Source organism: Theropithecus gelada, chromosome 16 (assembly GCF_003255815.1).
Source record: "Theropithecus gelada isolate Dixy chromosome 16, Tgel_1.0, whole genome shotgun sequence".
In the NCBI taxonomy this organism is placed as follows: domain Eukaryota; kingdom Metazoa; phylum Chordata; class Mammalia; order Primates; family Cercopithecidae; genus Theropithecus; species Theropithecus gelada.
In genome coordinates this window covers 43,342,574-43,414,662 of record NC_037684.1, presented here as the reverse complement: position 1 = coordinate 43,414,662, position 72,089 = coordinate 43,342,574, and the positions used below count along the sequence as shown (strand labels likewise).

The 72,089-nt window shown below is 37.4% G+C and overlaps 1 long non-coding RNA gene across 1 annotated transcript; it reads right to left on the bottom strand.

The window, feature by feature from the left end:
- Positions 1-24,794: 24,794 nt before the first annotated feature.
- Positions 24,795-46,833, bottom strand: LOC112608955. Its single transcript, XR_003116142.1, has 5 exons — positions 46,703-46,833; positions 44,017-44,187; positions 26,986-27,087; positions 25,897-26,030; positions 24,795-24,953 (listed from the first exon to the last, which is right to left on the bottom strand). It is a non-coding gene; the product is annotated as an uncharacterized LOC112608955 (long non-coding RNA).
- Positions 46,834-72,089: the final 25,256 nt, after the last annotated feature.

Here is a 72,089-nt window from a genome sequence, read left to right as displayed (position 1 = left end):
TGTGGTCAAAGATCCTCATACAACTCAGGAATTATTAGCCCAGAGCTTCAGATTTATTTTGCCTACTTTCAATTGAATACCTTCCTTCACCTCAATGACACATAGACAAATAGAATTCATTATAACCTAATCTAAAAACATCCTTCTTCATGTCTCCATCTTTTCTATTTTGGCTTAATGGCTTTATATGGCTTGGCTTGTCTAGAAACCCAAGAGGTCTCTAGACTTACTTTTCCCTTTTATCACAACATTCAAAGAGTCACCAAATAATGTTGATTTCATCTCCAAGGTTTTATTGAATATTTTCACCTTTCACATTTCTGCTGAAATATTGGTTTTCTACCATACCCTGAATATATACCCTATATAGTCTATTGGGGTCATGTTGCCCTATATATATAACCTGATAATATATTATCTGTGCTGCCACTAGATCTATCTTCTATCACAATCTGATGGTAACCTACTGGTTAGCCCTATCTCAGACACTTCCATACCTAACACTCCAACCTTGCAAAACTACACCCTTATCCACTAAATATGAATTTCATGCTCCAACATGGTGTTCTATTAAAAAAAAAAGTTTTCTTTCCTTCACTACCTACCAAATGCCAATTCACCCTTTTAGCTCTCTGTTCAATTTCTCCTTCATAAAATCTTCCTTGCTTCCTTAGACAGATTGAGCTACTTTCTTTTCTATTCCCATAGTATGTTTTTGTGAATATTTCTAACAATAGTACTTGTCACACTGTATATTTATTATTGCTTGTCTACCTCTCTTTTTTATGGAATTTGAGCTTATCACAGGCAAAACCTAAGTTTTACTTTAAATAATTACTAGCACAGTGCTTGCAGCATAATCAATACTCAAAATACGTTGAATAAATTGATATAAATGGATGAATTAAGAAACAGAAGAAGTTTTTTTATTGTTCTTCTAAAGACATCTCTACCTCCAAGTCAAAAATACTGCTTTCCATTAACTTTGAAGATCATACTCATTGAGATATTTTCATGGATGAAGGTCTTTAAACTTCAGTTATCATGGAAAAGAGAAGATAACTTAACATTTATTTTACCTTCTGTAGACATTCCAGTAAGATAGATGGTTTACCTACATGATCTCATTTAGTCCTCACAGCGGACTTTTAAGATATTGTTAGTTTTCGGAGTAGCTAACTGAATTAGTTAAATCAGGTTTGGTTATGAGTAACAGAAAATATAACAGTGACTCCAACAATCGTCATGGACGTAAGGTCCTTCAATCTTGCTACACTACTACTCTCTACACCTTGGTCCAAACTGATTATTGCACTCCTGAAGGGAGGAGAAAAGAAAGGGAAAAGAATATGTCTCTTCCTTCCAGGAGGTTACACCATTACTTTCATTTATATATCACTGGCCAAACTTTGTTACTAGTGCACACTAACTGCAAAGGAATCTTGGAAGAATTGTCTTATTTAAGATATTTCTAATCCTACCTAAAACTCTGGGGATTTATTGCTAAAGAATAAGGGCAAAAACTCAGATTTTTCATGGTTAAATTGTAATATCTACCTTGATAAAGTCAGACTTCAGAACAAATCCCTGAAAGCTGGTGGTCCTTGGTCCTGACCAGTCTTATCTATTCAGAGGCATCATGTTTTGCTAAGCCCTTTCCTTTTTTGTTCAATAGTGAACGTTTATTTTAATTTGTATGTTTTGGATGCTTGTGCACTTAGCACATGAAAATATTTATGGGGTCAGAAATAAAGAAAATCAAAACTGTTTGATGTCTGAAAAGCCTTGAGTTAATTTCACAACAATTTTTCATCTTCTTTTAAAGCATGAAATCACTCGTTGCTGGTTTTTTTTTTTTTTTCCGTTTTTTTAAGTCACAAAATTGAAAAACTCCAATACAGTTTGAGGGCTCCCAAGTGAACTCCCTTAGGATGAGAAAAAGAAATCCAAATCAAACTTAATAATTTGTGTTTTATTTAGAAACATTCATCCTTTTTGAATTCCTCACAACAAAGTAAAATAGTGAGATACTCATGGTTCTCATTTGTGTTGTTTTAAATCACTATTTTGAAAAATGAAGATCAAAAAGCTAAATCTGGTTAAAATTTCCTCAAACCAGGAAATCCCATCAGGTATCAAACACAGAAGTCTTACAAAAACCAGGTTTCATCTCAAGCAAGAGCTTTATGCAATTCTTGCAAGAAAGATGCAAGGAAGACCACTTTATTAGTGTTGAAACAAAGAAATTGGAACGTGGTCCTAATTGTGAACAGACTCCTTAACATGCCATCATTTCAGACAAAACGGAACTGGAGGTCAATGATCTTCTTTTGGTGGTGAGTTACATAGAATGAGCTGCCTGGGAAGGGTGAGAGAATAGATAACTAACTTTACTTTGTTATCTGTAGTCTGTCGTCCGCTGACTTGCTTACTTTTTTAAAGGGTGGCCTACATGGGAAATGTCTTAACATATTCCATGCAGCATAAAATAAAAGACCTTCATGAAGCCAGTCAACATCCAGACATTATTTTCAACTTTTTCTTGGATTAGGATTAAGACATCAATCAATGCTATAGGTTATCAGAGAGAATGACAATTCTTTTTTTTTCTTTTCTTTTTCTTTTTTTTTTTTTTTTGAGACAGAGTCTTACTCTGTCGCCTGGGCTAGAGTGCAGTGGCGTGATCTCGGCTCACTGCAAGCTCCACCTCCTGGGTTCACTCCATTCTCCCACCTCAGCCTCCTGAGTAGCTGGGACTACAGGTGCCAGCCACCACGCCTGACTAACTTTTTGTATTTTTAATAGAGGCAGGGTTTCACCATGTTAGCCAGGATGGTCTCAATCTCCTGACCTCGTGATCCACCCACCTCGGCCTCCCAAAGTGCTGGGATTACAGGCGTGAGCCACCGTGCCCTGCCAGAGAATGAAAATTCTTAATGAATTGGAGGCAGAATAACATATTCCCAATTGACCAGGTGCAGTGGCTCATGCTTGTAATCCCAGCACTTTGGGAGGCCGAGGTGGGTGGATCACCTGAAGTCAGGAGTTCAAGACCAGCCTGACCAACATGGTGAAACCCCATCTGTACTAAAAGTACAAAAAATTAGCCAGGCATGGTGGCGGGCGCATGTAATCCCAGCTAATCAGGAGGCTGAGTCAGGAGGATCGCTTGAACTTGGGAGGCGGAGGTTGCAGTGAGCCGAGATCATGCCATAGCGCTCCAGCCTGGACAACAAAGGCGAAACTCTGTCTCAAAATACTTATATATATACACACACACGTATGTATATGTATGTACATATATGTATATATGTACACGTGTATATGTATGCATGCATGTACATGTATGTATACGTATATATGTATATGTATGTATATATGTACATGTGTGTGTGTGTGTGTATATATTCCCAATAATGGTCATGTCCTAATCTCCAGAATGGGGGAATATGTTATATTACATGACAAAGGAAAATTAAGATAGCAGATGGAATCAAGGTGGTTGATGAGCTGATTATCCTGGACTATCCAGGTGTGTTCACCATAATCACAGTGTTCTTAACAAGAAAGGCAGAGGAGTCAGCATCAGAGTGCTGTAATGTGAGATGAAAGACGACTGGCTGGCCATTGCTGACTTTGAATATGGAAGAGGGTCATGAGCCAAGGAATGCAGAAGGTTGCTAACCACTGAAAAGGCAAGAAGACAGATTAACTCCCATAGCCTCCAGAAAAGAATGCAGCACCGCCAACACCTTGATTTTAGCTCAGTGAAGCCCACTTCAGACTTCTGATCTACAAAAATATAAGTTTATAGGTTTAGGTTTTTCAAATCCATTAAGTTTGTAGTAATCTGTTACTGCAGCAACAGGAACTGAATATGTCCTTAACACACCCTCCTAATGTTTTTTTTTTAAATGAATTCCTGCACAGACTCTCATCTAGGATGGAAAAATTGATTCTTGCCGTCCTAAGTCCTTTCTCAAAAGTGTAGAGAATACCTAACTCCAATGCACTCAGAGTAATTTTGCCTGGCTAAATAATTGTTAACATATCTGTTATATATTAATAGTCTGTTCCTAAAAGATAGACTGTACTTACCTAGTGTCCCCCCAGGATCTAACAAGCAAGCAGCACTTCTCATTTCTATATATTATCTTCAAATAAACAAATTAATGCTTGTTACCTAAAATTTTATAGCTAACTGAAATCTTCAAGCAGTTCCCAGAATTTCAACTTGTGGAGTACCAAGTGCTTCTGAGTTACACACTTGAGCAACAAAACTGAAAATGCCTGAGGCCACCCAGTTGATACTGGGATTTCTTAGCACTGCCTTTTCATGCTTTCAAAATCAACTTTAATTACCAGTTGAAATTCAGCCCAATTTGAAAGTGTGCAGTAATTGGTATGTAAACAAGTCCAAGGTGAAGATTTTTAACTACTGAATGCTATAAATACCAAATTAAAGCTGCTGGGGAGAGCGCAAATTCTAAGCATTTAAGCTGATGAATCTCCACTGCCTAGAAAAGTGTTAGGAATCTGATAAACATTAAATACGTGTTTGTGGAGTTAACAAGTGGTCTAACCCTGTTCTCCTGAGACTTGGTGATCCACTGATCATTATTAAGTTGAAGTATGAGGCAACTAGAGGTACTTACTGGATGTGCAGCAGAAAGTAGGTACATGGCCCAAAGACCAGTGGAAGTACACAGAAAAATACCCACCAAAACCACTCTATGTGAGGCAGCTATATTTAATGAAGAATCAAGGCCAGACGAGGTGGCTCATGCCTGTAATCCCAGCACTTTGGGAGGCTGAGAGCCAGGAGGATCACCTAAACCCGGGAGTTTCAGGCTACAGTGAGTTGTGACTGTGCTACTGCACTCAGCCTGGGTGACAGAGTGAGACATTGTCTCAAAAAAATAAAAGAAAGAGAGAGAGAGAGAGAGAGAGAAAGAAAAAGAAAGAAAGAGAGAGAAAGAAAGAGAAAGAAAGAGAGAAAGAAAGAAAAGAAAAAGAAAGAAAGAAAGAGAGAGAGAGAGAGAAAGAAAGGAAGGAAGGAAGGAAGGAAGAAAAGAGAGAGAGAGGGAGGGAGGGAAGGAGGGAAGGAAGGAAGGAAGGAAGGAAGGAAGGAAGGAAGGAAGGAAGGAAGGAAGGAAGGAAATAAATGAAGCCTAGCATTCCTCTGCTCTTCCTAGCATCAACTTCTCCTCAGTTTTCTTATAAATGATTGTAAACATTAGTTGTAGCTATTTTACTGGATTTCAATTCCAGTTACAAAATGAAATATTGTGGATGAAATCTTTGGTGTTTCTATTCATATATCTTTCTTTATTTAAAAATTTACAGGAGGCCGAGACGGGCGGATCACAAGGTCAGGAGATCGAGACCATCCTGGCTAACATGGTGAAACCCCGTCTCTACTAAAAAAAATACAAAAAACTAGCCGGGCGAGGTGGCGGGCGCCTGTAGTCCCAGCTACTCGGGAGGCTGAGGCAGGAGAATGGCGTAAACCCGGGAGGCGGAGCTTGCAGTGAGCTGAGATCCGGCCACTGCACTCCAGCCTGGGCAACAGAGCGAGACTCCGTCTCAAAAAAAAAAAAAAAAAAAAAAAATTTACATATAGTAAAATTCACTCTCTGTGGTTTACAGATCCACGGGATTTGATTCACAATGGTGTTAGCACTTCCAAAAATCCCACACATTCTCCTTTGTCAGTCAACTCGTCCTCCATTCCAAATCCCAGGCAACCATTGATCTGTTCTCTTTCCTCATCATTTTTTTGCCATTTCCAGAATGTCATATAAATTGAATCATTCGTATACAAGTAGCTTCTTGGGTCTATTTTGTTTCACTTAGAAGAAAGCATTTGGGATTCACCCCTGTTGCTTAGTCAATTAATTTAATTGCATGAATATCCCATGATTTGTTTATCCATTCAACAACTGAAAAACATTTGGTGAGAATGATGGTTTCCAGCTTCATCCATGTCTCTACAAAGGACATGAACTCATCCTTTTTTATGGCTGCATAGTATTCCATGGTGTATATGTGCCACATTTTCTTAATCCAGTCTATCATTGATGGACATTTGGGTTGGTTCCAAGTCTTTACTATTGTAAATAGTGCCACAATAAACATATGTGTGCATGTGTCTTTATGTCAGCATGATTTATAATCCTTTGGGTATATACCCAGTGATGGGATGGCTGGGTCAAATGGTATTTCTAGTTCTGGATCCTTGAGGAATCGCCACACTGTCTTCCACAATGGTTCAACTAGTTTACAGTCCCACCAACAGTGTAAAAGTGTTCCTATTTCTCCACATCCTCTCCAGCACCTGTTGTTCCCTGACTTTTTAATGATTGCCATTCTAACTGGTGTGAGATGGTATCTCATTGTGGTTTTGATTTGCATTTCTCTGATGGTGAGTGATGATAAGCATTTTTTCATGTGTCTGTTGGCTGCGTAAATGTCTTCTTTTGAGAAGTGGCTGTTCATATCCTTCACTCAATTTTTGATGGGGTTGTTTGTTTTCTTCTTGTAAATTTGAGTTCTTTGCAGATTCTGGATATTAGCCCTTTGTCAGATGAGTAGATTCCAAAACTTTTCTCCCATTCTGTAGGTTGCCTGTTCACTCTGATGGTAGTTTCTTTTGCTGTGCAGAAGCTATTTAGTTTAATTAGATCTCATTTGTCAATTCTGGCTTTTGTTGCCATTGCTTTTGGTGTTTTAGACGTGAAGTCCTTGCCCATGCCTATGTCCTGAATGATATTGCCTAGGTTTTCTTCTAGGGTTTTTATAGTTTTAGGTCTGGGTTCCTTTGGTTTAGTCCCTCTTCTGGCCCTCTTCCCTCTTCTGGCCCCTGTGAGCAATCTGCCTATCTCACCAACAATCCAGTCAGATCTCTCTTATTTTCCTGTGCTCTAGAGTAAACTGTCTCAAATTTTTAAAATTTGCATCCTTTTTGGTATCAAGTCTGCAAGTAGTTCGTTTAAAAGCCAGGCCATTATTTGGAAAAATAAACTCAAAGTTACCATGCTGTTCATAGCAGCATTTTCTTAATACGTGAAGAGCAGCAATAATCAAAATGAGAAGGATGAAGACTTTAAGAAAATGGAATAGTTTTAAAGCACCAAACACTATCACAGGGCACTTAGGGTATTAAAATTTCCATCCAACACAGTTCATTTAATACTACCCAGTCAGTGCCACATGAATTACCCTTCTGTTCTTTTTCTTATTAAAGTTATCTCAATTAAGTCGTTTTCTCCAAACTTTGAACTTTTAAGGCAAAAGAGAAAGATAAAATCTGTGGGTTCCTTTTGTAACAAGTTATGTTCTTTCCTAATGAATTTTCCATGACATCTGTTTAGGAAAATCTCAGAAGATACCAAAATGAGATAATGATGGGGTTTTATATTTATCAAAGGCAACCTTACCCCCATGCACAAATACACTAACTCCCCATTGCATGATAGGACGCTTTTGTGTGCCCAGAGGCACCGTCAGTGAAAGGGAACTGGTTCTAATGAAAAAGATCTTGCTAAATCCTCCTTGCTAAAAGCTGGAGCCATCTGAGCTTGACTTTTCTGATATTTCTATCAATTTGGCCTCACTTTTGTTTTTGATATATATATATACACACACACATGTATATATATACATGTATATATATATCAACATATATATATGAACACATACATATATACATACATGTGTATGAATATATGTGTACATATATAAATACATATTTTATACACACACACACACAAACACTTTTGCCTTACTTGTTCTGCTTTCAGGTTGAACTTGAGAACACATTTAAGGAAGTTCTCAGCATCAAGGTATTTTCAGAGAAGGACTCTTCATGATGCAGGAAAATGAGACTTCGTTTTTGATTTTTTTTTTTTTTTTTTTTTTTTTGAGACGGAGTTTCACTCTTGTTGCTCAGGCTGGAGTGCAATGGCGTGATATCGGCTCACTGCAACCTCTGTCTCCTGTGTTCAAGCAATTCTTCTGCCTCAGCCTCCCGAGTAGCTGGGATTACAGGCATGCACCACAACGCCCAGCTAATTTTTGTACTTTTAGTAGAGATGGGGCTTCGTCATGTTGGTCAGGCTGGTCTTGAACTCCTGACCTCAGATGATCCACCTGCCTCAGCCTCCCAAAGTGCTGGGATTGCAGGCGTGAGCCACTGCGCCCGGCCAAGACTTTATTTTTTGAATGTTTTATACTTGTTCTCAAGTAGTGCCTGACTCAGGCAGAGGCTTTTGCCACCAGTCATAAAGTGATGAGAACCCTTTAGGTTGAGAATACTATAACTGTCACTCTGGGAATCGAATAGCTTTAATGAGATATGTGCTTTACTTGCTAGGTTTTTTCAAATGCTACTTAATTTATTATTTAATAGAGAATGTGAAGATCTATAGGTCCGTAATCTAAAGAGTGATTATTAAGACACGTAATGTCCATTTCTTTCTTTATAACCACCATAGCAGGAAATTCTTTGATCTTAATTTTAACCACAAATTCTCTGGAAATACAAATCATGCTGGTCTCTGGTAATATTTTAAGATGTTTATGTATGTATTTCCCTATTTAAGATGAGGATATATCAGAGTCACTTCAGCCTATAAGTTCATCCAGCTCTTACTGAGAATAATGTTCATGCTTTTCCTCAATCTCTTCTCCACAATATCAGTTCCCCAGGTGCTCCCCTGTTACTTGTTTCTCTCATTCTCTGTGTTTTCATTTGCTCCTTGACCTTCAGTAATCTCCTTCCATTAGTTACACCAGCACATCCAAACCTATGCCTCAGGCTGTGGCATTTTACCTTCAATTCAGTCTTGATTTCCCAATTGACTAAAGACCTGAAGAACCGAGTGTTTTGCTGGTACCACAAACACTTGTAAAAATGAATTCTCCACTACCTGGCATTAAACCAGTGTCTCCTTCAGATTCATCTCTTCCTGCTAAATGATGCTCCATTGGTCCAGACACTCAGATACCCAAGCTCTTGTCTTTTGGACTCCTCTCTCAACATCTATACTCAGAAAATATCTATACACAGTTTGATTGTATTTTGTTTTCCCACAATGTATTTTACTTTAATATTTTCATTGCTGTGTACTCAGTATCATCAAGTGATATACATTAATTAATCCAGGCATTAAGTAAGAGGCTTAATTATATCAGCACTTGGCAATCCATCCACATCCCAACCATCTTAATGGCTACAAGACAAGTTTGCCAAAATTCTACTTTAACAGGTTATTTTCCTACCCCCAAACACCAAATAGTTCCATTCATATAAAGTCTAGAAAGTCAAAGTTCTGACAACTTTACTCAAGGCTCAAGGAAGGTTGACCTGTACTTTTTCAAGGCTTGTATCTTGCTACTTCCTTATATGCACCCCATACCCCAGCAAAACTTTTGCTTTCAAATCCCCAGCATGGCATATTTTCAGCTGCCATACCTTTGTCTATATTCTGTCCATCTACAATTGTTGTCCAACTTAGTCACCTAATGAAATCTAATCTTTCCCTTTAGAATGTGTGCTCCACCTTGATGTACATTAGAATAAACTAAAATGATTGTTAAAAATTCAGATTTTCTTACCCAATCTCAGAATTTTGATTGAAGAAGTTAGAGGAAGGACCCAAGAGTCTACATTTTTAACAAATCCACTTGAGTGATTCTCATACAGATGGTCATGGGACCAAAAACATTTGAAAAACATTGTAAGGACCAAAAATATAGACGGTTTAAAGTTTTCTTAGATGTTACTGGTTAAAAACTATTTCTTTTTTTCGGACTACATCAAGCATCTTTATTAAATCTAAAAGGAAGTGAATTCACTACCAGACAGCAGCCTGAATTAGCATATTAATTCCATCCCGAATTAATTAACTAAGGTCTGTGACACTCTTTTGTAGTCTGTAGAATGTAGTAAATAATAGTACCCGCTTAATAACATTGTTTTAAGCTATGAGAAGCACTTGGCCTGCGTCTGGCACAGAGAAAAAATTACATATTAACTATTATTGCATTTCTTACCATAGGTTCCTAGACACAAAATATTTTTATGGCTTTGGATTATAATCCTGGCCTCCCTTTTCAGTCCCTGTCAAACATCAGGTTTATTTTTGAACATGCCCTTTCTCCTTAACCAATCATAGAAGTTCCTACAAAGTGGTGATTATGTTTATAGAGTGTGCATTGAAGAAAAAAAAAAAACTCAGGTCAGGTGTGATGGCTTACACCTGTAATCCCAGCACTTTGGGAGGTCCTAAGTAACTAATTGAGTTCTGGTGGAGGTAAGTAGGCAAATGCATTTTCTTCATTGAAAATCAAAAAAAAAAAAACCAAGTGTACAAAGTACAGCTTAAAACTAAGGATCCCTATGAATAGTATCCGAGTTGGGTTCTTACCTTTATAAAACTCAGAGGAGTAGATTTTCAGGCATGACATCCTGTGTCCTACTTTTACGGTAGAACAGGAAGTAGACTAACAGAGAGGAACTCTATGGGGCCCATGAGCTGGCAAACAAACAAACAAAATGACTCTATGTCTAGGAATGGTATTCATACTCCAAAGTCTTTGGTCCATCCAGGATATCTTGTGTCTGTAATGTCAAAACTAATAAGAGAAAGGAATGAAGACAAAGTCCAGAAGTCTGACAGCTGCTTATTTCCTATTGGAAGCCATGATAACTCATGCCTGTGTGATTAAAACAAATGGTTGAGACATCTCAATGATGTCCTATGGATCATACAGCAGTGACCAAATATTGATACCAGAATACAATGAAATAGTCCTATAAACCAGCCATACCAAGATTTCAAAATTATTGATTTAATCCCGTATATTTTCCCAATTGTCAACACTCAACATTGGATACCCAGCCAAATGTCTTTTTGGTTATCTTTAAAAATCAAACACTTTATACTTCCCTGAGTGTTTTTTCCATAATCTCACATGTTTTTACTTAGATTTTCCTAATAGAGTGCCTATTTTTTAAAATCTTAGCTTTCTCCAATATTCATACTTATTTTATCTTTTTCCATCACATTGCAGTAACTCTCCATCAGTGTTGTAAAATTTGCTTCTGCATTGTTGCTTTTTCTACCACAGATGTATATTAAGACATTACTAAATTCAGAAATTAACTCTGAGATCCTGTTGCAAATGTACCCATCTTGCTGCTTTTGACCCCATACACATCTTTTGGCTAAGAGTAAGAGGGAAAGAAGAAAACCAATGCTCTTATTCATTCCAGAATAAACAATATTTATAATCCCAGACCTGTGGGAAGCATTTCCAAGAAATACGGATCATCACATTGGCTCTCGTTACCAGAACTGTGCAAGGCAAAGGAAGCCCCTCAAAACACACTGAATTATCAAATGGGAAAAAGGTCACATTTACTGGTAAAGAGTCATTCTTTTCCTCGTTCATTCAACAATCATGTTTTGATTATACCTTATGAACAAACTGCTGTGCTTGTATAACATTAACTCTTTGGGTGGCATATCTGTCCGTGTCCCAGCAAGGAAAGAAAAAGACCATACTCAATGGACTTGAGGAAGATTTAATAAAGAAACTACTAGCAAAATTATGGGAAGAGTTCAGAGAAATCAAAAAACAGAGGCAAAAACTACAACACAGTGGTAGCCTAGGGCTAGTAATATCGAAATTGTTATTATCCCTAGGCCTAAATGACAAAGGAAGAGAGATGTTACTGGATCCTGGCAGGAGAGACTCCTGTAGAGGAACTGCCATAAAGAGAAGATAATGTTCGGGAGAGGGACACAGGCAGCCTCAGTTGACCCCACAGAGAGAGGCTTAGGGGTTAGACAAAGTGACCTTACTCTTCTCTCTTCAATTGTAGGCTCCCACTGGCTGAACACAACTGGATTTCAGAAGACTTAATGGAGCCTGTACAGGTCAGCGTTCCAGGGTGCAGAGCAAGATGGAGAGTGATAAGAGTAGATACAGAAGAGCAATCCCAAGATAGCTCACCCGGAGGACAACACTCACTCTGACTACCCAACTTCATTGAAACTAAAAGAAACTTCATCTTGCTTTAGAGAAAAATAATCTTGGCCAGATATCCAGTTTGGGCTGATAAATAGACTGCTGTGTATATTTTACACTTTGCAGAGATGTGGCAGATACCTAAAATCTGTGTTTAACGAACTGAATAAAAATACTCTGATGTATATATTTAACTTCCAGATACCTAATAATGAATAGTGTGGTGCACAGATTCTAAGGAAGCCCCCATGATCCCTGCTTCCAGGTGTCCATGCCTTTGTGAAATCTGCTCCTCTTGAGTGTAGGCAGGATCTGAGACTAGCCTCTAACCCATAAAATTGCAAAGGTAATAGGCTGTCCCTACTGTGATTATGTCATTCATATAATAAAGGTGCTGATGTCACTCCTGTGATTATATTGCGTTACATAAAGCTGCCCTGCTAGCAGGCTCATGCTGGAGACTTTCTCTCTTGCTGGCTTTGAAGGAATGACCTGCCTTGATGTGAGAGGTTTGGGGAGAGAGCCACGTGGCAAGGAACTGTGGGCAGCCTCTTGGAACTCCTGGCTAACAGTCAGCACAAAGCCAGAAACCTCAGTTTATAACCACAAAATGATGAATCCTGCCAACAACCTGAGTGGGTCTTATAGTGGATCCATCCCCCAGTCCGGCTTTCAGATGAGAACCCAGCTCTGGCCAAGAGCCTTTGCTGTTGTTCTTGGAATTCATTGTGGGGCTTTTTTTCGGTTTTATGGAGACGTAGTTGACAAATTAAATTGTAAAAATTTAAAATATACAATGTGATGATTGGATATATAGAGATACTGTGATAGGATTACTACAATTAAGTTAATTAACTGTGTTAGGCTATTCTTGCATTGCTGTAAAGAAATAATTGAGGGCTGGGCATGGTGGCACATGCCTGTAATCCCAATACTTTTAGGGGGCCGAGGTGAGCACATTACTTGAGGTCAGGAGTTCGAGATTAGCCTGGCAACCCCATCTCTACTAAAAATACAAAAAAAAAAAAAAAGCCAGGTATGGTGGTGGGCACCTGTAATCCCACCTACTCGGGAGGGTAAGGCAGGTTTCACTTGAACCTGGAAGGTAGAGGTTGCAGTGAGCCAAGATTGTGCCATGCACTCCAGATCAGAGACAGAGTGAGACTCCATCTAAAAAAAAAAAAAAAGAAAAAGAAAAAGAAAAGAAATAGCTGAGACTTGATAATTTATAGAGAGAAGAGGTTTAATTTGCTCACAGTTCTGCAGGCTCTACAAGAATAACATTGGCATCTGCTCAGCTTCTGGGGAGGCCTCCGGGAACTTTTACTCAAGGCTGAAGGCAAAGCTGAAAAGGCACATCTCATGGCCAAAGCAGGAACAAGAGAGACAATGTGTAGGGGAAGATGCCACACACTTTCAAACAACCGATCTCATGAGAAATGAGAACTCACTCACTATTGTAAGGACAGTACGAAACACCTCTAGCACTGAGGATCACAATTCAACATGAGATTTGGTGAGAACATATATTCAAAATAACACATCCATCACCTCACATAGTTACCGTGTGTGTGTGTGTGTGTGTGTGTGTGTGTGGGTGTGTGTATGTGTAGCGAGAACATTTAAGATCTACAATTTTAGCAAATTTCAAGTATAGGATACAGTATTAACTATAGTTACCATGCTATACATCAGGGATGTAGAACTTAGTTATCTCATATCTGAAAGTTCGTACCCTGTGACCAACATCTCCTCATTTCCCCACCCCTACCCCCGGCAACCAGCATTCTACTTTTTATTTCTTTGAGTTTGACTTTTTTAGATTTCACATATAAATGAGATCATACAGTATTTTTCTTTCTCTGCTTGACTTATTTCACTAAGCATAATGCCCTCAAGTTTCATCCATGTTGTTGCAAATGGCAGAATTTCCTTTTTGTTCAATCTGGCAGACACCTCGATTCTAGATGGATCCTTTCCAAAAGACCCAGCTAAGCCACACCTAGACCCCTTACCTACAGAACCTGTGAGATAATAAATGTGTCTTGTTTTAAGTCATAAAGTTTGGTAATTTGTTATGTAACAATAGAAACTAATATAAATGAGTATTTCATTTTTCCATATTGCATTATTGAACCCCTTATAATTAATATTCTCTCACATTCCTAGAACTGGGCCTTGTGGCTCAGGTATTATTTTATTCAATATCTATATAGGACTTTACCACTTACAAACTATTTTCATAAGTCTTAAATCAACTGTTCATTGAGATAAGCCCATATTATTAGTCTCAGATAAAGGATAAAGAAACAGAGGCTATGAAGTTTGAATTGACGTACCCAAGGTTAAATACTAAATGGCGAATTTTGGCTTTTGTCCCTTGACCTCTGACTACAATTCCCAGTAGTAGTCACTGCACTGCCTTTTTGCACTCTGCTGCACTGCCTTTTTAAATTTAGTTCCAGATGATTAAAAAAGTGCTAACAAGCCACACCTTCAGTCCTTAGAAGGACCAGCTACATTAATCCAGCTCCTCAGAATGGCAAAATGCCTTCTCTTTCTCTCAAAAATAGGTATGTTACTGGCTACAAGATGAAAATTATCTGCTAGTAGGAAAATTCCCATGGAAAATTCAAAGTCTCCTTTGGTTAATCATGGCTCAGCAGCGCATCCTTACCTAAAAATCACGGTTTAAATTGCAGTTAGGAGTGTTACTAGAAGCAGCAGCAGCAGCAAAGACATAAGCTAACATTCAGAAACACTTACTGCATAGTCTACCCAAGCTTAATTGTTTATTCCTTAAAATAGCCGAAAATGAAAGGACTTTGGCAAAATCCCTTATGATAAAAGCCCAGACTCAAAACCTTATTAGAGATCAAAGCAGATGGCAATATTAGTTAACAGATTTTTTTTTTTGTAAACTGCTCTCTGCTTAAAAAAATGTTTAAAAGTAATGCAAAAGACCTACAATTTACCTCTTTGTGAATGGCCAGCGGTGGAATTCTATCTGTGAGGTCTGCTGTTGGTTTGATCCAAAGAACAGTGAATGGCAAATGGCGTATATGACAATCTCTTTTGAAATGGAGCAGAGCATTTTCTATGATGGAGATCAAAGGCGCTAGTACAACAAGTCATCAAAGTGGGCACCTGTAATAATATAAAAAAGAGTGATTGAAGTTTTCCCACCCTTGCGTTTCACATTAGTCCATTTGAATAGTCGTCATCAACATTTCTCCCCATATTTGTCTCTTTACTTAGACCTATTAGTATCATTGGAGCTATGAGAGCTTAAGAATAATTTTATAACAAATAAGAGATTGTTTAATGTTGCCAAACATTTAATAAGCTTCTAGAAAATATTCTGGGCCGGGCTCAGTGGCTCACGCCTGTAATCCCAGCACTTTGGGAGGCCAAGGCAGATGGATCACAAGGTCAGGAGTTCGAGACCAGCCTGACCAACACGGTGAAACCCCGTCTCTACTAAAAATACAAAAATTAGCCAGGCATGGTGGCAGGCACCCGTAATCCCAGCTACTCGGGAGGCTGAGGCAGGAGAATTGCTTGAACCTGGGAGGCGGATGTTGCAGTGAACCGAGATCATGCTATTGCACTCCAGCCTGGGTGACAGAGCGAGACTCCGTCTCAAAAAAAAAAAAAAAAAAGAAAGAAAATATTCTGTTTTACTTTGGCTCAAAATTTGGCCCAAGATGAGAGAATTTGTTTGATTGTTGGTTGCTTGTTTTTCTGAACCTACATTTTAAAAGATAGCAGCTTTGGAAATAAAGTTTGATCCTATGATTCAATCTTAGAATGCTCTTGCTGTGTGTCTGTGTGTCTTTTATCAGGGCCCTTGATTAGAAAGAGAAGAGAATGGAGCCCTTTTTGTTCCATCTCTCCCTGTTATTATATTCATTATGAATCTTTCCCTTTCTTTCTGCCAATTAGGACCAGTCCCAATATGGCGGGACCTCCAGAGTACTACCGCTGTCTCTCATGCACGACTCTTTCCAGAAATCCCTTGACTTGAAATTCAATCCTTTTTTTAATGAGAAAATACAGTACCACTGAATCCCAAAGCATTTATATTTAAAGCTTCCATGACCTAAAGCCTTATCAAGAGAAAATGAGAATGATACCATTTTTACCCCTACCTAAACACATAAGCTCACTGCATGCCAAATATTTTAAATATTTAGCCCTTGTTTCTTGACCTTGTGCAGAGTAGCTTCTTATCATAGTGTCACTTCAGGAGAATCAGGCAGAGGGACTTGGGTTCTAGTCCTGACTTCACCTTTACAAACTCTGAACAAAATTCAATATATTATATATTATGTACCTCTTTTAAGGCTGTTTTCTAATCTATAAAATAGTAATAATAATCATGGCTTCTTGAGGCTGCTGTAAGGGTTGAATGAATAGTACAGAAGGCCTTAACCTATCATCTGAGACATGGGGAGTCATTTAAAGGTGTTATTATTTCATGACTGAAAATAGCATATTTTTCTCCAGTTGCCTTGTTCAAGTATTCCGTCAGTTCCCTTTGGTTTTCCCTCTTTCTTATTTGACTAACTTTGCTATAAACATCTGGACACTGTATCTGAATTGTACAAAGGAAAGGCAAAGAATTGAAAAGGGACCAATTTATTCTAGTCATAAATTTACTTTGGAAATTAGGTTTATCTTCATTGATTAATGATGCGGGTTCAGGACACACTACTCCAAAATACGTCACCTTGACACTTGAGAAGACTGCAGAAGTAAGATCTCTCTGACCTTCTCCCAGTCCTTCCCCTTTGCAGGAGGTCATAAAAACTAGGAAGAGTTTGTCAGAGCTCAGAAACCAATATCCCCAAAATATGCCATTTTTATGTTTATAGAGCACCCTTGATGTAACTAACTCCATTTTAGAAAAAGTTTCCATTTTATATTTCATAGGACACTTTGCCTTCAAGGGTAAGATATTTTGCTTAATAAACAAAAAAATAAAGACTGCATCTAACCACAAGGGTAAGATGTTTTGCTTAATAATCAAAAAAATAAAGACTGCATCTAAGCAGATAAGGACACAAACCAAGTACACTCTTCTACAATCAGTTCTCACCAGAGGACTCTTTAACCATAAAGGAGCATGCCTTCAGCAGCTCCGATAGGCCATCTTAACTGACACCACCTTCCAGTAACTTGTGCTAAGAACTCAGCATCTGCCACCAAAGGCTCTGCCATATCAAAGACTCTTCCTTGCAATATCCAGGGACTTTCAGGCCCAAACCAGGACTCCTTTTACTGCTTTGCTCCCCCTGGATCGGTTCATTAATGCTTTCTCCTCTTTTTCCTTTTGATGTTAAATATTACTTTTTTGTTGTGGAATGTTTAATCTATAACATTTACACATGATTAAGTATACTATTATGTACGGTTTGCAATATTGACAGACTTGTGGAGTGGCCTGAGCCTGTGTGTCTGCAGTACTGACTACTAAGTGAACGGGAAGTACTAAGGAGAGTTACCTCCGTGAGAACTCATTGTAACTCATGACTTTTGTGATTGAAACAGTGTTAATAAAAGCCTGACATTGTCAAAAGACATAAATATGTGTAGAACTGGTTATCTCTAACCTTTCACTGCTCATGACAGACATGCTGAAATGAAGAAGTTTCAAGGTCTCTCTGACAACCTTCCCTCCATACCATCCCTCTCACAGAAGATGAAGGCTCCTTTATCTGCCTAAGATCCAGACCCACCAAGCAGAATAATTGGTTTTTTTTCCTCTCCTTGTTATCTCACTACCTATTGCAGAAAAGACCAAGAATGTAACTGCACCTGAGCAGATCCTTTTACACGTATAATGATGGTCTCCAAGAATTACTAAAATTCCGAAGAGAACTACTACTTATAAGTTAATATCTTTTCCTGGATCCATTCATTCTCCCTAGTAATTCTTTCAACAGAATTCTTCTTCTCTCCCCTCTCATAATGTTTTTTTAGGATCCAAGCCCCCATTCTTTCTGTAGCCTCAAGATGGTATATACAATTTTCCACTTCACTGGGAGGTAAGATCTTTATTCTGAAGTCTCTCATGCACACTTTAAATAAATTCATATGTATTTTCTCCTATTACTCAATCTACCTATGTCAGTGATTTTTCAGCAAACCTTTTGGGGACCAAGTGCCTTGGCTTCCATAGTTATGGTGCCTTGGGCAAAATCACCAAAGTCTTTCTGTTCTTCTGGAAGCCTCAGTAAAAAGACCCAGGAACTTAAGAAGCCAGCAAAAGGGGTAAGAATTTCTTACCAGCTATGGTCCTGCTCTCTCTTTTGGTCAGTCCAGTAGAGTAGATGGTAAAAATTACTGTTTCTCTCCTCTGCAAGGTTTTTATTACTGGGTAAAAGGGGCCTGTGTGATTAGTCTTGGGGTATAGCAACTCTAGAGTACTTTTTGGCATTTTGTGATATGAATATTTATATTGTTTGATCTCTTTCTTCCAAGAAATATTTTTGTCTGTCTTTGTATTTCTGTGTTCTGTCATAAAGAGGGGTACTGGTTGAGGTTCCCTCTCCTCTTGTTTATGTCCTTGAGAACTCGACCTGTGATCAAGTGAGCTCTTTCTCTCTTGGTTCCCACCATCCGTGGGGCATGATTTCTGGGTCAGGTCAGATGGCCAGTCTGAAAATGGCTGGGAATCCAAGACTTTTTCTGTTTCAAATGTGTCAAGCTTGTCATAAGAAGTGCCATTCATAAGCAGCTTTTGTCATCTTGACCTGTGCTGCCTGGTTAATGCTGGGCAAGTCTAATCCCAGAAGGGACTACCCAATGTGACAGATTAACTGGTCTGTGACTCATAGCCCCCAACAAATTTGGGGGTTACAGGAGGCAAACACCATTTTTAACTGTCTATAGCAAAAAGAGTCTTTCGCTATCTCAGCCTATTTCTGGGAAAATGGGGGAATCTTCGATCTTTGGAATCACTTCTTGTCTAAGAAAGGGTGTTGGATTGAGTTGCTATTGGAACTAAATACATCATTGAAAATTCAATGGCCAAAAGATCCATTCCTTAAATTAGACTCCTAAAAAATGAGAAATAAAATAAAATAAAATTTTAGAGATCCTTTATTCCAAACAATAGGAAGTTGGGATTAAAAGAATCATATTAATGTCATGGCAAACCTTAAAAATTATTTCAACTAAAGAGCAAAATCTGAGATAAAACAAAGTTACACTCACGCAGGCCACTTTGGATTCCATGCAACATTCACAGTGGACACTGCTCATTTTGTAGTCTGTTGATTACAATTCCCATTGTGGCTTAGGTTAGCTTTCTGCTCAGGGAATTACTCCCTCTTGGTTTGATATTTGTATGACTCTTGGGATACCAATTCATTACTAATCTTTTTCCCTTCCTTGGACAGTATTTCATTTCCTGTCTTCTTCCATCTGTGGGAGGTACACAAGGTTTTGGGGCCTTTGTGTGTAGATGAACGGCTGAGAAGCTGAGACCCTAGAGAAGATGGCTGGACAGACATATGAGTTGTACTCCATTTTTAGCTGGTGAAACCCTCCTTTATTTAAGCTGTCTTTAGAATGGTTCTGGATTTTGTGCAAAGGCCATAAATATCAGCTGATTGTCTTGGCTAAAAACTGATAATAAGATACTTGAAAAGATGTTTTAAAGAATTTTAAGGTTAAAACTCAACTTAATTAAAAGCTAATATCCACGCTATATATTATATAGTGTACTATGTATATATAGGAAAAATATACGTATATACAATTATATATAATTAAAAGCTGATATCCAAGCCAAGTCACATATATGTGTGTATATGTATATTTTACACACACATATACACACCCACACACACACGTATATATAAATACACACACATTTTTAAGGATTTTCTGCTTTTCTCTTTAAATTCTGTTTCTGGGATTTTTTTTTTTTTTTTTTTTGGTGAATAAAACTCTCCACCTCCCACCCCCAAAACAAAAACAAAAACAAAAACATGTGCTTGTATGTTTGTCTGTTCAAGTGCTGCTAATAAAGACATACCCAAGACTGGATAATTTATTAAGGAAAGAGGTTTAATGAACTCACAGTTCCACATGGCTGGGGAGGCCTCATAATCATAGTGGAAGGCAAATGAGGAGTAAAGTCACATCTTACATGGTGGCAGGCAAGAGAGAGCTTGTATGGGGAAGTCCCATTTATAAAACCATCAGACTCATAAGACTTATTCACTACCATGAGTACAGTATGGGGGAAGCTGCCCCCATGATCCAGTTATCTCCACCTGGCCCCACCCTTGACACATGGGGATTATTACAATTCAAGGTGAGATTTGGGTGGGGACAAAACCAAACCATATCATTCAGCCCCTGGACCCTCCCGAATCTCATGTTCTCACATTTCAAAACCAATCATGCCTTCCCAGCAGCCCCCCAAAGTCTTAACTCATTTTCGTATTAACTCAAAAGTTCACAGTCCAAAGTATCATCAGAGACAAGGCAAGTCCCTTCCACTTATGAGTCTGTAAAATCAAAAGGAAGTGAGTTACTTCCTAGATATAATGGGGGTACAGGCAGTGGGTAAATATACCTGTTCCAAATGGGAGAAATTGGCCAAAACAAAAGGGCTACAGACTCCGTGCAAGTATGAAATCCCAAAGGGCAGTCATTAAATCTTAAAGCTCCAGAATGATCTGCTTTGACTTCATATCTCACATCCAGGTCATGCTGATACAAGAGGTGGGCTCCCACAGCCTTGGGCAGCTCCTCCCCTGTGGCTTTGCAGGGTACAGCCCCCATCCTGGCTGCTTTCAGGGGCTAGTGTTGAGTGTCTGCAGCTTTTCCAGGAGCATAATGCAAGCTGTTGGTGGATCTACCATTCTGGAGTATGGAGGATGGCAGCCCTCTTCTCACAGCTCTACAAGGCAGTGCCCCAGTGGGGACTCTGTTTGGGGCCTCCAACCCAACATTTCTCTTCCATACTGCCCTAGCAGAGGTTCTTCATGAGGGCCCCACCTCTGCAGCAAAATTCTGCCTGGATATCCAGATGAGAGGCATGCAATGCATATAATAATCACATCAGGGTAAATGGAGTATTCATCTCCTTAAGCATTTATCCTTTGTGTTACAAACAATCCAATTATATTCTTTTAGTTATTTGAAAATGTACAATTAAATTATTTTGACTATAGTAACCCAGTTTTGCTATCAAATACCAGGTATTATTCATTCATTCTTTTTTTTTTTTTTAACCCATTAGCTATCTTCATCTTCCCTACCAACCCCAACTACACTTCCCAGCCTCTGGTAACCATCTCTCTATACTCTATGTATGCAAATTCAATCATTTTAAATTTTAGCTCTCACAAATAAGTGAGAACATGTGATCTTTGTCTTTCTATACCTGGCTTATTTCACTTAACATAATGATCTCTGGTTCCATCCATGTTGTTGCAAATGACAGGATCTCAGGCTTTTCCATGGCTAAATAATACTCCATTTTGTGTAAGTACCACACTTTCTTTATCCATTCATCTATTGATTGACACTTATATTGCTTCCAAATCTTGACTATTTTGAATGGTGTTTCAGATAATATGGGAGTGCAGGTGTCTCTTCAATATATTGATTTCCCTTCTTTTGATCATATACCTAAGGATAGTATTGCTGGATCATACGGTAGCTCTATTTTTAGTTTTTTGAGGAAGCTCCAAACTATTCTTCAGAGTGGTTATACTAATCTATATTCCCCCAGTGTACCAGTGTTCACTTTTCTCCACATCCTCTCCAGCATTTGTTATTGCCTGTCTTTTGGATATGGACAAGTGGGGTCAAATCAAGTTTAAAAGCTTCTGTAGAATGAAGGGAACAATAAACAAAGTGAAAAGACAATGTGCAGAGTGGGAGAAATTATTCGCAAACTACTCATCTGATGAAGGATTAATAATTAGAATATATAAGCAGCCCAAACAATTTTACAGGAAAAAATCTAATAATTTGATTTAAAAATGGGCAAAAGATTTGAATAGACATTGCTCAAAAGAAGACATACAAATGTCAAACAGGCATATGAAAAGGCATTCAATATCATTGATTATCAGAGAAAAGCAAATCAAAACTAAAATGAGATATCATCTCTCCCCAGTTCAAATCATTTGTTCATTTTGTTTATAAATTTTCTAATTTAATTGCTTTTTTTAATTAGTCAAGTGCAGTAGTGAGAAGGGGGAAGAGCAGAACAAGAAGTAAGATCTGTAACGAACTGTGAACAATCAATTGAGATACTTCACTATCTTCAGACTGGCCTGTTTATTTTTCTTTTAATGTTCAGTTTGAGAGTTCTTTGTGTATTCCAAGTAGAAGCCCTATGTTGAATCTTGTGATTTGCAAATATTTCCCTCTAGTCTGTAGATTAACTTTAGATTAAATTTTCATTCTCTAAATGTAGTCTTTCACAGAGCGAAAGTTTTTAATTTTTGTGAAGTCCAATAGAGTAATTATATTCTCTTATGAGTTGTGCTTTTGGTGTCATATCTAAGAACTTCTCATCTAGCCCTACTTCCTAAAATTTTTCTTGTTTTATACTAAAGTCTTTTAGTTTTATATTTTATATTTAAAACTATATTACACTTTGAATTACTTTTTGAATGAAGTAGTAGGTTTAGGTTGAGATTAAATTATTTGCCCTTGGATATCTAATTGCTTTAACATCATCTGTTGAAAGAACTGTTCTTCCACTGAACCGCTTTTATAATCTTTTCAAAAATCAGCTGGGTATATTTGTGTTGTTTAGTTTTGGGTTCTCTCTTCTGTTCCATTGATCTATGAGTCTATCCCCCAACCACTATCAAAATCTCTTGATTATTGTAGCCGTATAGTAAGTCTTAATGTTGGATGTAATAATCCACCCCACTTTATTCACTTTCAAAGTTATTTTACTTAGTCCATGACCTGTGCCTTGAGACATAATTTTTAAAATAAATTTTACTATATCTGCAAAAAAAATTTTTTGGAATTTTGATATGAATTGAATTGCACCTGTTAATGAAGTTGAAAAGGACTGACATCTTTATTATGTTGATTCTTTCTATCCATTACAAGGTCATCTCTCCATTTATTTAAAAGCCCTTTGCATTTGTTCCTTTGGGTTCTGTAATTTTTGACATAGAGGACCTATGTGTACATTGTTAGATTTGTACCTAATTATTTCTCTCTTTTTTGAAATAATTGTAAATAGTCTTGTATTTTTAATTGTGTTTTCCACATCTTCATTGCTAGCATATAAAAATATGATTTATTTTCGTATGTTGGTCTTGTATCCTGTGATCTTGCTAAACTTACATATTAGTTCTGGGAGTGTTTAAAAGATTGCTTGGAATTTTCTATGTATACAATTATGTCATTTGAAATAGAAACAGTTAAATTTTTTTTCTATTCAAACTGGCTATAGTTTGAATGCATCCCCCAAAGTTTTTGTGTTGGAAACTTAATCCCCAATGCAACAGCGTTAAGAAGTGGAACCTTTAAGAGGTGATTAGGTCATGAGGACTCTGAATGTATTAATGATGTATTGCAGAAGTGACTTAATTATCTCAGGAGTGGGCTCTGGATAAAAAGGATAAGTTTGGCTCCCTCATATCATCCCTTCTCCATTCCTCTCTCTCTTTCTTTCTTGTACCCTTGCCCTTTTGCCTTCTGCCATGGGATGATGCAGCAAGAAGACCCTCACCAGACGCAGGCCCCTGCACCTTGAACTTCTGAGCCTCCAAAACTGTAGGAAATAAACAATTTTCTTAATAAATTATCCAGTCTGTGGCATTCTGTTATAGCAACACAAAATTAACTAACACAAATTTCAGTGTCTTTATTTCTACTGTGTGCCTTATTGCACCAGTGAGAACTTCCAGCACTATGTGGAATGAGAGTGATGATAGCAAACATCTTCGCCTGGTCCTGATCTTAGGGGGAACTGATTCAGATTCTCACCATTATGTATAATGACAGCTTTTGTGTTTTCTGTAAGTGATCTTTATCAATTTGAGGATATATTTCCCTCTATTACTTATTTTTAGAGAGGTTCTTTAAAATTATAGATGTTGAATTTTGCCATAGATTTGATCTTCATCAACTGATATGATCATGTGATTAGCCTGTTAATATGGTAGATTATAATGGCTTATTTTCAAATATTTAAAAGCATTGCATACCTGGAATAAATCCCACTTGGCTATGGTGCATATTTTTTTTTTTTACATATTTGCTGGATTCAAGTTGCTAATATTTTGTTTAGAAATGTTATGTCTAATTTCATGTTATATATTGATCTTGTACTGTCTTCCTCTTGTACCGTCTTTGGTTATAATATCAAGGTAATTTTGGCCTCATATAATGACTTGGAAAGATGCTGTAAAGAATTTCTATTTTTTGGAAGATGCTACATAGAATCAGTGTAAGCCCTCTTTAAATGTTCGGGAGAACTCTAAATATTGGAGTGACTTGGATCTTGGCCATAAAACCTTGATTCTTTTCTATCTACATTCTGCCCTCAGGAAATTTAACTTTAGTCTATTTAAAAATATGTTTCACCTGCCAATAAATCCCAAATTTATATCCCCAGCTCCATTCCGTTGCACTTAGAATAAATCAAACTTTCCCAACCATAGGGTATCAAATTCCTCACTGGCCTCATTTTTAACCAGTTCTTAAGTTAGGTCCCTGTTTGTCTGCTAGGGTTGCATAACGAATGACCATAGGTTGAGTGGTTGAAACACCAGAAATTTATTTTCTCACAGCTCTGAGCAAGGCTAGAAGTCCAAGATGAGGGTGCCAGCAGGGCTGGTTTTTGTTCTGGTGAGATCTTCCTTCCTGCTTTGCATATGGCCTCCTTCTCACTGTGTCCTCACATGGTCTTTTCTCTATGCATGAAGAGAGACAGAGAGAGAGAGACAGACAGACAGAGAGAGAGAGAGAGAGATCTGGTGTCTTTTCTTATAAGAACACCCATCATATCAGATTAGTGCCCTGCTCTTAGTCTTCTTTTAATCTTAGTTACCTCCTTAAAGGCCATATCTCTAATGCAGTAACAGTGGGGATTAGGGCTTCAGCATATACATTTTTAAGAAACACAGTACAGTCCCTAGCAGGACCTACTCTTACTTCCTAGAGTCTATACACCTTGATTTTCTTCTCTAAATCAAGGACACCCAGCTCATTCCTGTCTTAGGAATATGATTTTGTGATTGCAATTCCTGAAGCAGTCTTTCCCTGAATCAACATGTTTGGATCATTTTTATTTATTATATCTCAGCTCAAATGGAATCTCTCTAGTGAGTATCATGCCCTGACAGCCCAAGCCAAAGTTTTCTCTACATCTTGGTCATTGTTTTCTATCCCATTGCCTTGTTTAATTTTCCTTATATAACTTACTGTGATCTAAATTATCTTTTTCTCTTTATTGGTTTACATTCTTTGTGCCTCTGTCTCTAACACTAAGATATAAGCTTCATGAGGACAAGAACTGTTTCTTTGGTTCACCTCTATATTCTGTGTCCCTTGTCCCATTTCTGGTACATGGTAAAGGACAAAAAAAAATTTTGATAAAGTTTGAATGAGTGGGTTTGATGTAGTTAATGCAGGCAGATTGCATGGGACCTATTCAATATATGGGTTTCAATGTGCTTCATGGTCTTACAAAGTCCCGAGAAATGAGCCATGAATAAGAACCTCTGGCTTGTATTTATATTTTCAAAAAGATTAGTGAAAATAACTTTATAATTTGTTGATTGTAAAAAATACATCTAAGGACTTTAAATTCCTATTTCCTAGGGTTTAGGGGGAAAAAATGATAGCAATACTAACCATCTTAATTTCCTCTAGTTTCCCAGATCAGAAATGAAGACAAATAGCACAACTTCATTCTTTGGATTCTTCCTTTCTAATTTATCATCCAGAAAGTGCAAAGGACAATGGATATTCATCTCCACGTATACAATCTAAACAGTGCATGTGAAAGGAGAAGAGAAGAAAAATATACACATATACCACATTATTTTCAAAAAGGAATCGTATTCCTTACCCACAGAGTGTCCTCCATTGTGAATTTTATGATTAATCATCCATGCACCTGAATGTAATTGGCTTTGTTAGTATTTTACTTATATTTTGCTTCCCTTTACCTGCAAGATAGTTGTTAATGGATGAAATTTGTTCTAAGTGAAGTGATAGGGCTTCAATCTTTGAATAAAATTGGGATTCATAGGAAATTTACATTTGCATCTTTCAGAGTTATCAAATACTCAGGGGCTTGTAAAGAGCACAGAATGTCATTTAGATTGAAGTCAAAAAAATAGCTTATTTTTCTTATGCTGCATAAGAGATTTAAACTTTTAAGAGATCATCTACATGAGAAGCTTTGGTAAAAATTTCAATGCTTTCTTGAAAACACATGATCAGAAATGCTGAGGAAAGATACAAAAACTTTGCTGGGTGATCATTTTCAGGTTATTAAACTCTTAAATCATGTATTTTTAAATGATTTATGTTTGTGGAAATTTCAGTAATGAAATAAAATTCAGAAACATCTGCTTCAACAAGCACATTCTCCTGAATTCAGAAAACTGAAATAATTTGTGAGCCAAGTCTATGTTCACATATTTTCTATTTCAAATGTAAATTAAATATAACACTTGGGAGATTATGAAGAATATAATTTGGCCCGGAGAAAGTGGCTGCCTCAATTGAACATTCTTTCTTAGACTGAAGCTGCGTCCATGTTCCTCGGTAGGCACCCAGAGCAACTCAGGTCACTGTGTGATTTCCTAAAATCAGGAGATCTTTTGCATGGCACGCTCCCTCAAAGTGAATAATGGTTGGCTTCCGGAGCTAGATGTTTTCTGGACAATTTTTTTGTAACACATCATAAAAATGCAACCCCATCTTCTTACTTACCTTAAGCACATTTCATGTCAGATTCATGGCTTTGTTTCCACATATTGCCTTCCTAACTACTTCTCCCGTGAGGGGCGAACCCTCTCCTCGTGATCAATATACCTATAGCATGGAAGGAAGAAAAACAAAGGTGTTGGAAGAAGAAGATGGAAAACCCATCCTGATGAGACAGTTGTTGGCTAGTTCTTGAAGACAGCTGTACATAAGACTGTATTACCAGCAGATGTATTTTAAAATAGTGACATGATCACACATGAAGCTGGCCCAGCAAAATACTGTTCCTGCACTAAGATCCAAGATCCCCTGAGTGATGTAGAAAAGGCAAGAAATTGTTTCTATCGATAATGAACAGACAGTCAACACATTAAAATAGGTTTTCAAAACATAACAGACACACAGGGTATGTTGTAAGAGTTATAAAATAGAAAAAAAAATATGTTTAAGCCAATCTTCAGTTTCTTTTAGTAGACTAATCAAAGAGCTTAGAGAATTGCATATGAATGACAAAAAACTATATGTAAGAGAATATAAATATATATACAGGCAGATATCCTAGATAACTAACATATTAAGCCTTAGAAGTAGTAAAGTATTATTATTTTGCAAGATTTACAATAATGATTCTGATCCAAGGGCTATTTTCCCCCCAGAGGCCATTTGACAATGTCAGGAGACAGTTTTGGTTGTCATGATTGAGGTGGGGCTTGGAGAAGCTACTGGCATCCAGTCAATAGAGGCCAAGGATGCCACTAAACATTCTGCAATGCACAGGACACTCCCTCACCCACATAAAGAATATTCTGGCTCAAAATGGCAATAAAGTCAAGACTGAAAAAACCTGATACAGACGTATCACTTGGGCAGACATACAAATGGACTTTTAAGAAGTCTTAAGTCTATGGCTGAGTTTATTTAGGGTAAAATATCAGATACCTGCAGCTAAATAAAGAACACTTTTTTCCACCTCAGTTCTCAAAAAACTCAGTCAATACATTCTTGTTCCCACTGCCACATCATAAAAGATATGTTTGTTTATTGAATTTCCTAGATGAGGGAGAATAAGAAAATTTCAAGTTACCTCAATCATTTCCAGAGGACCTCAGCAACTAGGACATCATACCTCTTACCTGAGGAAAAAAAGAAGGCAAACATTTCAGGACTTTTCTTTTTTTTTTTTTTTTTTTGGCTAAAATGGAAATGCTACAAATGCATTCACTTTCAAACTGAGATGCAAGGGCATTTTATAAGTCTTTTGAATGCCTCTCCAAATTTTTCAGGAGTTGCTACATTGAAAGGCTATAAACTTAGTTGCAATAAAATAGACATTATTTTTAATTGTTTCCTCTCAGCCTTATCACATATATGTACAAAAAAGAGTGGCATGGAAAATTATTATTTACAGTTCTGAACAGCTTTCATACTGTCATCATTCTATAATGTAAGGTGTTTCTGCATTGAAAGAAAATATACTGCGGCAGCAATGTGAGGAAAGAAAAGCTACAAACTACCAGGTGTTCTTGAAACCTTGTACAGATACTTATGCAAATAATGTGTATTTTTTGTAACTTCACTGATTCCAGATATCATTATCGATGTGGAAGACTAGGCCAGAAGAACTTGTCTCCAACTTTGAAGGTCAGTGTTAACCTCACCACATCCAGGCTCTCTGAACATTGAGGCTGCCTAAAGAATAGTTCCAGGAACTTATCCAATTTGATTTGCTTTTCCAATATTAAAATTTGAATTTTTTAACTGAACATGCCAATTCCTAAAAAAAATAGCATAAGAAAAGAAAACCAGGGTTTCTTGCACTAAATATCTGGGGATGCCAAACATGCCATCAATGAGTTCGACCAAAAATCTCTGAGCTTGAAGCTTTGTAAATAGATAATTATTTTAGCTGGGCTGATTTTTTTTTTTTTGTCTGTGAGTTCCCCTTGTTCCATCTAAACTTTTGGCATTCTAAATGTGTATTATGCAGGTTAGTTCACTTGATAATAATCACTGCACTATACATCTTATTTGACTGATTGGCTCTGTACTTAAAGAAACTGTATGAATGTTCCGTTTTCAGCCACGTATAGTCACAGTATACATTATCAGGGTGATATTCAACTGAACTGCAAATACAATCTTAGAAGTTTTACTGTTGTAAAAGGTTGGGAATCACAGGAATGCAGTGATCTGAAACTATTAGCCATGGTATTATGTCTTGTTTGCTTTCATATACAAATTAAAACAAAGCAAACCAAAAACTGCAAGAAGAAAATAATATGATATAAATAAATTTGGTAAACCTAGCAAACAAGTAATTTTCTATTTTTTGGCATTGTCACTTCTCTCCTTACCTTTGTTTATTACTAAAAATGATACTGTGTTCCCAATGAATTTCAGAATAAAGAACAAAGTGAGTGATGTAAAGTACAGATAATACTGTATCTTACAATATGTGAAAATTGTTTTACAATGATTGGTTTCTTTTCATTCAGACTTCAAACCAGGGCACCAAACAAGACCTTCAAGGTTCAGAACAAAGTCAGTGTTGACTGACTTTGAAAGACATACAAAATTGGATTTATTACTGAAATATAAAGAAATATACAACTGAACATTCATGTTAGAAATGTTTAATCCCAACAAGATGATATTCACAGTTATTTCCATTAATTTATTTCTATGGAATCTTTGCTGTGTAATTTGTATCTTGGTTACTCATTATCATTTGACTGAAAAATAATCAGAATACATTTTTTAAAACCACCCATTGAGGTTCTTTCACATGAGAGGCAAATAATTTAATGATGACTTTCTAGCATAAGCTGCATTCCAAGATATTTGACCTGTTACCCCACATGGGACCTGTATATTCTCCCTCAAAATATGTCTTTGGTCTCAAGACACAGTCACAGGAGCACCAAGTGAATGTGTGGGAATGGTTCATGCCAAGACACTTTCAGTCCTGGGAATGTGATCCAAATCACACACCATTAGCTGCTTGGGAGTAGCTGTCATCTTTCTGGAAGCATAATAGCAGATTCAATCTGATATTGAAACTCATGAGGCTGATAAAGCCCTTTTCTGCAGGAACATGCTAACTAGAAGGAAACAGATCAGGACTTGGGTGTAGCAACTTGAAAAGAGAAATAAAACATGTTGGGACATACTTGATTGTTTCAAAGACTTTGAACAGAAGAATTCACCCACATATTGGGTTGTAGCAGGATTAATTAGTAATGCTGCTATAACAAAGCATACTTAGAAAAAAATGATGTATGGCAATCTCCCTCTCATTTTCCTATTATATACACATAAAAACAGACAAAAGAGCGCAGATGCCCCATGGTTCTAAGTGTCTTTGTTCACTTTATGCTAAAAATGTATCAGGAGGGAATGCATCCTTCATTTTCAGTTAGTTATAGTTCGTTTTTATTTTTATTTTTCATAATGGACTTTTATTAATCATCTGCTATATTTTGAATAATGTATCTCACTAAATTCATCACATAAAGGAGGAAGCCATGGATCTGACAGCTTAGGGTGACAGGCTAAGCCTTGTGTTAGAACTGCATGAGTATTTTTCTTTCCACTATTCCATAGCTACTTTCAAACAGGTTAAAATTACCTTTCTAAGCCCTCTGTCTTCTTCACAGAGGATATTTTTCTGTATCATTGTGGAGCTTGTTTGTGCATGGAGAAAACTGTAAGATTCTGGTGAATTACATTAAGAAATTAAATATAAACCTAACTCATACAAACACCAACAGCAAATGGAAGGCAACTAACTTTGGTGAGCCCTGCTAGATATTTTACTTCCCAACATCCCTTTAATTTCTGTCCTTGTTTCAGAAGTGAAAAAAAAAAACAAAAACAGATGTTTGGGGCGATTCAGAAGTCTGTGGAAGTTGAAGGTGTTAATAAATGATACTCAGATCTGCTTTATTCCCAAGTCTCTTCTTTTCTTTCTACACCACAAATTCTCCTTTGTAAAACTAAAAGAGGGTAATAATAATTCCTGGATGCCTTGTTCTGGCAGAGGCACTAACTCACATCATAGAGCATCCAGTTACTTGGCGATCTCCTTGGACTCTAGAAGCCTGCTCTCCCTTTGTCCAATTCACAGCATTGCCCACACCATTGAAATCTTACAAATGTTTTTCCGTTTGTGGATTTTGAGAATTTCAACATTGAAATTTTATCTAACTGTTGATAGTACTATAGTATGTGTTTACAAAAAAAAATTATTTTAAAAAATGGAATTCATTTAGGTTTCTTCATTATATTCCTATAGATTTTTTTTCCTGCAGAAACCCAGTAATAGAACCTAGTCTTTCTCTGGCAAGTCCCCATCATACATTTGGTACTTGTTCTTTAAAAAGGAACAACCATTAAGGGTAATAAGAATGGGACTAAATGTCTTCTATGAAAAGATTCTGGAGACGGTGTCAGGGCTTTCTTTAAACATTCCCTTAACATTCCTTAGAAAATATTATTTTTAAGGCAATAGCACACCATATGAAGCAAAATTGTAGTAAAAAGCTTTTATTTTGTTACCTTCTTAAAGTGCAAGAAAGGTAAAGACAGTTGTTAAAAACAGAGTCAAGCCTACTGATGCATAAAGCTATGGTTTGAAATTCTGATAAAAACAATTTTCATCATGCTGGATCACCTAACTTTAAACTCATAAGTGTCCTTGATCTAAGTCTAAATAAAAATAAAATGCTTCAGAAAAGAAACACCCAGTATTAATAGTTCTTCTGAAACATTTTTAATTTTTTCTATCTGGTTACTTCCAAGAAAAACTATTCAGGATTTCCAAGTAATGAAGAATCAAGCTAGGTAAGTCCTACTCACAGAATTTCAGAAAAACTACCAGAGGGAATAAAAAGTGCTCTCAAATTTCAAAGGCACAAGTTTTTCCCCACCAACTCTAGCACATTTCATGACCTTATAACCAACGTCATGCAAATAGATGATCCACCGGAACAAATTATCACAATGGCTATGCAATGTCTCTAGCTTTTTATGATAGTGTTGGCCAAAGCAGGCTAGATGGCAATAAGAAAAACTAGAATTTTTATATGGCTAATTTTCAATCATACCCAGACTGCTACCTTAACAAGCAGAAATATCCACACAGTAAATTATCCATTTCACATTTATATTCTTCGGATAATTAAAGGCATTATTTTTACAAAGAGAAAAAAAAATGTTCCTCTTTGATTCTCTATTAAAAGCTCAAAAGTTGGGAATGAGCAAGAAATAGGAAATGCCTATTCCAATAAGTAATGAAATTCTTTATCTAAAACTGCCTTTGTATCCTCTTCCACCCATGCATGCAATTGACGTCATCATTGTCACAACTTAGCTGGATTATCCAATTTATTGCACATATATTCTACTTTATAAGTAACTGCAAATGACAATGTTTCTAAATTTGCCATCACTGCATGACAAGAACACCACTTCTTTCAAATTTATATAACTTTTGACTCACATACCTGCAAGCATATCTGTCTGTCTATCTATCTATCAATGAATCAATCAATCATCTATCTACCTACGTCCCTATATATCTATCTGTGTAGAAGTCATTTAAAATTTGTATCAATGTTATGGGAAAACACTACTATTTTCTGTATTAATGAATGAAAAAATTGAGTCACAAAAGGTGAAGTAATTTGCTGAAGGTACTACAACTAATAAATGGTGAAACTTGGAATCAAAATTCTGTGATCTGACTCCAAAAGTCGAAGTCTTTAACCACTTGTAATTTTAACTCTCATTATGATATGTATGTACTCTATTACAGCAATTAACGTATAAAGCAATTTTTAACTTCTGCACGGTGGTGCATCCCTTTTTGACGAGGATACATTCTGAGAAATTTATCATTAGGCGATGATGTTATCTAAACATCATAGTGTGTACTCACAAAAAACCCAGATGGCAAAACCTGTATAGCGGGTTGCTGCTCTTAAAACTGCAGGCAACTGTAACACAGTGGTAAGTATTTGTGTATCTAAACATAGAAAAGGTACAGTAAAAATACACTATTGTAATCTTACAGGGTCACTGTTGTATCTACAGTTTATTGTTGATGAAACAAAATTATGTGGTACATAACTGTGTATGTTTATTGCCCTAATAGTTTGTAAGCTCCTCAAAGAAAGAAACATTTTCATTTCTACATAATGAGCAGCTATCACAGGGGCTAGCACACAGGTAAAAGAGGTATTTTAAAATAACTGTGTAAATGGTCAACTAAACGAGTCACATTAAAGTCATTTTTGTTTCTCTGACAGCTCTGGATTTTCAAGGTTGAAAAAAATACTATTTGTCAAAGCCAGCCTACCAAATGGTTCTCCCAGTGATCCTTATCTCCTAATACTGTATAGTCCTTCCATATACTGTATCACAGTTTGTGTGACCAACAGAATATGGCAGAATTGATGGTTGGTACTTCTGACATTAAGTTATAAAGGGCTGAAGCTTCCCTTTTGGACCTCTCTCTCAGATTTCTCATCCTGGGAGAAACCAGCTGCCAGGTCTTGAGGAACACTCAGGCAGCACTGTGGGGAGACCCATGCGGTGAGGAACTAGAGCCTCTGGATAACACTCAGCAGAAACTGAGGCCTTCCAACAACCCCATGAGTGATGCTAAAAACAGATCTCCCAGCTCCAGTCAAGCCTTCAGACGACTGCAGCCTGGTAACAGCTTGAATGCAACCTCACAAGAGACGCTGAGCTACAAGCAGCCAGCCAATCCACTCTTGGATTCCTGACCCTCAGAAACCAATAATAATAAATGTTTGTTGTTTCAAGCTGCTAAGTTTTGTAGTAATTTGTTACAGAGCAATATGTAATTATCATCCATTAATATTAACAGTGAGATGGTGGCAAAATACCAACCCACAATGTGGAAGTGGCTTTAGAACTGAGCAATGGGCTTTGAGGAAAGGGTTAGTGACAGTCTGTAGTGCCTTGAACACACCGTCAATAGAAGTCTTGTGGTTTTTCCTAAAGCTACAGGTGAGGGCTCACAGGTAAATGAAGTAAATGTTGGAAACAAGAGAAAGAGGGATCTCATTATGTTGTAGTAAAAAAAAATAGTCATGCTTTTGCCTGAAGTTATGTGGGAAGTAGAAAAAGTTCTCAATGAACTGAGTGATCAATAAAGATATATAGATATCAATAAAAATAGATATCATTTCAGCAAGTGATAGTTATATTAATTATTGTTGTAACATTGTAAAGGAAATCTTTTTTTTTTTTTTTTTTTGAGACGGAGTCTCGCTCTGTTCCCCTGGCTGGAGTGTAGTGGCACGATCTCGGCTCACTGCAAGCTCCGCCTCCCGGGTTCCTGCCATTCTCCTGCCTCAGCCTCCCAAGTAGCTGGGACTACAGGTACCCGCCACTGCGCCTGGCTAATTTTTTTGTATTTTTAGTAGAGACGGGGTTTCACCGTGGTCTCGAACTCCTGACCTTGTGATCCGCCCGCCTCGGCCTCCCAAAGTGCTGGGATTACAGGCGTGAGCCACCGCGCCCGGCCTGTAAAGGAAATCTTTAACAGGAAGACAAAAGGGCCACTTCCATGGTAGATTTTGATACTCTTCAAAATATTTACTGCCTCACATTGAGATATCCTTTTCTCTTGAGGAAGAGTTTTACACCTTCATCCTGTTGAACTCTGACATGTATATGTGACTTGCCTTAGCCAATGAAATATGAATGTGGTAGTGGCAAACACAAGTTTTAAGAGCTAGAACATGCTTCACTATTTTTATTTTCCCTATGATGAAATAAATAGATAAGATTTACTACATTAGTCTGGGTCCTGGAATGAAGATTTCTAAAACCAGTCAGCAATGGGAATGTAATGTAAGCAAGAAATACATGTTTGTGGTTATAAGCCACTGTCATTTGCTTCCTAACCTAGTGTCTCCTGATAGGTTCAATTTCAGACAAGAAGTAGAATTGGAGGATCAGGAGTACTTTGACTCATGGACCACTGGAAGAAGACACTACAGATAGATAATATTGCAGAGACAGGGGCATCAAGGTGTATGAGATCATGAGAGGATTGTGGATGTCTCAAATGTAATGCAGAAATTAGAGCAGAAGCTCTAACCCAGCTGCCATAAATTATAAATCAGTGCTTATAGTTGTATATGATACTCAGATCTTATTGTTTTCTAGCAAACTTGATTGATATACCACTTGATATGGTTTCTCTGTGTCCCCACCCAAAATCCCATCTTGAATTGCTGTCCCTATAATCCCTACATGTCAAGTGAGAGACCAGGTGGAGGTAATTGAATCATGGGGTTAGTTTCCCCCATGCTTTTCTCTTGATGGTGAGTGAGTTCTCACAAGATCTGATGGTTTTATAAGGGGCTCATCCCCCTTAGCTCAGCACTTCTCCTTCCTTCCGCTTTGTAAAGAAGGTGCTTTGCTTCCTCTTCACCTTCTGCCATGATTGTAAGTTTCCTGAGGCTTTCTAGCCATGCTGTGAGTCAATTAAACCTCTTTTCCTATGTAAATTACCCAGTCTCAGGCAGTTCTTTATAGCACTATGAAAACAAACTAATATGCCACTAAACTCCAATTCATAAAAATCTGAAATGTCAGTAACCTGCTACCTCCCAACTCTATGTTCATTTTAAAATAGTTGACCACAAGATTCCAGACAAAATTCACCATCTTTTAAGTAATAAAGAATTAATGAAAGAAAATTCTCAAATACTATATTTAATAGGTTTTAATTTGGGGGGTTATTTTTTAGTCATTTATCCATGTATGAGTTAGTTTGACCGGGTCACCTACTCCACCTTAAGAAAATTTGCCCACCTATTATGATAAGGAGTCACTGAATTATGAGGAATAGAATAATAGGCCCCAATTCTACATTACAGAGTTAACAATGACAGTATTTTAGAAGATGAAGGTTAAGTCCATGAAAGCACAAGGAAGGAGATCACTGGAATAGTTTAAGGGAGATGTGTTGCATTCATAACCGAAGAAAGTAGAGAAGTAGGAAGAGACATTAAAGAGAAAAGAAGTGGGAGAATGTAGTCACTGGGTGGAAATGTTTATGACAACATTGTAGGAACATGAAGTACAATATGTATCACTTGTGTGAGATTAAATTTTTATTCAGGAATGATCACTCCATTCTTTCTCATCTTTCTGAGAGGAATAGGCATTAGCAACACTTGGGCATGTAACATACAATAATGGGGTGGGAATGACCTATGTTCCAGGCCTAGGCCTTAAGTGGCATAATTTTTTTTCTCTCTCATCATCTTTGGGACTTCTCATCTCACATCATGAGAACATTCCCCATCCAGCCGAGTAGTCTCAAAAGATGAGAACACTTGGAGCAAAACTGCTCTGAACATGTGGCTAGAACCCAAGACCAGCTGATCTCAGCCAAGATCAGCCAAATGTACCCTTCCCACCCAGCTGCCCTAAGTCAGAAATCAATGCTTATAGTTGTGTGACACTCAGATCTTAATGTTTTCTAGCAACATTTGATTGATACACCACTGAAATTTTTAAAAATCAGAAATATCAGTGACTTACTACTCCCAATTCTATGTTCATTTTAGAATAGTTGACCACAAGGTTCCAGACAAAATTCACTATCTTTTAAGTAAAAAAGAGTTAATGGAAGAAAATCCTCAAATATTGCATTTAAAGTGTTTTTATTGTGGGGTTTACTTTTAGTTGTTTATCCACGTGTAACTATGAAGAAAGACATATAGTTGCACTTGTTCAAATTTCACCTCAAATCTGAGAATATAGATTTTAAAAATTATTTTAAGTTATCATGAGAAGCAACAGCATAAAGCCATAAAAGCAGTACATATGTAAATGATAGTTTTACTTAGTCTTTAAGAAACAAGCTTAGGTGAATCAGTTATATGTTTCTGGGATATGGTCTTGTCCAAAACCCATTAGAAGAAGCACTTTTAAATTTTCAACCTTTACATCATTTTTAAAAGTTCTTTTTGGCTCTCTTGTTGGTTTGAAATAAGGCACATAATGTTTTCATCTTTATTAGTGCAAATAAGAGCAAATAAAAGAGTGATAATATATAGGGAGAGAGTTTATTTGCAAACTTTTAAAAGTAGTTTACTTTAATACCCAATTCATTTGCAGATTATAGTCTAGATAATAAGAGCACATCAAAAACTGTAATAAAAATTATTGAACGGTTTGCAAGATATATTCTCTTATTTGAATTAAGCCTACTTCAGGGGGTCGTGATTTCTCCCTTTTTATCTAAATGCTCATAACCTGGATAATAGCCCTGGTTTGTTTCTGAAATATTTTATTTGGGTTTTGTAATTTGACAGAAATGGACTACAAAGAAAGCAAAGTGAACTGCTATAATGTATGTCTAAAATCTATGCCAATGATACCCAGGTGATGCAAAGGTTACTAGAGAATGCCAACTGACTGGAATGACCACTGAATTGATGGGTTAACACAATATCTTGGGAAAACAATTTTGTCTGTGATATATGAGGAAGTCTCAATTTGGTGCAACTTTCTGTTTAGATGTCCTAAATGTTTGTGGGTTGGTGTCACCAATATATTGCCCCTCTACTGTTCAGCTTTTTTAGTTTGTTTTTAATTATGGAAGTAATATAACAGCATTATGAGAAGATTACAAATAATGTAAAAGAGATTTTAAATCATTTTAACATCACTCCTATTTTCACTTTTGCGTGTCCTTTTCAGTCTTTTAATAGAGTTTTTTAATTCATTACTAAGTGCCAGGCAATGCTTTAGTGCATGTAAGTCTCACGAAAACAATAGAAAGTATTATCTTCTTTTTAGAGAGATGAGTTGGAGACTTTAAATAATGTCCTTAAGGTAACCGAGCTACCAAGTTCCATGGCTGTGATAGACGACTAGTTGTTTGATTTCCTGACCCAGACCTCTTAAATATGTACCTTATGTAGTTATAAATATAGTGTAAATACAATTTTATGTCCTATTTTTCCAACTCAATGTTGTATTATATTTTCATGCACAAAAACATAGTTTGTTATTTTAGCAGGTTGGTTTTCTTTAATTTAGATATGCCCTAACTTTCTTAACTATTCTTCTATTATGAGATATTGGATGATTTTCAAATTCCCATTTTCAAGTTTTATAGTTTTCAAATTAACACTATAATTACTATCTTAATGCACCGAGCTTTTACATAATTTAGTCGCTTCTGTTTTCTTCCCCTAGAGGCTAAAAGGTTTGGAAATTCTGAAGATTTTTTAAAATGTGTAACATCTAAATGGGACTTTTCCATTGTCTCAGTTTGGGCCACGATTTCAAAGCTCAAAAGTGTATGTGATAATTACTGTACCTTCTGAAGAGAGATGCCTGATCTTTTAAATGTGAGCAGCAAAAGGGTTTTCCCAAAACAGATTCAGTTGCTCTTAGTCCTTCACCTACCTTCCCTTATACAACAAAAAGTAAGTATTCATTAGCGGAGTTGATCAACTACTTTTTTGGAACAGTTGTCAGCATTGTTCAGTATTTCTCTTTCCTTCCTCCATGCTTTCTTAACTAACCTCAGGCCAAGAAAGGGAATTTAGATCTTGATATGTCAGGGGTGTGGAAAACAAAGAGGCCAGCTTTTGCTTGCAAAATTTAAAGACAGGAGATTGGTGGGAAATAGTCCTGATGGCTGAACACGGAGAAAAAGTGGAGCCAGTGTGGACCCTACAGAGGATAGTGAGGCATGAATTACCTGGAAAGGATCCCAGCATGTGACTTACGTGCAAGGGCTAAAAGACAACAGCACTAAGAGGCTACAGGAAGATTACCCAAGAAGCAGGGGTTCAGGTGGATGTCATTCATAGCCAGCTAGTTGGAACACTGCCCAAGTTAGTGAATAATATAGCAGATTGTTTTCCCTGACTTTTTCGAAGAACCTACAAAATATCCTCAGTAGGAAAACAGCATTTAGGTATCTGCCTGGCTCCAGATTACAACTGTGTTGATTGATAAATAACTTTTCAACCCTGGTTTCTCATATCTACCCAACATCACTAAGAGGGGGTCAAGAAATAACATCTTGAGTAAGGGAAGATGAAGGAATAAAGTGGAAAAATAATGAAGTATCTACTTTCCTTACTGTAATTTTCCAAGTACCACATCGGGGTCCAGGGGAGAAGCTTAAAAGAGGATGAGACAATAAAAGATTTTGTGGTTTTGTTTTGTTTCTTAAGTTTGACTAGGCTTTTGTACATCAGCTCTACTGGTAACCTAAAGATTGATTTATCAGAAGTTTTTGTCCAGGGGCAAGGATGGAAAATTCAACACAGAATTTAACAGGCTGTTGCAGAAGAAAAATACCATCATTTCACAATTTCACCCACTAAATTCAGGTTATTCAATCAACAAATACACACATTTTCAAGTTGCATTCTAAAACAGTTTTACAAATTTATAATATCATCAGCAATGAAGGATAATCAGTCTGATGATATTCTCGCTAGCTTTAAACACTCTATTTCTGTATTTACCATAATTTAACATGTGAAATAGGATCTTAATTTATGATACTTTCTTATTATTATCATAATTAAACAGTTTTCATTGGCATATCTGCTATTTTTATTTGCTCATTTATACATTTACTATAACATCGACCAATAAATTATTGTTAATTATGCTAATTATTTTCTTATAAATTTGCATGAGGCATTAAGAGATGAACTCAATCCCCTATTTAATGTAACCATCACTGTAATATGTGGCTTGCCTTTCAACAGAAAATAATTTTTTTACATTAGAAATTTTTTAATGTATTGAAATTTCAACTGTCAATTTTTTCTTTAATTTCAAACTCTTAGGAAGGAAATGTCCATTTGTTTCTTTATTCTTTTGTCATGAGATTTCTAATGTTTAAATGTTTATTTTCCATCTAAATATTTGTGTAAAGCTCAGAATCCGATCAGCATGAGTTGAGTATAACAAATTGGCTGGAAAAAACCTGTTGTTTGCAGGATATTTCAAGTTTCATCAATATTCATATTCTATTAATATTTTAAAGCCCAATTATTCTCTCTCTGTAGCAAAGGCTGAAGTGACTTTTAACAATAGATTTTCTTTCCAGAAAAGAAAAAAAAAATCCAAACAATTTCTTCCTTTGTAAGTATAGAACTGCCTAAGCTCAGTCTCTCTTTTACTGCCACATTCACCCTCTTCCTCCCACCCTCACCACCATTAGAATTTACACACCATCCATTGTCAGGGACGCAAACTCCTCTACAGTTTGTTAATGTCCAAGAAAGGCCATCCCCTCTGAATCATTTTTTCCCCCCACACATAAATCCTTGGGCCAACAAAGAAAAGTGGTGTTTTTCCATTTCCATAATTCCTGTTATTTTAAGTCTATCCCTTAACCAAAGTGGCTTTTTGGTTTTTTTTCCTTGATAACTCACAGATTCAAATGTAAAAATTTATTATTACAAGGAACAATTATGAGGTTCAAAGCATACTGTGTGCATTCCATGCTCCTAGCTTCTCGTACTGATACACGGAATAAAATATTTGTGGTTGTCTATTCGCATGAAGTGGATGGGATCCAACCGCTGGTGGTGAGAGGCTTAATGAATGTCTGCCTTCATCAGACCCAACAGGGATCTAGCATCATGGGAGGTTGCCCAAGTGCCATATTGCAGGCATCTCAAAAACAAACTTTTGACCATTTAACTTATTCTTTCCAGTTACTCTTCAACGTCAACAATAACAACCACCAAAGAAGAAAAAATGGCTTTGCTTCTTTTCTTCCTTTAAATATTGTCCCGGATTTTAAGATTTCAAGATCTCTTCCCCAAAACATTGAACTAGAGAAACTACTGACCTTTTTGAACACCTTTGGGTTTTGTTTCTTCAGTGCAGCATGTTCAGTATTGTTTTTGTTTTTGTTTTTGTTTTGAGACGTAGTCTCGCTCTTGTCCCCCAGGCTGGAGTGCAATGGCACAATCTCGGTTCACCGCAACCTCCGTCTCCTGGGTTCAAACGATTCTCCTGCCTCAGCCTCCCGAATAGCTGGGATTACAAGCGCCTGCCACCACGCCTGACTAATTTTTGTATTTTTTGGTAGAGACGGGGTTTCACCATGTTGGCCAGGCTAGTCTCAAACTCCTGACCTCAGGTGATCTGCCCGCCTCGGCTTCCCAAAGTCCTGGGATTACAGACATGAGCCACTGCACTTCACCATGTTCAGCATTTTGATAACTCCCTGCTCATAAAGTCTTCCTCATTTGATGAGATACTTCATTTACATGGTTAAATGAAACAAAAACAAAAACAAAACACAACATTCTTAATAGTTGCTATTTTCTTGCTGTCTCTGTTTACTTTTTTTTTTTTTTTTTGTAAGACTAGGACATAGTAGTTCCCTCTTCTGTGCTCCTATATAATGTTTGTAACTGCATAATAGAACAAAAAATGTATTTTACTTACTTGTGTGTATGTTTGCCTCGTCTGGAATACTGAGAGCTTTTTGAGGTTACAGATATATCCAGTGCTTTTTATTTGCACAGCACATAACATAAAGTCCAATACATAATAGGTAGTCAATAATGCACTTAAGTAAATGAATTACCTCTGATTTGTGTATGATACTTGGAATGCCTCAAGATTTTTAAATCATCTGCACATTGATATCATACTATCAACAGATCTTCTGCTGTTAAATGTTCAATTAACTATCAATAACAGCTCTTAATACTCTAAGCAATACTGTCCGACAATATAGCCAAATTTGGCATACCCAGATACTTAGTTTTGTGCTTTTTGGTGTGACAGAGACTGCACATATGCACTAAAATCCACTGGCATTTCCCACTGGGCACACACACACACACACACACACAAATACATTTTCTATCATACTTTGCAATTAAATATGGCCATATGACTTAATTGTGACCAACAGAATGTGGGCAGAAAAGATGTTAATTAATTTCAGGCCCATTTTATCACAATATCCCACAAGTGATTCTTGTTGCTTTTTTCTATTTGTCCCTGAAAAGGGAAGGATCTGAGAACCTATAATGCAGCCTTAGGATAAAGATCAGATTAAGGAAATGAATATTCACAAATGTTATTTCAGAGCGCCTCATGGAGGCTGATAGATGAGGCTGGAACAATGAAGGTCCAGGTCATGTTGTTTCATGGCAAAACATATGGTAAAACCATTTCATACATTAAATAGAAAGGCACAACACACCTCATGAGCCTATAAGCCTGTAGTTTTTGGACGTGAGGACAAGAGATTGATAGGAGAGTAACAGTGCCTATTTGCTACTATTGGCCTTTGGTAGCAATATATTACAAGAAAGAGATGAGCACAGACAAAAACAGACTTATTTTGAAGCAGAAATTGAAGTGGATATGTATCCAGAGATCAATAACTTTTAGAGTTAATAAACCTGAGTGCTTCTGCATCCTAATTAAGACAAATTGGAAAAGGCTCTGAATGACAACAATCAAATAACATTATTGGTTAAAAAAAAAAAAAAAAAAGACAATTTAATATAAAGATTAGATTAAGGAAACAGTATTCAAAAATATTATTTCAGATAGCTTCAGGGAGGTTGGGAGTGGCTTAGAAGGTTATAGGTGAGGAAGCAAAAAATAAATCAGTCATGAGAATTATTACAATGAGAAAACTTCAAATGTAGTTATTGGTACATGGAATTGACTAGAAGCAAGACAATTTAAATGTCTGTTAGTTTGGGGAAAATTGTTTCCCTAAGGATTCTATGAGCATGGACTAAAAATATTGACTTCTTAAGCTTTAAGATTAGTACCGGGTCCCCCAACTTTTATCAGCACCAGACATAATCCCCAACTCCCACTTCCTGAAGGTCACGGGAAAGACAGACAAAGAAGAATCTCTCAGAGGCTGGAATCAGCAACCATGGAGAACACTGAAGAAAGGAGATTCTAGGGAGCGTAATTTAGGAATAAATAAAAGATTTTTTTTCCAGCCAAATAATAGGACCCTTAATATCTGCCTAGCAGGATTTCAAAATTGCTATGGTTCAGTAACAGCTGAATGCCTCTCATTTTTTCCTTTGCCAAACAGGTGCCTAAAATGTTTTCCTGTATCTATGTATTGCCCCTGCATGATATGTGTATGCATGTGTGCGTGTGTGTGTGTAAATACATATCATTTATAGGTTCAAATAAGCCACTTCAATTCTGGTCTAGAGAGATGAGCATCAGTCAAGGATCCTGGACTTTGAGTTTTATGCAATGACTTGTTGGGACCTTTAGTTTTCCACCTTCAGAAAGGACACCTGTGTTCCATGTGTGACAGGAAAAATGGAATAGATGTTTGGTGAACAAATGGATAGAATTGGCACAGACTGACTAGCTCTTCATCAAATGTATTTTCTTCATGTTCTAAGCACATAGATAGACTATATTTCCTAACGTCCACTGTACTTAGGTGTAGTCACATAACTAAGTATTGTCAATGAAATATAGGTAGTAATAATTTTCACTGCCTCCAAGCCTGGTGTATAAAACCACACACACAAAAACCTCTCTCTCTTTCTTCATGTATTAACTGAACAGGGAAGGCTATCAAGCTCAGTAGGAAGGCAGATACAGAAGATGAAAGGAACCCGAGTCCCAGAATAGTCACTTAGAGGATTGCTTTACCAGAAACTCCAGATGTGAATAACAGATAAACTTATTATTTAGTTAAGCCATTGCTATTTGTAGCTTTTCTCTTACACTCTGTGTTAAGCAGAATGACAACACACCCTCAAAGATGTCCACTTCCTCATCCTTGGAACTTGTGAATATATTAAGTTATATGGCTGAATGGGGGAAATTAAGGTTGTAATGGAATTTAGGTTGCTTGACAGCTGATCTTAGAAGAGACAGGTTATCCTGGGTTATCCAGATAGGCCCAATGTAATTACATGGTCCTTAAAAATGGAAGAAGGAGCAGCAGAGGAGATGAGAGTGATGCCATATCAGGACTCAACTCACTGTTGCTGGCTCTGAAGATGGAAGACAGGGGATAAATGCCAAGGAATGCAGGTAGCCTCTAGGATCTGGAAAAGACAAGGAAATGGATTCTCCCTTAGAGTCTCCAGCAGGGAAGGTAGCCCAGTCAACACCTTGATTTTGGTCCAGTGAAAAACACTTCAGACATCTAACCTAAGATCCAGAAGATAATAAATTTGTATTATTTAAGCCTCTAAGTTTGTGGTAATTTGCTACAGCAGCAATAGAAAACTAATACACAGCCATTAACATTACATTTATTAAGTTTAAATTACATGGCATTGTATAAATCCCTCATGCATCTCCTCCTTTCAGCCCATCAAAACATATTCTCAGATTGTTAGTTCATATTCAGTATAAATTTCTATATAACATAAAATTAATACCTTCCAAAGAGATTTGAACTTTAGGGGGAAATCAAGTATTATAGTTAACACATAAATCTCTACCAGATGGAAATTCAATCTGGCCTAGAGACTGGGAGAATTATTTTTGCATCTGAATGGCAACATATAGTTCTCTTAGTTTACCTTTCAATGTTCCAGAACCATGCTTTCCCTGATTTTAGATTACCATTTGTTAAGGAGTAAGGAAGATGGCTGGGTGTGGTGGCTCACACTTGTAATCCCAGCACTTTGGGAGGCTGAGGCAGGCGGATCACCTGAGGTTGGCAGTTCGAGACCAGCCTGACCAACAAGGAGAAACCCTGTCTCTACTAAAAAAAAAAAAAATTAACCGGGCATGGTGGCACATGCCTGTAATCCCAGCTACTTGGGAGGCTGAGGCAGGAGAATCAGTTGAACCTGGGAGGCAGAGGTTGCGGTGAGCCAAGATGTGCCACTGCATCTCCAGCCTGGGTGACAAGAGTGAGACTCAGTCAAAACAAAAAAACAAAAACAGAGTAAGGAAGCTACTAAAACTGGGGAATTGAGCTCTAAGATATCTAAGCAACAACAGAGATAGGTTATCTGAAAACAGAAAAATTACTTAACCACTCTGGCTTGTTTTCCTTTCTCCAAGATGAAAGCCATTAGTGTTACACTAACTGGTCTGGTAGATCTCTCTTGGTTCTAAGCTGCTATAAAGCAGATGAGTCTATATTTCTCTAGTGGCTCCCATGCAAATTAGTTTATTAGCAAATATAAATTTTTACATGTTTGACTTTTTCCCACTCTAATTGTTCTTATAACTGATATGCAACTAAGAAGAAATGTGACAATAGTGGGTAGGACAGAATGACCATGCAGGTATTCAAATTCCTTCTTCACTTAATTGTCAACTGGTTAGGAGAAGTGGGATAACTTCCTTTTCTGATGGAGGGAAAAACTGACCAAGGTATTGTACATAAAGTTTCATCAGCAGACATCAGACTTGGTTCATACACGTGGTAGTAACAATCAAGCAAAGATGGAGGAAAGACAATAGACAGCATCTGGGAAATGGTACTGAGAAAGAAGTGGGACACAAAATCTCCATTAGCAGAGAGACAACAGCAGTCTTTGTGCGGTTTACTGTTATAAAATTCTGAATAGGAATTCTGTTTCACAGCTGTTACAAGAGAATTGAAATACAACTGTGTCCAATAATTGAAAAACAGCTGTTCATTCGCCATGTCTAAAAACAATTATATAGGAGAAATTGGCTTGGCAGTACAGCAAAAAAAAAAAAAAAAAAAAAGTGTAATTACTTTTAATTGCCAAAGTGGGGAAGCAATCTGACAGTGGAATACGAAATTGTATGACATCATGAAATCTACTTTTCTGATAGTTGAAAAAATGGTTAACATTTTCTCTGCCTGCTATGCTCTCTGAAGGCAGGAAGGAGTCCCAGTTCATCTCTTATAGGCCCTTGGAGACAGCATTGTGATGCCAGTTTCATTTGTCTATTTTTCCTCTCTATATGTACACATAGTGTGCACATAACTGATACGTTTTCTTAAGACTTCCCTTTACAGTAGCTATTTCCCACTCTGCTGCAGACGAACAAAACCAGAAAACTAAAGGGAAATCAGTGTGAGTCCTGAAAGTTGTGCCCTGCAGTGGGGATTCCGCATGAAACACAAAGACAGGACACAAAATATGCTACTTTTCAAGTCACATTTACAAGACTTCTCTTTTACCGTAATTCATTCACCAAAAATACAATTGCATAGTCCTTTAGCATTCTACAGTATTTCTCAGCACCAGCAAACAGGCAGTAAGGACTTTTTCACCAAGAGCCAAGAATAAAGAGAGTTTGTAGCCTTCTATGAGGATCTGGTCACTCTGAACCGTCAAGTAATCGTGGGAAGTTGATTGTCAATGCTCGGGTAGCAACCCTTTCGACTATGTGATGACCTGCTTTTTTGCTTGCTTTCTATTAAAAAACTGTATTTGATTCTGTGCAAATTCATAAACCAAACACAAAATTCAGGGGTTAAACAGTTCAGTAAACAGATGAGACAGACATGCTAATACACTGGAAACACTCTATTTAAATTCAGACTAGTTAAACAGGATGCCCTTTTGTCACTGACCAAATTGTTAAATTGGTGCCTTGGCAAGAGCCTTTTGTACTCGTCTGAAGATTCCCGGGATCCAAACCTCTGTGGTATTAAAACAAACAGAGTAAATATTTTCCTTGAAGTTTACATCCAAGATCTAAATATTTCCAAGCATGTCAAACTCACTTTTCTCCACCGCTCCCTGCAGGGTCCATGTAGACTTCGGCTGCCAAAGAACCCAGTTGAACTTGCCTTGGGAGGGGCCTCATCCCTGAAGACAGGCAAAGCTCAGAGCCAGAAGCAGAGCGTCTTGCAGCTGTGCTGCTCTGCTTGGCAGAAGGAACTCACGCAGCAGCAGGTGTGCTATCTGCTGACTTCAACACACAGAGAGGGGGGAAGGCTCTGTCCTTGCTGCTTGCTCCCTGAGCTTGAATATCTGCCATTCCCTTTTACCTATTTGCAAAGAAGTGCCAAGAACCTACCCTGGGAAACCTGCATTTCTCTTCATTAGCTTTAAGGGTGTAAGTCAGCTTTCTAGCTACATAACTTTTAGCTCTACTTAAGCTAGTTACATCTGCAAAATAAAGTGATTCCTCTGCAGAATCTAGCACAGAATATTAACAAACTGTGTTTCTCCTCTGTCTCTGTCTCCCTTGTTTCATATTGTTTTCCATCCAACATGCAGCTGAAGTTCTCTTGGAAAGAGAATACATAGAATCACAAATGAGTACCATATCAGTATTTTTTTGGACCCTGTATCTTGGGGACTTACTCTGAAAGTGTCCCAGCATAATTGCAAAGACAATGCTCTGCTTTTTTGTTTTTTCTTCTTTTGTAGTTACTGACAGTAAATTTTCAAACTGCCATCTCAAATTCAGTGTAATTGAACTCAACCAGAACTAGTGAATATAACTATAGGTATCAATACCTTTGCCTTTAAACTCAATGAGGTACTTCAAAGTACCTCATCCCATCTCTAAGAAACGCACTTACATTTACCTGGAGTTACCTAATATGAATGAGCCCGGTGCTGCACTGGCCAGACCTTCCTTCACTGAAGAACCTGTTGCTCTTCAGCTGCAGGCAGATGGCCATAAGCTGGCTGCCCTTCCAAGGACTGCTTCTGTTACAGAGAGCAGCCTTGCCCGAGGACACACCCCTTTACAGGCAGCCCACATCCAAAAACTGATCAAGGAGGGAGTGTAAGGGCCTGTTCACTGCAACTCATCTTGAGAAAATGCTGAAGGGTCATTCGAGCTCTAGAAATCTCTATGAGATTCACTGCAGTTGTGATGGGTCTCCATGGAAGCGCAGCTTCTTTCTCTGCCCTGTCTGCTTCCTTCCCCTACCTCGAGAGGTGTTGATTCCAAGGATGCACCTTAATTAACATAATGAGCTCTTAATTTCATCTCAGAATCTGCTTCCCAGGAACCCTAATCTTTGCCACATAGGCTCATATGAAGCCCATTTTGTGGGGAGTCATGTCTGCGTTTGATGCAGGCATCCAATCAGTCAAGTATTTGATTAAATGGGTACAATGTATACATTTATATCCATAGTAAAATGCAAAAAGAATATCTACTCCCATCTTGGTAGAATATATAGTCAAGTTAGAGAGATAGTATAAATATATGAAAAGGTAACTCATTATGTAATAAATGATAAGTATCAAATGGTTACATGGCATTAGGACTTATCAGAAGGGAAGACTGATTTTAGGACAAAGTAGTTGCTGGTTCTCTGAGGAGCAGTAAGTTTATTGTAACCCATTATTATCTGCAGACTGTTTTTCTATGAAAGTCAACTCCTCAAGACATACAAGAGTCTTTACCCTAGAAATGAGATTGATTCTGAGTAGCCTTCCTGTTGCTCTGTACCTCATGATGAAACTGCTGGACAACTCACAATGGCAGTAGGTCAAAAACACACTTCCATAAATACTTTTTCCATGAGATCTGCTATAGCTGGCCCTCTTCTTCCTGGGTCGCTTAGGTTCCCAGGGACTCTCCACTTTCCCCATTCAAACTCCAAAGCATTGACACATAGTGAAGTTGTCTTGCCCTTCTTCTGACTGAGCTGGTTTGCAGGGTTGGCCTTGCCAATGCAAATCCCCAAAGCTAGGTCTTGCTCTCACCTGTCTTGACCTTGCCTTTCTTGGTACCTTCATTATTTCCATTTCTACCTCTAAGTTCTCATCTCCATTTTGCCCCCTCTAGATTCTATCAACCCCCTGTGATCTCCCGTCTCCAATGTAGAACAGAATTTGCTCTGCCTTTTTACAAAATCACAGTCCAACATGGAGGCCTTGGGCAAATCATTTAATCTCATTCATCTTCAGTAGTCTCATTTACAAAATGAGGATACTAATTCCTACCTCCTGTAGATGAGAATGATAATGATTAATGAACTGACTTGAAAGCAGGAGTCTTCTGGGAAGAGGTAAAAACAAAACATAAACATAAAATCCTTGCAAAAGCCATTACCTAGATTTACTGTATACCAAGCACTGCGTAAAGTGTTATATCATAATATATAACCCTCCAGTAGAAATTCCAAGGAACTGTGACAAAAAGCTGTGTCACTTGGGAATTAAAATGTGATTTATCTTTGGTTACTCTGACTCTATTCCAGATGTAATCTGAAACAACTCCCTGCCCATTCTTGCACAAGATCTCTTTCCTTTCTTCTTTTTCATTCTCAATCCTACCCCATCCTAAGTTAAGCCTTAGCAATTTATAACTCATCTAAAATGCTGCCTGATTGATTTTCATGACTCTGATTTGAATGTATCTGCATAATTCCACTGCCCCCCTCAGGCTTGGAGCCAGGTAGGGAATAGCTTCAGGTGGGAAGTGTCCTATCTGCTAGGATGGGGTTCTTGTTATCCACAGTAGAAATAATAGCAGCAAGATCTGAAGTGGTATCCTGGAGCAAGGCCAGCATCAAAGCTATGATACAAAACAAGATTGCTAATCTGAGGAGGACATAAAGCATAGAACATGGGCGAATACTAAATCAAAACAGAGCATAAATAAGGACAAACAATGAACAAGCTATACCTAAATACATATGAAAAGGTTAAGTGGGAACTATTTTTAAAGTGGAGAACATATGACTTTTTAAACACTTGCAAAAGTCATGCAACCATCATTACAACCTAATTTCAGAACATTTTTATCACCTCAAGAAAAAAAACCCATATCCATCAGCAGTCACTCCCTGTTTCCCCCTTGCCCCAGCTTCTGGCTATGCCTACTCTGCTTTCTGTCTCTATACATTTGCCTATTCTGGACAATGTGCTTTGGCTTCTGGTTGGCATTGTTCTGCTGGATGTATTGAAAGAAACTGAAATGTGGTGCATTCTTTCCTGTATGCCTCCATCAATAATTCACATCATGTGTTATTCTGATTTTGCTATCCCTTTCATCAAGATTTTAACACCCTCTTCTCTTCTCTTCCCCTCCCTCTACACAACTGTTTCCATTGCTCCTTTGTTTCACATTAAGATGCTTCATCATAAATTCCATCCAACAATTTTGCACCCCCCTACTTCCACATGTGCCCTTTAATAGGAATCCGAAGTGTACATATTATTTAAGACTAGATCTAATGCCACCTCCTCCACCGTGTTTCCCTAGATCAATCCAAGAAGTTAGCTCTTTTTCTTTTATGACCTCTATCTCCTGGAGGACTCTGCACCATTCCTTGGTGGGTACAAATATGCACTCCTCTGCTGTAGTTATTTCTCCCCCTTGACTGTAAGTTTCTTAATTAATGGTACCATGTTTCTTTCTCACCCACAGTTCTGGCACATTGTGAGCATATAGTAAGTGCTTGCTGAATAAATATACAAACAAAAAGGAAATTGCATGAAATACCCTAAATAACCCCCACTTAGATAACTGTTACATAGAATTCTGGAATTAAAGACCAAAATAATACTACCATATAACAATACAGTGATTTGACTAGATACTTCTAAACTTTGGATACAATAAAATGTGTTAGCGAGCATTATAAATTGTTGGAATACACTTAAAGGCACCTAAATTAATGGGAAACTTGTCACTTAAAAATAATATAATCATTAATTTTAAAGTGAATGAAGATCATTTGCCCAGTGACTTCAGATTGTTATTCTACTGAGATTTAGATTTTGATAAAAATTTGTAATGAAGAATCTGTATTCAATAGTTTCTCCTTTCTTTTCAAGCTATCTTCTTCAACTCCTCCATTCTATTTCCCTTATGTGAAAATGATAATACATTGCCATAATAATTATTCCTATACACACACAGATCCACTTATAACCTTCATTTTTCTCAACACAATTTGTCAGCCTGTCTTCCCAGCGAGTGTGCTTTGAAAGTGTGAAGTTCACTCAAACAGGTTTCTTTCTTTTGACACACATCTTAAAAGGTCATTAATTAATTTATTGTGCAAACATTTAATGGAAATCCTGTCTTATGTGAAGCACAGTGTTATAAAAAAAATAACATGCTGGCCAGGCGCGGTGGCTCATGCCTGTAATCCCAGCACTTTGGGAGGCCGAGACGGACGGATCACAAGGTCAGGAGATCGAGACCATCCTGGCTAACACGGTGAAACCCTGTCTCTACTAAAAATACAAAAAATTAGCTGGGCATGATGGTGGGCGCTTGTAGTCCCAGCTACTCGGGAGACTGAGGCAGGAGAATGGCGTGAACCCGGGAGGTGGAGTTTTCAGTGAGCCGAGATCGTACCACTGCACTCCAGCCCGGGGGACAGAGCGAGACTCCATCTCAAAAAAAAAAAAAATAATTATAATATGCTAAGGCCTCTGTCTTTATGGTTCACATGGTTTTGTAGTGGATCAAGATGCCTAAACATAAGTTAAAGAGAGATGCATGCAGAAAAGAGGTTTAGGTAAAGTGTCTGTGACTTCAGAAAGTGTTTGGATGGTGAAAAGATTGAGCTGTAATAAAACTGTCTTTTGACATGCTTGCTTTTATCTGATGGACCTATGAATCTGATCAATTTTCCTTTTTGGTCTGTCTGCTAGGAATCTCAGAACCATTTTTTTGTGGTCCACCTTTAACTATAGTATAATTTGACCTACAGTATAAATTTAATGCATTGATGGAGTCCCTTACTTTTTCTTATTTTGCCACTTCAATTTTTTCTTTGTCTACTTTTTGGGTTTTATTTATTTTTACTTTTATGTATCTCTTCAAGCTACATAAAATACGTGTGTGTGTGTGTGTGTGTGTGTGTATATATATATATATATATATATATTTTTTTTTTTTTTTTTTGAGATGGAGTCTCGCTCTGTTGCCCAGGCTGGAGTGTAGAGGCCTGATCTCGGCTCACAGGAACCTCCGCCTCCTGGGTTCATACAATTCTCCTGCCTCAGCCTCCGGAGTAGCTGGGACTGCAGGCATGCACCACCACACCGGGCTAATAAATACATGTATGTATATTTTTAATGATGTGAGACATAAGTACTGACTAAAAATAATTCTGAAAAAGGCATACTAAAGAGAGCTATAGAATTGCTTTATTGTTTGACCCTCTTCACCCTGAGTGTGTGTGTGTGTATATATATATTTGTACCCAAGACTGGGCAATTTACAAAAGAAAGTGTACAAAAGAAAGTTTAATGGACTCACAATTCCACATGGCTGGGGAGGCCTCACAATCATGGTGGAAAGTGAAAGGCACTTCTCACATGGTGGCAGACAAGAGAAGAGAACTTGTGCAGGAAAACTCCCCTTTATAAAACCATCAGATCTCATGAGACTTATTCACTATCACAAGACTAGCAAGGGAAAGACCTACCTCCGTGATTCAATTACCTCCCACCGGGTGCCTCCCACAACACATGGGAACTGTGGGAGCTACAATTCAAGATGAGATTTGGGTGGGGACACAGCCAAACCATATCATTAATTTTGTATAAATTTAAGGGGTACAAGAGCAGTTTTGTTACATGTATAGATTCCATAGTGGTGAAGACTAGGCTTTTAGTGTAACCACCACCTGAATAATATACACTGTATACATTAAGTAATTCCTCACTCATCACCCCCTTCCCATGCTCCCACTCTTCCAAGTCTCCAATGTCTATTATTCCACACTCATGTACATGTGTACCCATTATTTAGACCTCACTTACAAGTGAGAACATGCACCTCTACATATGACCATTTGTTATTTTTTAATTTTTTTTTTATTTTTTGGTGAGATGACATCTCACTATGCTGCCTAGTTTTGTCTCGAACTTGTGAGCTCAATTGATCCTCTTGCCTTGGCCTCCCAAACTGCTGGGATTACAGGCATGAGCCCTCATGCCCAGCCCCACATTTTCTTTATCTTCAGTTTTATTGTATTGTGATGGTTAATATTGAATGTCAATTTGATTAGATTGAATGATGCAAATTATTGTTACTGGGTGTGTCTGTGAGGGTGTTGCCAAAGGAGATTAACATTTGAGTCAGTGGAATAAGAGAGGCAGACCCATCCTCAATCTGGGTGGGCACCATCTAATCAGTTGCCAGCATGGCTAGGATACAAGCAGGCAGAGGAACCTGGAAGGAACCTGACTGGCTGAGTCTTCTGGCCTCCATCTTTCTCCCATGCTAGATACTTTCTGCCCTTAAATGTCAGACTCCAAGTTTTTCAGCATTTGGGCTCTCGGACTTACACCAGTGATCTGCCAGGGGTTCTCAGGTCTTCAGCCACAGACTGAAGTCTGCGCTATTGGCTTTCCTACAGATGAGGTTTTGGGACTTGCACTGGCTTCCTGGCTCCTCAGCTTGCAGACAGCCTATTGTGAGACTTCACCTTGTTATCGTGAGTCAATTCTCCTAATAAACCTCTTTCATATATTCATCTATCCTATTAGTTCTGCCCCTTTAGAGAATCCTGACTAACACAGCTATCTGTCATCTGTTGACAGACACTTAGGCTGATTCCATATCTTTGCTATTGTGAATAGTGCTTCGATAAACATACAAGTGCAGGTATCTTTTTGATATAATGATGTCTTTTCCGTTGGGTAGATACCTGGTAGTGGGATTGCTGGATGTAATGGTATTATGTTATATTTTTAGTTCTTTGAGAAACCTCCACACTGTTTTCCATAGAAGCTATACTAATTTGCATTCATTAAAATGATCACACTGCCCAAAGCAATCCACAGATTCAATGCAAGTTCTATAGAAATACCAACATCATTTTTTTTACAGACTTAGAAAAAACAATCCCAAAATTGATATAAAAACATAAAAGAGCCTGAATGAGCAATTATTTTTTCTGTCATCATACCATTCACCTGAAAAATTGCAAAGGTTATTAATTAGAGAGGAAATACTTTTATATACTTATTCATGGTGTACTGATTCAGATAGCCTAATTTGAATTGTTTGGTATAATCATAAAGATATATTTGAATGAAAAGCAAAATAACCAATTCTAGCAAATGAAAACACTAAATATGCTATCTATGGTCACTTTTTTCTAGCGCTGAAATACCAATCTGTATAAAGTTAATTAACAAAAAGGTAATCTACGTAAAAGGAAAAGGTAATCTATATAGATGTAACTTACATTAATATCTCTTGAGTGAATCACTGAGTAAACAATATTTTCTGAGTTCACATTACTATTTAGAATACACTGGCTAGATATTTTGCATACATTATTCAATTTGATCCTCAGATCAGTCTTAAAGGCATATATTATTTTTCTCATCTTAGAAAGAATAAACTGGTTTATAATGAAATTTATATTAGTAATAGAAGCCCTGTTCTCAATGTTTTGCATGAGTTAATTCTTTAATCCTCTCACAAAACCAATGTGGTCAGATCTATTTTTTTTTATTCTCATTTTATAAATGAAGAAATAAGGAACAGAGATGTTACATAAATCATCCCATGCTATACAGTTACTCATGAAGCTGGGTTCAAACCCCAGCAGTATGAGTCCAGAGTGTTTACCCTGAATTAACTAATTTCCCCAAACTGATTTTACTAAGCAAATGGCAGACATTCATGTTTTACACTAAAATTTATACCATGTTGCCTTAGGATTCAGTTCAAACCACACACCTACTATCTACATCTTTTCTGTTGGTTTCAGACAGAATTTGTTACTTCTTTTCCTGGGTTTCCCTAGAGATAGATAGATAGAAAACAGATAAGAGATACACAGATAGGTATAAAAAGTAGAATAAATACAAGTATACATGAACAGCACTTTCTATATTTTCTTTTAATATGTATACGTACCTTTTTAAAATAAGATTTCCTTAAAAGTAGGGATTACTTAATGAAATCTCTCTTTTAAAATTAAATGTATTTTAAAAACATAAATAAGTCAATGAGTGAATAAAATAAAAACTTCACAACATATACATTTGGCCCATTAAAATTTCATCAGTACCTGAAATCCTGCAATGAAAGATTTATTATTTTGGCTTAAATCCTTTTATCGCTTGGAAAGAAAAGATTCTGACAAGAATTGCTATATCAATTCATATCTGTCTTTAATATTTTCTTATAAACACATTTACTAGAGCTTTTCCTAATAATAATTTTGATGAAGCAAAATACAGACAGAACAAGAACACACTACATCTTTCATAAGGTCACCAGAGAGAACCATGGATAGAAGTTAAGGACAATTGAGGTGGATACCAGGAAATTAATTCTGAAGTCTATAACTTTTGGGAGGAAATCTTGACTTTCTTAACATTCTCAAATCTTATCCAAAGAAATATCATCTACAAATACAATTCTTTTCTGAGTAAGGAAAGTAAGGAATGACAAATTGGGGGGTGTTAGGTAGATTAAAGTCAACAGACTCATAAGATTTCAAGTTGTTATAACCTGCTGTCCAAACCTGACCTGGGCAACAGAATCAGCTGCGGGCACTTGAAAAGAATATCTTACCTGTGTCCCAGTACATTTCATCTAAATCTCTATATGCTAAAAAAATAAAAATAAAAATATGGCCGGGCGCCGTGGCTCACGCCTGTAATCTCAGCACTTTGGGAGGCCGAGGCAGGTGTATTATGAGGTCAAGAGATCAAGAACATCCTGGCCAACATGGTGAAACCCCGTCTCTACCAAAAATACAAAAATTAGCTGGGCATGGTGGTGCGTGCCTGTAGTCCCAGCTATTTGGGAGGCTGAGACAGGAGAATCGCTTGCAGCAGGGAGGTGGGTGTAGTGAGCCAAGATCACGCCACTGCATTCCAGCCTGGCAACAAAGCAAGACTCTGTCTCAAAATAAATAAATAAATAAATAAATAAATAAATAAATAAATAAATAAATTAAAAAAAATAAAAAATAAAAAAAAAAGAAACAAAAACACCCAAGAAACTCCCCCATGTGATTCTAACATAAGAAGTTTGGTGACAGAAAGCAGACCTATGTTTACACACCAATGCTTTAGACTGAGTTTCACCACCCTCTTATTAATAGCCTACCCAACACGGACGGGGGTTGGGCTACCTCTTCAAATATCTCCCAGCCTTCTAATATCAATTTCAAGCCATCAAGACCCATGGTAGTGGTACTGTTGGTGGTATATGTTGCACCAGGGCCAGACTCATGGGTATGCAACCTGTGCTGTCACACACAGCCCTACAGTTAGAAAGGTCCTGTGTGTGGTCTAATGATCTACTATCACTTTTTTTGGAATTCTTAATAATTTTAACAAAGCCCCTCTCTCTATATATAATATAATATAGTATAGTATAATATAATATAATATAATACATATAATATAATATTTTTTTGCATTGGGCCTCACAATTACATAGCCAATCTAGGTGGCTCTCATTCAAGCGTAGGGGGATAGGTGGAACACTGGTGGACAATAATCATTAGCAAATTTTTGAGCCAATCAATTAGATGAATAATGTAGTCACTAGTTAGGTGTTACTACATATCCAAAGGATTCTTGAACGAGTCAATTCATTTTGCGGACTTTATCTTGATCTTTAGAAAGAAAAGAGAATATTGGCATTGATGACCCCTAATACCCTACCCAGTTCTAGTACTGTGGCAGAAATTGCTGTATGTTCAGCAAAACCTGTTTCCTTTTATTCCTCAACACACAGCAAGACTACATGTCCCAGCTTCCCATGCAGATGAATGTTGCCACGTGTATTAATTCATTAGGGCTGCCCTAACAAAGTATCGCAGACCGATACTGTGTTAAGCAAGAGAAATTTATTTTCTCAAAATTTTGGAGGCTAGAATTCTGAGATCAAGGTAGCGGAAGGGCTGGTTGGTTTCTTAAGATCTCTCTCCTTGGCTTGTAGATGGCTGACTTCTACCTATGTCTTCACATGGTCTTTCCTCCGTACCCATCTGTGTCCAAATTTCTTCTTCTCAGGACACCAGTTATATTGAATTAGGTTCCACCTAATAACTTCCATTTTAACTTAAGTACCTCTTTAAAGGTCCTGTCTCCAAGTACTGTACAGTCATGTTTTGAAGTACTGGGAGTTAGGACTTCAACGTATGACCGTGGGGGAATAAAAGTCAACCCAATACATCATACAATGGAGTTTTGACCAATAAAACACAGGCAGGAGTCACAAATACCACTTTCAGTTCAATTCTACATACACATTATACACACAGTCCTTTAATCTCTTTTTCTCTTTCCAGATGACCAGGATAGAGACCACCCTCCAGGCAATCTTGGAAGCCATGTGGTAAAACCACACAATGGAAGGATCATGGATCCCTGAGTCACTACTTGGAGAAGAGCCACTCCACCAGAAATGCCCACACAGAAATATGATATGAATGAGAAATAAGTGATTATTGTTTTAGGCTCTGCAATTTGGGGGATTTTGTGTTGTAACAGCTATACTATCATACCTAAAATAATCAATCAATGAGGACTCAGAGAAATCAAAGTATCATATTTGCTTTACCTCAGGTAAGCAATTAGTAGTTAATAAGCATTTACTCAGTGTTCAGATCTGTTCTCGATGCTGTAAATTACAAAGAAATAAAAAGCACAGTGTCTCATTTCAATATTGCTCATAAGGCACAGACCATAAAGATGCCATTAAATGCTGAAGTGTGGAGAAGTACCTCTATTTGACAGTTTTTTAAAGTAGTTGATCTATGAAGCCTGAAGGATGAGCCATGAAAGGCTTCGTTTGATGAGTTGAACTTTGACCTTCAAGGTAGCCTGGGAGGGATTTAGATAAGTGATAGGTATCCCAGCAGGGAGGATGATCATGAGCAGAAAGTCAACGTAAGAAAATAAAAATAAAAAGCCAGGCATAAGTGGGAAACTGTGAAAATTCTGCCCAACAGAAACAGGGAATCCCACTGAGCAGTGCTGGGTAATAAAGAAAAGCACCAAGTCCCAGCCAGACTCAGGACAGACTAGAGAGCTAGGTAATTATTTTAAGCTGGTTTACTTCAGTATAATCCAGCCTCTACCTTGATTGGGAAAATCCTTCAGAAAATTATCGTGTCTTTTTCTTTCGAGCTTTTACTTGGTGTCTTTTTTCCTTGAACACTTTTTTTTCTAGAATCTGTGAACAGACACTAGTAGAGAGTTATAACGCACACTCCCCTTTCCCCCTCCCAAAATGGCTTATGACCTCACTTGTCTTTCATTATTTTTATTCTACTATCAGTCTAGTTTCTCACACACATTTTAATCTTAGGGGTTTTCCAAAACTTTTCCTTATTAGAAATGAATTCCTCCCTTTCCTCATAGCTAATGTAACTGGGGTTAATTTGGAATTAAATAAAATATCATCATCATCATCATCATCATCATCATCATTCCTTGCTTCCATTCATGGCTACTTTAACTGTCTTGCTTCCCTCTTCTGTGGGCCATTTGTTAGGAGACTCTAGCCAGCATTTCCTGCAGCACTCAGTAATGCCACAGTAATAGTTTTTCCATTGAAAAATACCACCAAGTACAATATTTCCAATGGAAATACCACAAGAACAGTGTTTCCACTGAGCATACCGCAAGTAGAGTGCTTTTGTGGTATCTAAATTTTGAGATGAACTCGTAATGCTCATCTTGGATTCATTATAACTACAGCCCCTACTCTCTGGAAAGCACTGAAACGGGGATGGAATTTTTATTTGTAGTTAAAAAAATTCAATAAAAATAAAAGTTAGATGATGCCAAGACAATTTTGCACTTGCTTATGTGAGTAAAATATAAATAGATTTAGCAAGTAAAAGAAGGGGGAAAAACTTTATAAAAATGTGCAGAGAGGCTTAACAGCTGGGAAAGCAAGGATATGTGTATATGTGTGTGCGTGTGAGAGATAACATTTAAAACAGCTCAGCAGCTGGTAAAGCAACAACCTGTAAAAACACTTAACATTTACAGCCACTCAGTGGCTGGAAAACCAACTTCTCATAAAATCGATTTAACATTTTTGTCGCTGGTGAAGACATTTAATGCATGCATGTTTATATATCTGTGTTTATACTGTAGCCCCATGGACTTCAGTGGGTTTTAACAATCATAAACTGGAAGAGAACATTTGAAACTATGGAAGGCATATAATATTTTTGCACCATTGGCCATAATAATGGCTATCAACACATATAGAGCTCTTTTAGATATGTTGGTAAGTGGGCCTAGAGTCCAATCAATGATAGTCCCTTCATTAACTTTTGTATTTGTACCATCTCACTGATCTGTAGTGCCCTACTTTAAAAAGTCATTAAAAACAAATTCCAGTTGGAAGCATTCTCTTATTTTCCAGGAGTTTAAGAGTAAGCCTCTTAGATCCTGATCTGCCTGCAGTTTGGCAAACAAAGTTATCTGTCAGGATAGTCCAATTTTTTCATTTCCCTTTTTATGTCTTAAATCAATTCAGTTAAAGAGGGTTACGATTTTCTATTTTTTTTTTTTTTTCTTTCAGCTGGTTTGGTTTGGTTTGGTTTAGTTTTGTTTTTTCTCTGCTTAGTTTCAGGTAATGAATTCAATTACCAACTGGTCAAAGAGAATTTCTTTTTTTGGTGGGGGTTGGGATGGACAATTTTAAAAAGTAAACGGAATTTTTAAAAATGTTCTTAAAACTTCTAAAGTTAATAATCCTGGAACAAGTAATACTGAAAAGATGCTAAAATGCTAACACATAGGCCACTATTTTATAGATACGTGACCTTGGAGATAGAAAAGTCACAACATCTTGAACCCTCAAGTTGCTATTTTTAGAATATAAATCATCATACCTGCTTTTTTACCCACCTCTCCAGATTGTTTTGAGGCTCAAATGATATAGTATGTAGAAATATGTATGTTCAGTTGATGGTAAAGTACTAGTCATAAAATATTATTTTGAAAATCAATAACAGAACTGTAACTCTCAAGCTTCAAACATTGAAAAGTTAAGCACATTTTAAGTAAAGCTGAATCAAAATTATAATGATGTATATGGTTCTAGACTCCCATTAAGTGACCATTTTTTAAATCCCTCTGGAGGATAAAAGTTAGAGAAACTGGAAAATTAAGAGATAGGTAATAGGTTGGTGCAAACATAATTACAGGTTTTGTCATATTAAAAGTAATGGCAAAACTCGTAATTACATTTGCTCCAACCTAACAGATGAGCAAAAAATGATTCACTCTGAATCCAAGTGAGCATTTTCATCTGCTTCCGTCTCTAACCAGAGCCCACCCCTGAACAGATGCATTCATGTGGACAATTGCTCATTCAGCTATTTCACACCCATTTCATTCTACTTAGGGGTTAAATCCTTTTTGTTGTTTGTTTGGAGAAAGAATTCGTGTTTATTTACAACAGTGTTTTCTAAAAGCAACACTGAGAGGAATAAGATCCTAGACTATTGCAACATTTCACTATGTTGGAGCAAGTATGATGGAGCTGCTGCTCTTCTTCTTTCTTCTTCTTCTTCTTCCTCCCCCTCCTTCCTCTTTCTTCCTCCTCCTTCTTCCTTCTTTCTTCTTCTTCTTCTCCTTCACCTTCTCCCTCTTCTTCTTCTTCCTCCTCCTTCTTCCTTCTTTCTTCTTCTTCTTCTCCTTCACCTTCTCCCTCTTCTTCTTCTTCCTCCTCCTCCTCCTATTTTTCTTCTTCTTCCTTCTCCTCCTCTTCTTATTTTTCTTCTTCTTCCTCCTCCTCCTCTTATTTTTCTTCTTCTTCCTTCTCCTCCTCCTCCTCCTCTTCTTGTTTTTCTTCTTCTTCCTCCCCCTCCTCCTCCTCTTTCTCCTCTTTTTCCTTCTCCTTCTCCCAAGGATAGAACTAGACAAAAAAAAAAAGGACTGCAAACTCCTTTCTCCTAGAACTCATGGAATGGAACCCAAATGACATTGTTACATTTAGTGTTATGATCTTAACTAAGGATTTTCCCCTGAAAATGAATAGAAACCCCTTAACAGATAAATAGAGAACTGAAATTTCAATTCTAACAATTCCCTGAATTTCTAGGCCACTGACTTGTCCAGATTAAAAAAAAACTCATTAAAGTTTAAAATAGACATTAAGACTAGAACCTCTAATTCTAGCCAAGTATGCCCAAATCCATCCCCCTTTGACTTTATAATTGAATTAGGTTCAAGTGGTAGTGCAAATAAAACATGTAAAGGAAAATAAAAGTTATAAAATGTTAGTCATTTGGGAGATCTCCATAGAAGCCTTAATCGCTTTTAACTGGGTAGAAATAAAACCAAGATTTGGAGAGGGCTGCTATTGAACTTGCCCATAACCTCGTAAAGATACATATTGTGTGTTCAAGAATAGGAATGCATTTAAACTTCATATCAAGAAAAGAGCAAACAGTAATGCCTTAGTGGTGAAGCTTGGATATTTTAACCTCATAGAAAACAACAACAACAAAAAGAAGAATGTTTTAAAAAGTTTAAACTAGAAGGGTGTGAGTTAATGCCACAAAAAGTCTTAGCGGGTTCTAGGTCCCTAGGCAGAGTTTCCACAGGCCCCCAAACTGCTATTCTTTCTTCCCTCCCTGGTGATATCCAAATAGTGCAGGTTAACCACGGACCCCAGCAATGCGCAGTCATCTTTCCTGTGCGTAAGTGACAAGGCCTTTGATAATAAAGAGACATCCAGCCTGGAGTGGGGGCTTACGCCTATAATCCTAGCTCTTAGGGAGGCCAAGGTGGGCAGATCACTTGAGGTCAGGAGTTTGAGACCAGCCTGGCCAACATGGAGAAATCCAGTCTGTGTTGAAAAAAATACAAAAATGAGCCAGAAATTGGTTGAACCTGGGAGGCAGAGGCCATAGTAAACTGAGATCATGCCACTGCACTCCAGCCTGGGCAACAGAGTGAGACTCCTTCTCAAAAAGAAGAAGGAGAAGGAGAAAGAGAAGGAGAAGGAGAAGGAGAAGGAGAAGGAGAAGAAGAAGGAGAAGGAGGAGGAGGAGAAGAGATGTCCAAAGCTCTAAAATTATAAACAAGAAAATTCAAGAGCTACTATGGCTGAATCAGAAGGAAATGAGAATGGAGAGTCAGTAGTGCACCTGGCCCCAGCTTCTTCCCATTCTATTGCTACTAAAGCCAGAGAGAGCTTCCTTTAGACACATGAATGCATTAGGTAATGGGTTAATTATACTTAGGCTTCCTAGATAGACATTATAAAACAGTATATTCTTGGAGGAACTAAATTTAAAAGGTAGAGGAATATGGAAGATGCTTGTATCCTCTTATCGATACTTCTATGACTTAAGGGAAAATAAAACTGTCATTATAGACAGGATATAAGTAATCAATGTTTGCTAATGATTTATAATTAGTTTAATATCCCACATCTCAAACTTAAAGCATTCAAAAAAAATCTAAATGCTGGCCAGGCACAGTGGCTCATGCCTGTAATCCCAGCACTTTGGTAGGCCAAAGCAGGTGGATCTCCATAGAAGATCCTGACTTGAGGTCAGGAGTTTGAGACCAGCCTGACAAACCTGGTAAAACCCCATCTCTACTAAAAATAAAAAACAAAACAAAAATGTGCATGGTGTGTTGGTGGGTACCTGTAATCCCAGCTACTCAGGAGGCTGAGGCAGGAGAATCACTTGAACCCAGGAGGTGGAGGTTGCAGTGAGCCAAGATCGCACCATTGCACTCCAACTTGGGTGACAGAATGAGACTCTGTCTCAAGAATTAAAAAAAAAAAAAGAAATCTAAATGGTAAATAAAATGTTATGGAACAAAACAGGTAAGGTATCCACTTGATGAATTGTTCTTAATTTATATATGTTTTTACTACTGGCCAACAGATTTAAAATAAGCGAGGTACAGAGAGGAAGGCAATTGGCAGTATAAAAATATGAGGATAAGAAATAGCAAGAGGCTTCAGTAAAGATACAGTTGGATCTGGGAGAGAGAAAAAAAAGCAGTTTAAAAAAAAAAGAAGAAAAGGGCAGGGGAGAGCAGAGGAGAAACTTCTGGAAAAAGATACTCTCTTGGCAAGATGAATGGAAAATAAAACTGCAGAATGAAAGACTGCTTAAAGAGCAGTCCCTAATCTTCTGCCAACACAGGCTAATTTGTATTTCTGGAACTAGCAGAAAGGATGTCAGCTGAAGCTCATGTTAGAGTCACCTTGCAGCAAATGTTCCACTGCACATGTGCAGTCAAGAGGGAGTGGGACGAATTTAGGTTTCACAGATGAAGAATGACTTCAGGAACTCCAAACATCCCATTCCTGAGCTTCAACTTCAGAACATATGCTCTCTCTTTCTAATTGCACATAGGAAATAAAGAGAACAGGGTCTGGGCTGTCAATTAAAATCTAAATTTGGCTCCATGTGAAGAGAAATAGCAACCATCCAGCTGTAAATGCTTCTTTAATGAGGTATGAAGAACTAAGCTTGTCACCAAGAAAAAATTTCCAGTGGAGGATTCTAAGAATTGAAAGAGGTGAACAAGCTACGCACACTCCAGATTACCATTCTCATTCTTCAATTTGTTTTGGTTACTGTGAAAAGGAATCAGTTTAGTTTCTTCTTTTTCCACATTGTTTTCCATGTCATGATGATGACTATTAGATTGTAGTTCCCTAGAAAGTAACTCTTCCTTTGGTCTTTCTTTCCTCCTTTCTGCCTCTCCTTATAGCCTTCTTCTTCTTTCTCCTGCCCGTCTTTACAGCTTTCTTGTAAACTCCATTGAAAGTATAGAAAAAACAGTTTGCTGAATTTTCACAAAATAAGCCTGCAAGCATAATCAGCACTCAGATCACAAAATAGGAAATTTCTAACATTGCAGAAGTTCTGGATGTCCCCTTCCAGTTACTACCAAAGGTCATTATTGTTCTGAGTTATAATAACATAGATGAAAGTTGCCTACATTTGAACTTTATAGAATGAGAAACTTCTAGTCTACTATCTTCTGGGTCTGGCTTCATTTTGTCTGCCGTTATGTTTGTAGGCATAATCCATGTTGCTGCCTGTCACAATAATTGGTTCATGCTTATTCTCCATTGTATGAACATATAGCAACTTTATTTATAGATGCTTCTATTAAAAATTATCACATACGTTTTTTGGTGAACATGTGTATGTACATCTTTTGGGTATATCCTTTTGGTGAACATGTGTATGTACATCTTCTGGGATATACTTAGAGAAATAGACTTGCTGAATTATAAAATATAATTTTCTCAGCTTTAGCTTTAATAACCATTTGAACGCCCTCTTTGCCAAGTTCTTATTCAAACTTTATGCTCCCTTTTCTATTGCATTTTTGCCCTTTTACTCTCTTAATGGTTTATTTTGAATGAACAGAGTTGTAATTTAACATAGGTTGATTTACCCACCTTCCCCCGCTTTTATGGTAAAGGAGCTTTTTGGGCCTCATTTTAAAAAGCTTTGCCAACTTGAAGATCACAAAAATACCTTCCCATTTCTTCTTCTCGAAGCTTATTTAGTTTTAGATTTAGACCTGCATTTCATCTAGATTGACTTTTGTGTACAGGGTGAGGTAGAGGGTGGAGTAGAGACAACTGCCTTCACATAGTCAGCAGGACAGAGAATTGAGGCCACCTGTGACGTGATGTAACTATTTGTTCCAGGGAATTCTTACAAACCAATTTCTCCATGAAAAATACTTTCTTTATGAACGAGAGTACCTCTTCTGTCATGATAATTGATTTCTCAACAGGGCAAGCAGCTCATGTATCAAAAATCAGTTTCCTTATCTAGACTTATTTCAAGCCTGTCTTTGTGTTCACCAATCCTAAATTCCTATGAATCTGAATTTTCCTAATCTCAGTCAGTTCCTAGTCTTAAGCATCTTGCTTTAACCACTTAGACCCAAACCCAAAGTCCCAAATACTTCTCTCTGACTTTTGTCAAACAGAATCTAATAAACTTTGCTCAATCAATGAGTTTTTTGGTGTTTTTCTTAGGAGTTGACAACAGAGAAGAAAGATGTTTATCTACTTAGAACACTAAATCAATTTAAGCCCAATAATTGAAAAGGCCACTCTTTCTAAACTCTCCTGCAGTCTCACCTTTGTAAGAAATCAAATAACTGTAAACGTGTGTTTTTTTATAGGCTTCTCATTTTGTTCTATTTGTCTACCTTATACCAATACCACACTTTCAAAAATATTGCAGCATTATTACTCTTAATATCTGAAACTATGCATCCCCAACTTGGTGGTTGTTCTTTGAGATTTTCTTGGTTGTTTTTGGCCCTTTCCATTTCCAAATAAATTTTGGAATCGGCTTACCAGTTTTCAGAAAGTACCTCCAGTGACTGCATTCCACCTATTGATCCGTTTAGGATGAATCATAATCTATAAACTATTGACTCTTCCAAATATGTATGTATTGATTTAGGTCTTCTTTATTTCTCTCGCTAATGTTTTCCAGTTTTCCATATAGACATTTTGTACATTATTCCTAAATATTTTGTTTTGGTTCAATTATAAATGGTATCTTTTTTATTTGTATCCAGAGACCTTGATAAAATAGCTTCTTAATGTAAATTCTTTATCTGTAGATTTTTATGTACTGTCTACTCACACAGTCATGCTTTTGTGAATAAAAACAATTTTCTGTTTCTCCAGTCTCCCTGTGTGTATGTGTAAAAACTTTCTGTTGGCAAAGTGGCATTTTTTCTTATTGCAGTAGGTTTGATCAATGTGTTTTGGGTAATCTTTTGTGGAATTTACAGTTGACAGAGGCAAGGTTTATCTAGTTCCTTTGAATTTCCATTTATAAAATCTGGGATTAGAAACAGAAGACCTTAGTTCAATTGTGTTATAAGATAATTTTCAGAAGGATAAAATTATGACTTTCATGAAAATATACAATAAACATGTGCGTCAATTTTTTAACTCATTAACTAATGAGGAAACTCATAAGATGTTAAAATCAGTCCAAAAGAAAATCTAAACACAGATGCAAATACAGGTAATCACAAGTTCTGAAATAATGTTTGTTAATAGATGCAAAATGGATCACTATCTACCAGTAAAAACAGATAATATTTGAATTATCTATTCCACAGGGTAGAAGTCAATTATAAATCTGCTAGACAAAACTTATTTGCATGTCAACACACAAGAATCATTTGTGTTCCTTTCAGTTTTCCATAATTTACAGAGTTGTAAAGTGCCTGAGTCGATTAAAGGCTCAGATTCCTTTACAAAAAACACTCAGTATTTCATTGAAAGAACACCCACAGATCACATGTCCACTTTCAAATCATTTATGGTTGTACCTGACAAATACAAAGAATATATGATTTGCAATGTAAATTAACACCTTTGAATATCAACTTTTCCATCTGTAAAATGAGAATAATAATTTTATCTCACAGAGTATTATGAAGATTCAGTGAGATGATGATCATGAATATAATGAAAATGTATAAAGATATATAAACACAAACCTATTATTTAAATCCACGATAATACTTATCCTTACAATAACATATTTACTGTAAGTGATACAAATTCAAACTTATTTCAGTTCTCCATTAGGCTGCCACATATTCCTCATTACAGCTTTTTCAAGTCCATAAAAATTCTCCCTTACTGTTTGCAATTCTTATTCTATTTGTCCATACAGAAACACCTTTGAGTAATAAACTAAGAAGGTGAATTTGTAAACATTGAATGTCCTTATGCCCTTTCAATTAAAGCAAATTAAACCAATCTAAGTACCTTCTAATTTCCTTCTCCTTGAAAAGAAGACATACACTGTTTGAAATTTCAAGTCACTTTGGGTAGAGAATGACCTTAAATTACCAAAAGGAGATCTAGTAGACCCAAATCCTGCAGAATCTTTCTTTGCCTTCTCATTTCCAGGAATGCAGCTGATTCTCAATAAGTGTATTTCTGAAGTAATTGCTAAGCTTAAAAAACATGTTTCTAGTTATCATTTGCTAATATATTGATTCCCAACTTATTCTGTTGGTTTAAATAGGACGTATTTCTTAACATATATTAGCTAGAGAAATCCACATAGAATTATGAAAGGACTATACTAGTAAAATGTTGATCAGAGTTCAAATATTATAGTTCTTTATTTTAATATTTCTGCCACTTTGGCTTATAAATGTCTATAGTGATACTGTAATGAATTCTAGAAGATGGTTTTATAGACAGAGACCTAGACATACAGATGTAGCTATAGATGTATACACAAATAGTCCTGTATATTGACATATACACATACATATATACATATAAGATTACAGGTTATCTTAGAATTCTACAGAATGCCTTCAACTCCTTCAGTCAGTACCAGTCATTTTTATGAGGATTCTAGAAGTCAAGTTAAAAGTTCTACTTTTATTTTTATTTCCATGAAGAAGAATAAAGTAAATGTTAATGTCTTTTCCAATTGACTAAATTACTGTCCAAATGAGAAATAAAAGGCAGCTGGTTGATGGGCAGTGTCCCCATTATTTAATGGTGTGGGAGCTTCATAATAACAATAACAGGGTCATAGTCTATGATGCTAAAATACACCATAAATATCACACAAATTCCTTTATACTGTATATTCCTTCTGATCATAAGAGCTGTTTGTGGCCTGGCATGGTGGCTCACGCCTGTAATCTCAGCACTTTGGGAGGCTGAGGCAGGTGGATCACCTGAGGTCAGGAGTTCAAGACCAGCCTGGCCAACATGGCGAAACCCCGTCTCTACTAAAAAATACCAAAAAAAAAACCAAAAAACAAAAAAAAACAGCTGGGCATGGTGGCCGCTGCCTGTAATCCCAGCTACTCGAGATTACAGGAGAATCGCTTGAATCCAGGAGGTGGAGGTTGCAGTGAGCTGAGATCACACCACTGTACTCCAGCCTGGGCAAAAGAGTGAGGCTGTCTCAAAAAATAAATAAATACATACATAAATAAATAAAAGAGCAGCTTGCACCCTCTGAAGCAGCAGCACAGGCTGTACCTGGACCCATGAGACATGGCTGGAGCTGGAGTGGCTGGGATGCAGGAAGCAGTGTCCTGAGGCTGCGCAGGGAAGCAGGGCCCAGGCCCAGCCAATGAAACCATTTTTCTCTCCTAGGCTTCTGGGCCTGTGATGGGAGAGGCTGCTGCAAAGGTCTCTGAAATGCCTTTGAGGCCCTCTGCCAATTGCCTTGGCTATCAGCATTTGTCTTCATTTTAGCTATAAAAATCTTTGTGGCCAGCTAGAATCTCCTCCCCTGAAAGTTGGGTTTTCTTTTCTACCACATGGCCAGGGTGCAAATTTTCCAAACTTTTATGCTGTGCTTCCCTTTTAAATATAAGTTCCAGTTTGGGGTCATTTTCTTTTGCTCATGCCTATGAGAATAGGTTGTCAGAAGTGGTCAGGCCACATCTTGAATGCTTTGCTGCTTAGAAATTTCTTCTTGCTAGATACACTAAATCATCACTCTCAAGTTCAAAGTTACACAGGTCCCTAGAGCAGGGACACAATGCAGCCAACCTCTTTGCTAAAAGTGATCTTTGGTCCAGTACCCAATAAGTTCCTCATCTCCATCTCAGACCTCTTCAGCTTGAACTTAATTTTCCATATTACTATCAGCATTTTGGTCACAATTTAACAAGTCTCTAGGGAGTTCCAAATTTTTCCTCATCTTTCTATCTCTGCCCATTACCCAGTTCCAAAGCCACTTCCACATGTTCAGGTATCATTATAGCAATGCCCCACCTTTGATACCAGTTCTCTATATTAGTCCATTCTCATCTTGCTCTAAAGAAATACCTGAGACTGGGTAATTTATAAACAAAAGAGATTTAATTGACTCATTGTTCTGCAGCCTGTACAGGAAGCATGATACTGGCATCTACTCAGCTTCCAGGGGCAGGAGGCTCAGGAAACTTACAACCATGACAGAAGGCAAAGGGGAGGCCAGTAATTTACATGGCCAGAGCAGGAGAAAGAGAGAGAGGGGAGAGGTGACACACACCTTTAAACAACCAGATCTCATGAGAACTCTATCAAAAGAACACCATGAAAGGGATGGTTCTAAATCATTCAGGAGAACTCCATCCCCATGATCCAATCATCTCCCACCAGGCCCCTCCACCAACACTGAGGATTATAATTCGACATGAGATTTGGGCAGGGACACACATCCAAACCATATCAATTAGTTTTCTTTTATAGTAATTAAAGTAACAAAAGATGAGTCTTATGTTCCTTCATTTACTTCCTTTCCAGTTCCCTTTATTTCTTTGTTCAGGTTGAAGTTTCAGTCTCATATCATATTCCTTCTGCTTATGGAATCTATCTATCTATCTATCTATCTATCTATCTATCTATCTATCTATTTATTTATTTATTTATTGAGACAGAGTCTCGCTCAGTCGCCCAGGCTGGAGTGCAGTGGCGCGACCTTGGCTCACTGCAAGCTCTGCCTCCCAGGTTCACGTCATTCTCCTGCCTCAGCCTCCCAAGCAGCTGGGACTACAGGTGCCCACCACCACACCTGGCTAATTTTTGTGTGTGTGTTTTTAGTTGAGACAGGGTTTCACCATGTTAGCCAGGATGGGTCTCGATCTCCTGACCTCGTGATCTGCCCATTTCGGCCTCCCAAAATGCTGGGATGATAGGCGTGAGCCACCGTGCCCGGCCGGAACCTTTTTTAAAGTTACTGGAGTGCAGGTCTCCTCACAATAAAGTCTTTCTTTTTGTTTGAGAAGATGATTATTTCTCCTAATATTGAAAGGATACTTTTTCTAGGTAAAGAATTCTTGGTTGACAAGTTTGTTTGTTTGTTGCCTGTGAGCACTTCAAAAATACCACTCTGCTGTCTTCTACCTTTCATGGCTTGTAATGAGAAGTCTACTTTAATTCTTCTGTTTATTTAACTGTTTAATGTCTCATTTTTCTCCAAATATCTTCAAGGTTTTTCCTTTATAGTTAGTTTTCTGCAGTTTGAATATGACATGCTCAGGGGTGTGTGTGTGTGTGCGTGCATGCATGCACCTCTCTCTCGCTCTCTTTCACTCCTGTTAAAATTTTATTCTGGTTGGTGTTTTCTAAGCTTGTTGGATCTGTTTTGGTGTCTATCATTTATTTTAGAAAATTATCAGCCATTATTTCTTTACAAATATTTTATGTCCCATTTTCTTGATTGTTTCCTTCTTGGATTTTTATTACGTATATGTTTCGTCATTTGATATTGCCACACAGCTCTTCCATGCTTTATTCTGTTTTCTTTCATCTATACATTTTTGTACTCCTCTATCTTTTCTCTTTGTGTTATAGTTTTGGAAATTTCTCTTGACCTATCTTCAGGTTCACTGATTCTGTTCTTGACTATGTAGAGTCTATTGGTGAACCTGTCTATATGGGGTAAAAAGTGTCCCCCACTCAGTTCACGTTCTTTCCATGACCTTGGAATATGACCTTATTTGGAAATACTGTTTTTGCCGATCTAATGCATCAAGATGAAGTCATTCTGAAGTAAGTTGGCCTTTAATCTGATATGACTGATGTACTTATAAGAAGAGGTGAAGAAACAGATACAGACAGGAAAGCACCAAGTAAAAACACAAAAGGCACACAGGAAGATAGCCATCTGACAACAGAGGCAGAGACTGAAGTTATGCCTTCACAAGCCAAGAAACACCAAGGATGGCAGGCTACCATGCCAGCATGCATCCAAGAATGTCCTATGAATAAAGATGGAGTCCGATATTGGAGTGATGTGTCTCTAAGTCAAAGAACACCAAGGATGCTGGCAACCATCAGAAGTTAAGAGAGCCATAGAACAGATTCTCCTGAGTCCCAAAGAAAAAATAATAATAATAACCCTACAGACACTTGATTTTTGGACTTGGGCCTCTAGAGCAGTAAGAGAATAAATACCTATTGTTTCAAGCCACCTACTTTGTGGCATTTTGTTATAGTAGCTCTAGGAAATTAATACAGTGTCAAAGATATTCCTTACCTTTTTTTTACTGTTTTTCCTTTTTAGCATTTCCATTTGATTCTTATAGTTTCCATCTCTCTGTTGAAATCATCCATCTTATGTCACGTTTTTCTTTTATATTAAGCATATTTATTTTACATTGCATTGATTAGTTATAACATTTGTGTCATATCTGAGTCTGGTTGTATTAATTATGTTTTCTCTTGGCAGTGCATTAGGTGGAGTTTTGTTTGTTTCCTTTTTTTTAGTATGTCATAAATAGCGTTTTTATGCTTAGAAGGGCTTGTCTTTCTTCTGCTGAAACTTTAGCATGGATTTTGAGTCAGTCTATGGCAGGACTAAAGTAGGCTTGGGGTTTGTTCTTGCTGTAGTTTCCTTAGTGTACCACAGCGTCAATTTCCTCTAGCATTATTTTGCATTTAGGTGATGGCTAGTTTGTCAGAGTTTACTTTTTTTCTCAATTTCGGTTCCATTGTCAGCTTTAAGTCTTTCTTTTGCAGTGTGCCTCAGACAGCATCTCTCTCCATGTTTTTGTCCCTCTTCCTGCACTATTCCACTGTACTTGTGATTCAATTCTTATTAACCTGGTTGAGTGAAATGAAGCATTCTTATTTTTATTATTGCTATCATTATCATTATTATTATTATTGTTTTGAGATAATAAATATCTCACTATGTTGCCCAGATTCAAACTCCCGTACTCAAGGGATCTTCCCAAACAGCTGGGACTTCAGGCACATCCCACCGTGCCTGGCATTCTTATTGTTTTTAATAAGCCTCAGGCTTTGGCCAGCACTATGTTCTTGGATCTTGTGAATATGACCGTCTCAGTGCTTCTGATCCACCCTCAGCTCTTATTCCCAGTTTATCTTCCTGTCCCTTTCCCAGGATTAGAGATATAAGTTTTGGGGTGTGTGTCTGTGTGTGTGTGCTTCTATTTCGTCCCCTTAGCTGTAATAGGTTTAACCAATGACCTAAATTATAGAAGTGCTTCTTGCCCTCCTTCCCCCTCCTGAAGTAAAGCTCTTGTTGCATCAGTGAAACGTGAGTGTTCATGCCCCTCCTACATTGACTGCTGCTCTCCTCCCTTGGTGGCCTGCACAATGAGAAATCCTTTCTTAGGACTTTCACCAATCTTCTTGTGAGTATCCAGTGAAGTCCATGGACAAGCTCCTGCCAGATGGTGTGAACTCTTCCTCTATTGGCAACC